Here is a 72,089-nt window from a genome sequence, read left to right as displayed (position 1 = left end):
TGATCGGGGATGCTATTTGAATAATAGGAGGAGGCTAAGTAGGGACGTTGAGCACGAAAGTTTATTCGACTTCATTGAGGTGAGTCTTCTCACTATACTGTACCTGGAAGGGTACCTATGTGTGACCGGAAGGTCTTATATGCTATGAGATGTATGAGCTGTATGTTGTTATGTGATATGTATGTGTTATGTATGTTATGTACGATAAGGACCGGAAGGTCAAGATGATATGGACCGGAAGGTCAAGATGATATGGACCGGAAGGTCAAGTGGTTACGGACCGGAAGGTCGATACGGGTAGGACCGGAAGGTCTACCGGGATTCGGGACGGAAGTCCCCTGAGACACATGGATCGGAAGATCCTACAGAGTTATGGCCTGGAAAGGCGTATGTGTTGTATGTGGTATCTTGGGGAACTCACTAAGCATTTATACTTATAGTTGTTATATTATGTGTTTCAGGTACTAGTGATGATCGCGGGAAGGCGCCGGCATGATCCGTACACACTTATAGAGTTTATGTTATTGAGATTCCGGGACATGTTTTATTATGACACAGTGGATACATTATGTTTTGTGATTATCGTGTGATTGAAAGTATGATTTAAAAATGAAAAATTGTTTTGGAAATTTACGTTGTTACACATATCACCGACACCAGATAATTCTTCGAATGAAAGGTCTCACACTACAACGGTTGGACTCAAACGAGAGCTGCGCAATAATGTTAAAACCTAACCTTGTGAAATTATCCAGTCTTAATAATATGTAACTTAGTATATTCACTTACTAGTTAGCCGAAGTTAATGGGAACTCCTAAAAGCACAAAGCAGAACCTATACATGCCATCCTATCACTGACTAATTGGTACTAGCATCCAAGTCTACAAGCTCATACTGCAGGCACACAAAGGCATCTCTCCTATATCCTTAGTCTTAATCTAGCATGCAATTCTCATAACATATAACATAACAACATATATGAGTATTATGGGAATCACTTACTTGAGTTCGGATGATTGCACACACCACACCCCTTTCTTTTATTAGATAATCCTTTAATAAGCTAGTTATTTTATGAAAAATTTACCAAACCCTCAGTTTGAGTTTAGACATACCTGAGAGCGTGCCTGAATCCCTCAAACCAAGGCTCTGATACCAACTTGAAACGTCCCAAAAATTATGAGGTAAAAATTTCATTTTTAATTCAAACAAAACATTAATTATCTTTAAGCCAAACATTCATTATCCTTTTCTATATATTCAAAAGTACTTTAAAGGAGAAACAGTTATCAGAGTACAATCCCAAAATCATCATAATGCGGAAGCATGGGTGGATGCGCTGCGATCAAGCCAGGCTCTTTCCATTCAAACTGAAAGTACATGAAACATAAACTGAAAACTGTAAGCACGAAACTTAGTGAGTTCTTCAAAATACCATATACTAAACAAACGTACTATCAATCATATCTGGGTGCCGGCCTACCCCTTCGGTCTATTTCAACCGGATACTGCCAAGCATATGTGGGTGCTGGCCTACCCCTTCGGTCTATTTCAACCGGATAATGCCAAACATATCTGGGTGCTGGCCTACCCCTTTGGTCTATTTCAACCTGATACCAGGTCTATTTCATCCCTACTACTACCACATAATATCATAACAACAATCACAAAGTCATTAAGCAAATACATGCATAACTGACAATTATCACAAAGACAATCATCGCACTATAACACAAACTAGTGGGCCAACCTTGGTGCCTTCGAACCACGACTACTGCGAAGGAAGACTCACCTCAAACCACTGATAATCCACTAACTTCTCGGGTTGCTGAACCGGATAACCTCTCACCAACTAACAATACATACAACCTTAATTAATAATTAACCCGATAACTCAAAATCTGAGGCCCAATCCATAATCCAACTTCCTAAAGGGTAAAAGACTATTTTTACCATTTTCTTACTTGGCCCAAAACCAAGATCCAACCCATTAACACAAAAGCCCAAATCTCTAAATGGCAACCCAAAGCCCAGTATGACCCAACTTCCTGATTGGACCCAAAACCATCATGAGACCAATACTAAGAAAGCCCACAGACTATCCATGGCCGAAAGTCAGAAGTCCAATGGCCCAACAAGGCCTATACCTTAAAAAGGCCCAAAATCAACTTGTTGGGGAGTACGCCCCGCGTACTCACCGTCGAAGCACAAGGTACAAACGAACGATGCAGAAATCTAATATTATGTTAAACGTACCTCCACGTACGCCCAACGTACTCAACAGGGACCCAAAAATAAACATTAAGCTCTTAATGGTTAAGACAATGACTTCCAAACTTAGATATGATCCTAATGAGATGTCTCAACACGTAAAGTTGGCAACTTTACTTCCTTTTCATGGGTTAATGGGACCAAAAACTTAATACAAACCATAATAAGCACCCAAACTCATGCATGGTCCAACGCAACTCATCAAGATGACAATTTTATGAACAAGGGACCTCCCACATGTCAAGATCCATCATACTAAGCTCTTGGAGTAGCCCATACTCACAAGGATGACTCTAAGGACCAAAATGAAACCAAAATACTCCTTAAACTAGATCTAACACCTAGAGTCATCAAGATAGAGACTTTATACCTCCAGAAGATAGATCATGGTGCACAAAGGTTGGATCCAAAAGCTCCAAGCAATCCCACACTTTTCCAAGAAGATCATTCTCTTTCAAAGATCACAAAATGCATGAAATACCACCAAAAGCTCAAAAACCACACCAAAGGATGATATGGTTTCGATTCTAGGCCTTAAAGGGATGGAGGCTGAAGATCATAAGATTTAGTGTTGAGTTAAGAAGCTTAAACAGGGTCCAAGACCCTAAATTAGAGTTTGGGTCTGACTAGAGTACGCCATGCGTAACTTTGGTACGCCCAACATACTCCAAGGAGGACTCGCGACCCCCTTGCCTAGTACGCCCAACGTACTCCCCAAGTACGCCCCGCGTACTAGGCTGGCCCTTAATCATTCAAACTTCTGAATGACATATCTTATTCGTTTTAAATCCGAATTTGACGATCCTTATATCCACAGAAAGGTGACAAGAAGCTCTACACTTCTATTAACTCATCCTTACCTTAAAACTTCCCGAACTAAAATCCAAAATCCAAAAAAAGCTAGCACTTTACCGATATCCCCATTGGCTCCAAAACACAAATCGAACACCCGAATCATCTAAAATACATTACCCACACCCAAATAGGTCCAAATATGCCTTAGGAAACTATTCGAAACAAGGCGTTACACTTTGTTCACAATCAACTTGTTCAAATCGAAACCCATCAATCTAAAAGTTTGAACCAATTTATTATTATATATTGTTATAATTTTTTTTAATATTATGATCTAAGGATCCATATATGACAAATTTTGCTGTTGTATGTTGTCTAATTTGGATGTTGTATCTTGTAGGATGTTTAATCTGTATGCAAAAAAAAAATTAAAAAGTCAAAATTATCATTTTCCTCATTAAGAGACAAACACTCAAATGCCTAACCAAATATCAATTTATTGTTCAGATACAGATTCATAAAAAAGTCTCTACATCGTTCAGATATGAATCATCCAGATGCTACCAAAAAACGGTTAAGTGATTGTTGAATTGACAATTATTAAATATAAGTGGGGTTACCTAAATAAATAAATTTCTAATTGATTAAATGAATTATTAGACGATTAAATGATACTTTATAAATAAAAGATCATGTATAAATATAATTATTTTCACAAAGTGTATTAAATAAGAACATTGAATTTTACTTAAGGTTAGATTGTCCTCTGTGATACGATGAGTTTAGCCTAATATCCTAGACATTGAAATAAATTAGGAGTAATATATCATACCCTAAAAATTAAGTAAGTATATCTTTTTACCAACTGTCATAACCATAATAAAAGTACATTATGAAGTATTATTTGGTAATACTTGAAATATGAGATAACTAGAGATGATTGATATAGATGCAAAAATTCAGAAAAGGTGGTAATTTTGCCGTTACAATGGTTTTATTTTGTGTGATTTAGGGTAAGAGTTCTTTGATCCAAGCCTCTCGGAGGGAAGTGGTCAATGGTTATTCCGAAATGTGTAGATCTTAAAAATACGTAGATATTTTAGAACAAAATCCGGAATAAAGGATATGTACTTTTTCCTCGAAACATGTTGGAATGATCATTCCGGAACATGTTGATTGGGTCGGGTCTGATCAATTTAGAATGAAGTAGACTTCAAAATAGTCCATTCTGGAAAAAGTTATTTTGCAAAAAAATATAAAATTGAGTATTTAAAAAAAACCATCAAAAAATTATTAAATTACTTAATTTCCCTACAATATATTATTCTTTTTTTAAGTTAAAAAAATACAATGAACTGATTTATAAACTACTTTTTTTATTATTATTATTTTTTTTATTTGAGATACAACACCTAAATATCAATTTGGTAATTCTATATTCTTTGGAATGTTTGCTTTTCTATTTAAGGATAATGAATTTTTAATCAACCGTTAACCTTATAAACGTATGATTTGATTTGACTGATTGTACTCCGTAGTCAATGTGTTTCCTCGTTACACATTACATTAGAATCCAATTGATTGCCTTTGGATTTCATCCGGTTCTTCACTCCGAAACTCGAATCGATCGCATACCTTGTTAATTTCTTAAATCCCAAAGAACAACAAGAAAACCCAATTATTAGGGTCTCAAAAAAATTCAAGGGATTTTTCCTTATACTGCGAAATTCATGCGATTTCAGTAGATGAATCAGGAATCACAAATGAGTGAGGAATCCAAGAAGCAGAAGAAGGGCACCATTAGCGAAGAAGATGTATCCATCATCTTACAAAGGTTTCTTTTCTCCCTTTTTACTTCTTTTATTAGGGTTTTAGCGAAAGAACACAAATTCGGATTCATTGCTGCTTTGTTACGATTTGAAACAAACGCTCATATCCGCACTTATTTCATTGGGGTACTCTCTTATAATGGAGGAATTCATCTCAAAGGAAGCTCTTTTGTTGAATAAATGTTCATTTTGGATGTGATTGTTTCGAAGGTACACAGCTACAACAGTCCTAGCTTTGCTTCAGGAAGTGGCTCAACTCGAAGAATCAAAAATAGACTGGAATGCAATGGTGAAACGAACCATGACTGGTATCACAAATCCAAGGGAATACCAAATGCTTTGGCGTCATTTAGCTTATCGTGATGCAATGCTTGAAAACCTTGAAGACGAAGCTAAACCTCTGGTAAGCATCTTGTATGTATATCTATTCTTAAAACACTCATCTGATATAAGATGTTTTCCATCGTCCATCTTTCAGTTTACATATTTATTAAACTCCAATTTGCAGGATGATGAAAGCGATTTAGAATATGAGCTTGAAGTTTCTCCACCTGTCAACAACGAAGCTTCAATGGAGGCTGCAGCATGTGTGAAGGTAACCGAGAATACTTCCATTTAATCAGGTGCTATATAACTATATAAGTAACTGTTGCTCCAATTTAACTACAAACCCTAAACCCTAAACATAAGTGTTGTTGAACTGATTTAATGCTTCAGGTACTCATAGCTTCAGGCTCCACATGTGATTCTGGATTGGAAAAAGGGTTGACCATTGAGGCTCCATTGACTATAAACATACCTAACGGAAAGTCAACAGGAGATCTTTCTGAAAATTCACAAGTAGGTAGTAATATGAGAGGGACAAACATCACAGTTCCAGTTTCTGTTCAAAAACAGCCAGTTGCAGTAGTTGGATCTTCAGAAGGAGTTGAAACAAATTGTTCAGGAAGTGGGAATTTGCCACCTAGGAGGAAAAGAAAACCATGGTCTGCAGCTGAAGATATGGAACTTTTTGCTGCAGTTCAGAAATGTGGTGAAGGAAATTGGGCAAATATCTTGAAAGGAGATTTTAAGGGTGATAGAACTGCTTCTCAGCTCTCTCAGGTTTGTTTCTCTTTAAGTTTACCAAGATTTCATAGTTCCTACATATACATCTTCAGTTTGACTCCATAAGAAGGTCAAAATCTGTTACTTTTGTGCTAATATTATGAAAATGATTGACATCTACAGAGATGGAATATTATAAAAAAGCGTAAAGAAAACTCAAATGTGAAGACAGGATCACAGCTTTCTGAGGTACATTTAGCAGCTAGAAGGGCACTTAACATGGCTCTTGATCAGCCTGGAGTTGATAGTTTAAAGTCATCTTCTTCACTTGGTATGACTTTTTCTACACATAGCTCTGATACAGAGACAATTTTTGTAATTTATTTTCTACACAGGGACCAAACCTGCCAACATACGAAAGTATTAAACATATGGACTGTTTTACTTTTACTACAAAATTTTTACACAGAGACCTTTTCTGTAACATAAAGGGACAGTTTTTGTAAGTTATTTTCTACACAAGGACCAAACCTGTGAAGATACAAAATTATTGTGACCAAAATATAAATACTTAAAATATACTCCTTTTTAATATGAAGAAATGTAAGTAGAATGACATTATAATAATTGGGTCGATTTTTTAAGGTATAATGGTTTAATAGGAAGATGAAAACAATGAAAGACCTCATTTCTTGCTAACTCATTTAATTTCCACCAATCGTAACGTGACAGGTAGGACAAAATCAAGCATCACCACCAATACTTCCATCCGTCCTATCAATATCATACCCCCTGACACTCCATCCACTAGCACCCGTGAAGACTCTTCAACAAAAACATTCCCTAAAATCTCCCCCAAAACACCACCAAAGTCTCTCCTTAACGGCCCCGATCCGGTGAAAGCCGCCGCGGTTGCCGCCGGGGCCCGCATCGCCACCCAATCAGCCGCCGCTGCTATTTTAAAGCAACAGTTAAAGGGCGCCATCCACATTAAAACAAATGCTACCAACTTTCGGGACCTACATTCACCAAATGCCTCACGCCCGCTTGATCATAGCTCAAATCTTGGACCCGTGGGCCCCGTGAATCCGACCCGGGAAACAAATGGTGTTGCGGTTTCCACCTTGGCTAAGTCGCCGAAAACGGGACAGGGAGAAAATGGCAATGTTGTGAAAGTGGAGGGGTTGGTTTTGAAAAATGATTCGAATAAAAATGTTGAAGATACTTCGGAGAAAAAGGAAGTTAAAGAAAATGAAGATGTGCGTGAATCTATTATTGGTATTATTGGTGGTGATAGTGAACCTATGGTCGTGGAAACATGCAATAAGAATGAAAGCACGAAACAAGAGAATTAGGCCATGACATTAGGTGTGTACTGTGTTTGACATGCATTGGACTGTGACAAAGATTGAGACTGAGACTGAGATTGATGGCCAACCCAAAAAGGTGGGACAGGGATAATGGATTCACGCCTGATCTCTCATCTGTGCAAAAGACGTGAATACTATTGTCGTTCTCATCACTAAAAGTAGTTTTCAAAAAGCTTGTCCAGTCGAGTCCAATCGAACACGTGTTCATGAAAACTTGTAACTTCTTTGTTGTTAGATATTTGATGTATTAGTTTTGGTAGAAATTGTGAATGGTGTTGTATTTAGTTTTATTAGGAATTGTGAAGGCGTTGTATTTGGTGGCTTTACTTTATGAAAATGATGATACCTGGATTTTTTTTATTGTCATGGTAGTTGAATCTTGCTGATTTTCCGATTCATCATCTGTCTGGATGATGATTTTGTGTTTAATAACAGGAAATTGCCTATTTAGATCACATTAAACATGTAACTGTAAGAGGTAAATCGCAGAATACAAAGAAGGTGCATGACATTTGACTGGTTGTTTTATTATTTGTTTTCAATCTACTCTAATAAATAAATATCTTTTTTTTGCCAGATGTCACATTTTTATTCATTTTGCCAAATATAATTTTATGGTTATTTTAAATTAATTTTTATTCCACATGTCATTTTATGATTTTTTTATTTTATTAAATTCAAATATTCCATATATTATTTAATCCCCCCTAATAAATAAAGGACTTTTTGCCGCATGTCACACTCTCATTTATTTGACCACATGTCATTTTATGGTTATTTTCAATTAATTTTTTTTTCCACATGACATTTTGTGGTTTTTTTCATTTTATTAATTTCCACATAATATTTAAATGTAATAATTACAATAAATGTAATAATACATGCATATTAATTTCATTAATTGACTTCCTTTTAATTTCAAATTTTCTAAATTAAAGTTTCATTTGTTTCCTTTGTTTATTTATCTAAATTATTTATTTAATTTAAAAGAAAAACAAAAAATTTAATTTTAATAGTTCAATATTTTTCTATTTTTTTCTTATAAATTCAAACTTCTCAAATGTTTAAAATTTCATATTTTTTTCTTTAAAATGAACCCGTATAATACATGAGTCTTACACCTAGTCTAATAATAAATGCATATCAATTTCATTAATGAATTTTCCTTCTAATTTCAAAATTACTAAATTAAAGTTTCATTAATTTCCTTTATTTATTTATTTAAATCATTTGTTTAAATTTAAAAGAGAAAAAAAACACTTTAATTTTTATAATTCAATATTTTTCTCATTTTTCTTATAAATTCAAACTTCTCAAATATTTTGAAATTTAAATTTAAATTTTCTTTTAAATAAACTCATGTAATACATGGGTCTCACACCTAGTATTAATAATGTATTTAAACCGAACCGAAATGCAACCGAGTATGCTTTTACCTTAATTGTCAGAACCAAACCAAACGCAAAAATGACCACCATGGTTAGGCGTAGTGTCAACCGACCATATTATGCCAGATGCCAATAATCGTACCCGTGTTCCGAAAAAAGGTACTACCTCCAAAACTAACAAGCATTAAATGTGTGCCTTGACAGTACAAAAGATCATTTAACTATATTAACGATGAAACAACATGTCTGGGTGGGTAAGAGCCTGGGGGACACCGGTAAAACCGTTTGGCATCCGTGGGACCACAAACAATCTAGCTATGGAAACTGACATTAATCCCATCACTGAACGTAGTCCAATACCTCGCATGTAAACACTCGAAGAAGGATGAAATGGAGGCATACCCAATGCCGCACCACACATCTAAGTAATAGGAAGCAAGCTTCCCCAACCAGTAACTCAAAAACTTAAACTGATAACTCAGGAGAAGAAGAATAGGAAGCACACTACCTTAACTGGTAACTTAGGAGAAGAAGAAAATGAGCTTAAAGAGTCAAAGAAATTACATTGCTACAAAGCTATGTAAATGATGTTTATGTAAGAAAATGCAAAACTTATAGGAAAAGGAAACTGTACTACGAATGTAGGTTAGTGCATACCTTGCTACCGATAGTTTCGACGAGCCTATAAAAAATTAAGGCATTGTTGGAACTTGGACCAGAGGAAGAAGTTATCACAAGAATGGGAAAGCAAAATAAATAACACAAAACCCACCATACAAGAATCGCCAACCCAAGGCGTGTCCGTTGGGATTTGATGTGATCTATATGCGCTAGTTTTATACAGTGGAAACAAACAAATAACCCTATGTGTACATGCATCCTAAGGATCTAGGTTTTTAATATAAAAGCAATCTACTTTCAAAATAAGAAATTATTAACCTTTGGTTCCTTTTGATTTCTTGATTGAGATCTTGATAGCCACACTTGCAAAAGATGAAAAAGACCCAAACCAGGAATTCCACTAGTGAAATCACACCCAAAACACCAACTAGCAAAGGGTTCTTTAGGATAAAAGTTAGGATAGAAAATCTAATCTATTTCGTCAGGAGAGAGAGAGAGAGAGAGAGAGAGAGAGAGAGAGAGAGAGAGAGAGAGAGAGAGAGAGAGAGAGAGAGAGATGGTTTTTGAGCACAAAAGAGAATCATCTGGTTTATAACCCCTAGCATATATTTATAGTCTCAAGTTTAATTCAAATATCCAAGGATAATCCTTATCCTTATGTGAATCACTCCACATCTTTTTATCTCTAGGATAAAATCGATCTCTTTATTATCCTGAGAGGTTATGGAATATTCTAATTAATTACTAATGAACTAATTAATATTCAACTCATTTAATTAATTAAAACAATTAAATTCATTCCAAAATAGTTTTTAATTAATTTATTAATTCATAATAAATTAATAACTTATTTTCTGCTAATTCCTTATTGCTTAATTGGGTTATGAGGGCAACCCAAAAGGACCCTATTATTATTAAAAATATTACCAATTAGTTAATGACCTTGAACACTCAATCCAATAGTCTCCCACTTGGACAAGTCATCAACTACATGTAGTCCAATACTTCCCTAATAATCAGAAGAGAGTGTGCATTCCAATGCAACTGCAAAACTTTGATCTAATCAAGATTCAGTCCTTAGATAAGTGACCGATTATTCTTTTGCTTTAGATATCTATATGAATCTAATATATGGACAAGGTTCTCAATGTTCAAGATTATGTTTCTCGATAGAGATTTGTGATGACTGCATCCGACTACCAAATTGAGCACATCAATTCAGTTAGGACCCAACCAGACACACTAGATGTCAGCACCAAATCATTGACGACCCCATAGGTATTGCTTCTCCTGTTAAGGCAGAAGGAACAAATAAACATAAACTACATGGTTTTTGTCTACTTACCATATCATACATGGGCATACCCTTTATTACTACCAATTATAAATAGCGTTAGAGCAAACCAATACATAACAAATTCGTAGAGAAAAACCCCACATGTATCTTGGTTTGAAGAATAAAAGATATTATCATCTTAGAATTACTCGTGACTTGATCTATGAAGTAATCTCTAAGTGTAGGTTGTTCCAATACTTAGATCTCTATTAAGTAATCATGAGTGTTAGCATAATCTCTATGTTATGTCTAATCTCTAATGATACCCTATCGATGATGTCTCCATCCTCAACATGTATCCTCACGTAGTGGTATTTCTTGAGTATATGTCACACCCCCGACCGAGGCGGCAGAACACGTCGGGTTGTGCGACTAAGTTCATGGATCATAGACAATTGGATATATAACACAAGTACAACAATAAACAAAACAACATTTATATTCCATCTTGATGTTTGAATACATGGTTCTTACATATAATAGTATAGTACATAAATTGCCTTAAACATGTAGGTAGATATAACGAAATAAAACTAGATATTTAAGTCGCCTGAAAATCCATGACTAACCTTCTGTCTGAATGCTTGTTTGATGATATCTTGAGAATACATGTAGTTTAGAGGGTCAACACAAGGTTGGTGAGAGTTACAGGTTTTCTACTAACAACAGTAATACTTTTAAAAGTCTAAAAAATATTTTCTTTGTAAGTGTAACCAAACATAATGTTTGTAAAGAATCTTTGAATAAACTTTGAAAGCCAAAATGTATCTTTGCATAAGTAATTTCATACTTAAAATAGTTTTGAAAGTAATCGAACCCATGGTTTTGTAGTAAGAGAGTTGGATTCTAGTTAATGTTTATAGTGAATCTTATAACCAAACTATGCGACGAGATGTAACCCTTACAACGCTTCATTAGACGTGATAAGTAAAAGTTTAAGATATTTATACTGATAATGTAGTACGATTGAAGTTATACGGATAAACGGATATACACATATACGTATAAAGTCATCTGTCAAGGTTGCAAGTTAGTAACCGTAGATACGGATAAAGTTATGTGTCAAGGTTGTAGTTAACAACTGTAGATACGGATAAACGGATAAAGTTATGTGCCATGGTTGTAGTTAGCAACCGCAAATACAGATGAAGGGATACACAGATAAAGTTGTTTAATAAAGTTTGATTATAAAGGTCATTAACTAAAGTATACAGATATAATTATACGGATAAAAGTCGAGTATGTTTGATAAGTATAAGCGTAACAGTGTATGATATTCGTGTAAATAGGTGACAAATCTTATGTGAGTGTACACAAATACATGAAGAATCTAAGATACAAGTTTTATAGCTTGTATACATATATATATATATATATATATATATATATATATATATATATATATATATATATATATATATATATATATATATATATATATATATATATATATATATATAAGCACGATATAATGTTTAAATCTACAGAGTTGATAACCGATTACGACACATGTTTTATGGCAAGCTTTTTATACATAAAAAGTCATAGCACTTTGTAGTAGAAAGATATATCATTTTTATTAGTTGTAATATAATCATAACAACTATAATATATCTATATGACATATGATTACTATTTTATTTGTATATGAGGTGTTATTTAACAAAATAACATATATAAACTAGTTATAAATTTGTAAGTGTTTCTCATAAACTGAATAAATTATAACACATGTATTCTAACTTTTTATACATAAAAGGTCATAACACTTTGTAGTAGAAAGATATATCATTTTTATTGGTTGTAATAAAATCATAACAACTATAATATATCTATATGACTTATGATAACTAGTTGATTTGAAAATAACTTGTTACTTGTTGAAATAACATTTTATAAACTTGATATGAGTTGTAAGTCAAAACAGAAAAATTAATCATGAATAACGATTTTTTCCATGTTTTAGGAAAATTCTAAAAAAATTATCGGGAGCCAGAATTAGGTTTTGTAAACTCTTATGGTTTAGAAATTGAGTCTACTTTGTCCCTAATTTTTTTCCTTGACCTGATATTTACCCTAACTAAGCTAAAAGTGATCGTTTTTTCATACTGGTCCGAAAAAGGACTGCAATGATAGAGAGTTTTGAAAAAATCATAATAAATTGTATAAAAATCATATGAACGTGTGCGAGTAGTCCTTGAAAAGGTATCGATCTGGAATACTTGCATATAAAACAGTTTTGGAAACTATAAGGTTTAAAATGGGCAAAACAGGTCTTGAACAGACCACAATTTTTCACATAAATTGATAGCATTTTGTAGTTTGTTTTCAATAGTGGTTTTGTATGAGCACATATATCCCCCCTCACCAAGACATGTAAAAACATTAAAAATGGTCCGTAAAAACTCACCCTTGATGCGTGATTTGTGAACTAGAGTCGATAGTGCAGTTATCTTTGAGAAACACTTTGAGAAAACACGAACTAGCAGTGATCTAAACCGGGGCTGTTTTGGGCTTGATTTAACCCCACAAAACACAATGAAGACTAAAGTCTTGAACTAGGAAACACCACAAAAAAGATAACAACACAAAGGTGGCATAAGGTGGTGGTGGTTGGTCGTCGAAAATAGGGGCAAAAGGAGGTGGCTGTGGTGGTGGAGTGGTGGTTCTTGGTGGTGGGTTCCAAAAACCAAGAAAAGAGAGAGAATGGAGAGGGGACAGTAAGGAGATTATTGGCTGGTGAATTGGTGATGATAATGGGAACCAAAGCCTTCTATTTATAGTGTATGAAGGCCTCTCACAAGCCATGCACCACCATCCTTTGAAAGAAAGTCCAACACATCACTCATCCATGCTTTGTACAAATTGAGAAGGTGTGTAAGCAACCAAGAAGAGGGAAGGGGGCTATCCCATGTGGGTAAGGCAAGGAGGGGAAGAAAAATCTGATTTTTTATGTCTAGCAAAGTTAGGTGGGCCCCACATCCTCGAAAATCGACTTGGCTGGGGAATCCCTTTGAGGTGAACCAAAACCAATATCATTATAACGAATATCTAACCTTTCGCTTTCACTGTCATTATCAGTTTCAATAACAACTTCATCAAGTGGATCTACCATCTGTCACTTCTTCTTTTTGACCTTTTTGACCATTTCACGAGCTTGTTGTTTCTTGGAAGTAGGTGACACATGAGCAGGAACTTTGCGAATGGGCACACCTCTTCTGTTAAGTTGAGGTTTGTGAATCTTCTTTATCCCCTTCGTTGAAAACACATGCTTAGAAACTTCTTGAACTATTGGCCTTTCAGGAGAATGATGAGGTATGTGAGTAGGCTTATTTGTTCTTTTGAGAATGCTTGTCTTCGAAGGAACGACCTCCTTAGAAACTTCCTTCTCCTCATTCTCTTGAACAAGTTTTGAACCATCCTTCTCCACATGCTCATGAACAGATTTTGGTTGTTCAGTCTTCTTTGTTTTCTTAGAAGCTTTAGCAGCCTTCGATGTAACCTCAACCCCTTTTGTCAAAAGAACCCCAACTGTAACATTTGGGTTAACAGATGTCAAATACTGAACTAGAATCGGATTTGCTGGATCAATCCGTCTTAACATGGCATCGGGAATGCGAGCCACACTCGGAAGAAGAACTGGATCATCAGTAACCAATTTTGGAGCCCGTAACATCGAAAACTCCGCCTTTTCATCTTCTGATGGAACCAAAATCCCTTCCTTTTCATACAAATCCCTTAGGATTAAACTCCAATATCTTGAACAAGAGATACCATTCATTACATTGGTGTGAGAGATTCCTGTACCAAAATCTTCCCATAGCTGAGTAACATAATCGACATTTAAGTCATAATAAAGACATGCAATCATCGCATACACCTCCAACTTCGCCTTATCAAGCATTGAATTACGACCAGTCAAGCATCGTAGAAAAATACCAAATAGAAAATTCCACACACAGGGCAAACTCGACTTGTGAAATTGAGTAATCCCAGTGATAGGAGGTTGATGACCCATCTCATTAAACATAAAAACAACCTGTTCATTCGTAACTTCATAGAATGAACCTGAATATGGAAGTTTCATGATCTGAGCAAACTATTTCTTGGTGAGCTTTTGTAGTTTGTTGTTCGTCAGATGGAAAGTTACAACCTTCGTTTTTTTGTTAAGCACCGCCATTGATCCCACAAGTGATAACCATGTCATAGGAATAGAGAATGATGACGACATAACAGTTGAAAGAACAGAGTAATTTAGGGCTACAATCAGCATCTGTAATTGTTCAGGATATTGAGTAACGTCTGGCTGTAAACGAAGATTTGAACTTTGATTCTTTAGCAATGACTGACAAGTTTCTTCTTCATTTGTGGTGTTGGGAGGATCAATATTTCCAGTAGGAGCTGCCATGGTTAGGGTTTGCAAAAGTTGCTTGAAGATGATGATCTTTAAAGAATTTTGGGAAAAATTTAATAAGAGAGCATAAAGTCTTCAAATTAAACCACCAAATTCCTTTTATAGTCGACGTATAATTTGAATTTGAACCGATAACCAATCTGATTATGCCACATGTTGCATTGGTTATGGGGTCGGTTACCGTAAAAGTCGCCATGTTAGAAAAAGTGATCATCATGATTTCCTAAAATCCCGTGAAATACTGAACCGTCACATCCGCCAAACGTTTCGTTGTTCCCAATGAGATAAGAACTATCACATGTTTCGAATTGTGGAACAATTACACCATAAAGTTTCGTCATCAAGAGAACACCAGGCCTTAGCTTTGAGGTTAGGCTCATTCGCTTTTGGGATTGTAAAGCGAAATCATATGCCATACTTTGCAAAATCTAGGTTTAGAATAGGTATTACACAAAACCTCAAGGATTCCAGTGCAAATGTGTGCCAAAAATTAGTGGGAATCAAATTTAAAGAATGTGTGAATCAAATAACATTTGATGCGAAAGTAGTTGGATCCCACGCAAAGATCTCTTCATTTGACATCAAGAGAGATGACGAACTGCTTGTGTGGTTTCCCGTGAAGTACAATCGAATACTCCTCAATGAGTATCGAAGGGCCTCTTTTTACATAAATTTCGAAGGTCGGCACAATTATGCTCAATACCACAACTTAACATAAGTGTGAATTGATTGAACAAAATTACTTGGATGACCAGTGTAATCAAGAACAAGTGTGAGGTTGGATAAATTTCAAATTGACTAGAATTCAAAAAGATATTCAGACGAAAATCATATTCCATAAAAAATAAGATCTGGATCCCTTTGGGCAAAAATGTCTTGGTTAAAGAAAATTTTGTCAAGATCACGCATAACGAAAGGAATATGATTTTGAATATCGAAAAGTGGTATTGAAACAAATGTTTCGTTATAATCTTGAACATGATGTTCACCGTCAATTCCTTAGAAGTTGGGATTGTTGGGTTTCACCATCATCACAGAAAAATGAATCAGGATCATAAACACAGAGTGGTGCAATATCTATATTCTGATTGGTTTCTACTAGATATGTCGAGGATATGCAGTGATGTGTGTGTAACGCCCCATTTCTGGTATGTGATTTAATTAAAGTAATTTTCATTTCTTAAAGGGGTACTCGACGAGTCTGTAGCCCGACTCGTCGAGTAGAGACGGGATTTGCACGCGGTTTAAGTTGGCAACTCGACGAGTCCATATCCTCGGACTCGGCGAGTCTGCCAGTCTGGATGAAACCCTAATTTCAAGGGTTTGCACCCTATTTAAACGTTATTATGCGCCCCAAAACAGCCTCCATCACCCTCAGAACGTCCCTTACTAAACCCTAGCCTTCTTTTAAGCATTCTTGGGATATTTCTCATTTTGTGGAGGATTTTGGTGTATTTTGAAGTTAGAAGAAGAAGGGAGAAGAGGAGTTCTCAAGAGAAGCAAAGAAGATCTGAGTTTATTGTGTCATTCCAGCTTCCATTAAGCCGGGGAGTTCCGGAGCAGCAGTCAGACAGTTTCAGATTTAGCATCTCAGCAGCCAGCATTACGAGGTGAGTTTCCTTCCAGTAGGAACGGGTCTACGACCACAATGCCGACCCGTTTAGTTAGCAGTAGTTCCGGACTTCGGTCCGATGCAGTAGTTCAGTGTGCTTGATATCTTTGTGATTCAAGCATGTCTTTGTGTTATGTGTTCCGGACTTCGGTCCGATGCAGTATGCAGTATCTGTGTTTATGCTAGTAGTTCTGATTATGCTATGCTATGTTCAGTCAGTTCCGGACTTCGGTCTGATGCAGAGGGCAATGCCCTGGTCAGTTTCGAACTCCGGTCCGATGCAGTTTCCGGACTTCGGTCCGATGCAGAGGGCAAGGCCCTGGTTAGTTCCAGACTTCGGTCCGATGCAGAGGGCAAGGCCCTGGTTAGTCCCGGACTTCGGTCCGATGCAGTTTCCGGACTTCGGTCCGATGCAGTGGGCAAGGCCTAGTAGTTGCTTTATATGTTATTGTATGGTATGTGTAGTTTGGGGGAGCTCACTAAGCTTTGTGCTTACAGTTTCAGTTTTTGGTTTCAGGTACTTCCGCTAGTAAGGGGAAGAGCTCGGGATGATGGCATCGCACACACCACAACTTCAGTTTTATCCTGGGAGTTTTATTCAGATATTTTGATATGATTGATACAGTATTTGTTTTGACACAGTTACTTGACTTTTGAGTTACTCATTCTATGGTTCTTAGTACGTATGTCATTCGTTTATGTGATTTTTAGTAATATTAAAACAAAAATTTTTGGGTCGTATTTTGGGATGTTTCAAGTTGGTATCAGAGCCTTGGTTTGAGGGATTCAGGCACACTCTCGGGTGTGACTGGGCTCAAACTAAGGAAATGGTAAAAAGATTTTCAAAAGAAAAATGTTTTCGAAAGAATTTTTGAAAAAGAAAAGAGTTTTGAAAAAAAAAGGAAAATGGTGTGGTGCATGCGATCAGCCGAGCTCAAGTACGTACTCCCAAATTACCCATACAAGTTTGCGTTATGAATATCAGTTTCAGTTTCAGTAGAACAGCATGCTAGAATAGGACTAAGGATCTAGGAGGATGCCTTATGTGCCTGCTTTATGTGTTTCAGCTGTATGAGAGTTGCATGCTAGTATTGAGTAGACAGCAGTAGGATAGCCTGTTTAGGTTATGCCTGATAGTATGAGCTTAGCATTGTATGCTATTACAGTTTCTCTTCAGAGGTTACTCGCACCATACTTGAGCAGACTCCTGTGATCTTCGGTTCGATCAAGGAGGGTATTTTAGAGCTGATGGACGAGAGGTTGAGCACCTTCCGTGCTGAGGTGGCGGCCATGATGGGGTCGCACACACTCACCTTCAGAGAGTTCCGGGCTTGTGGAGCTCTAGATTACCATGGGGCGCGGGATCCCATTGCGAGTACCAGGTGGTTGGCGGATGTCGCCAATGCGTTCCGCACCAGCAGATGTCCCGAGGGGGACAAGGTCAGACTAGCATCCTGTCTTCTGAAGGACAGGGCACGAGATTGGTGGGAGGAGATCGGGCATGTCATCGGGGATGACGCAACGCTTGATGCGATGACTTGGGCTGATTTTACTACCAGGTTCAGAGCCGAGTTTGCACCGGTTATTGAGGTGCAGCAGTTAGCCAGGGAGTTTCAGGATCTCACCCAGACTACAGAGACAGTGGCGGAGATTACCGCCAAGTTCAGGGAGAGGGCTCTTCTCGTTCCTTAGTATGTAGCTGATGAGGAAATGAAGAAGGCCCGTTATGATGAGATGTTGCAGAGTGATATCCGCCAGTTTGTGAGCCGGTCCAGCTGTAAAACGCTGGATGATATGATTGCGAGGGATCGTGAGAGAGAGATAGATTTGGAGATGGAGAAGAAGAGGAAGCCGGAGGCGGTATCTGGCATAGGGAGTTCGGGCAAAAAGCCCAAGGTATCAGATCACAGATCTAGAGGACAGCAGAGCCACAGTCGGTGTGGCAAGTGTGCGAGATTGCACGATGGGGCGTGCAAGGCAGGTAGTGCCGGTTGCTATAAGTGCGGCCGGACCGGGCATATGAGTAGAGATTGTACAGCTACTACCACCACCACCACATCAGCTGATCTGATTTGTTTCCACTGCAATCAGAGGGGACATAAAAAGTCCCAGTGCCCGAGTTTAGCCGCAGCAGGGAAGGTGGCAGCACTTGCCCCTGCTACTTTGAGGATTACAGACGGCCGTCATGTGATATCCCCTAATTTCTCGGCCAGAAAAGACCGATTTAATTTATGCTTTTTAAAAAAAAATCAGAGAAATCTTTTCAAAAGATGTTGCGGAATAGGTCCCCAAAATAAATCATGATAAAAGTTTATCAAAAGCCTTCTTTAAGAAGGTATATATTTTCCATATATATCAAAACCTCGGGATGTCATGTTCTGATACAGATCAAAAGCATAAACAAGACATTATAAGCCTTACTACAGTTATTTACAAGTACTGGCCTATAATAAAAAATCTCTCATCGTCCTTCGACTATGCTCGGGGTCCACTACCTGTAATCATGAAAAGCTGAGTGGGTCAGGCTTGGGAGCCTGGTGAGCATATAGGGTTTTCAACCCACAATAATAATAACTTATTAAGTTCACCAATCAACAATAACCCTGATTAACTATTCCCGTTGTCCTCACTTTACGTCCCTAAACACCTAACACAAGGGACTTAGCCTAAGGAATATCATCGGGTTGGACACTACTGCTAAGGGGACTCCTCAGCCATACATGTCCTAGAGGCAACCATGAGGGGGATTGGAGTACACCAATGAACATTTAGTTCATCAACACCTACAAGTTGCGAACTTGCTAGTGTACCACTGGACTGTCTAGAAAGGTCCGTGATCGTCATCTATACTCCGCTAGACGACTACAACAACACCAACAACAACACCGACACCGAGGCCTCTCATCATTTTAACACCCACCGACTATTTTGTCTACCCATGTTCTACCCAACATATTTGTAGATAAAATACATATACAGTTTAAAACTTGTATAAAACATCAATTCAACAGCACCTCAAATAAACAATTAACATATTTACACATAACACATATTTTAAGGTAAATACTTCATATCTATGTGTAAATTGAAAGTAACTACACACTCACATGTTTTGATGAAAATCGGGCAGCAATTCGTTTCCTAAAACGTTCGTTTCTAATAAAACCGGGAGTTTTATTGAGAAACCGGGCTCTGCAAAGGTCGGGCTTCGAAACCGAAAAGATAAATTTTCCGGGCTTCACGGGCACTTCGTGGCGTATTCCGGGGATTATAATCGATGCCGGGGCTTCGGGGGAAGTTAGAATGAAAGAAATATGGGTTTAGGGGCTAAAATTGACAAGTTTTGAAAATACCCCCGGGAGGTCTCGCACCCTTCTATTTATAGGGGCGAGCCTCCTGATCCAACGGCTGAGAAGCCTCCAGGTGTGCTGATCCGAGGACTCGCAGGGGATGGCTCGCACATGCGAAGGCTTGCTGGCAGCTCCTTACTGGACCGAGGTCTAGGGTCCGAAGTAGGGCATCCGTGGCATGCATGCGAGGGTTCGGTCTCGTGCAAGAGGGTATGTGTCGCACCGCTATTGGACCGCTTCGGATAAGGTCAGGTGCTCGGATGACTCAGCAGCTCAGACACGTGGCTCGCCTGACTCACCCATTTCGGACACGTGGCACGTTCTAAGCGAGGGTGACGTGGCAAATCGTGACTATGCGAATTTTCTCGGTTTTTGTGCAAAAACTTCTAAAATCCATAACTTTCGCATACGAGCTCTGTTTTTGACGTTCTTTATATGCACGCATAGGTAAAATTACGCTCTACAACTTCCGTTTAGACTTCGTCGGCTAATTTTGAGTTTAATTTTTATATTATTATTTTTAACAGACCGGGACAGGAAATCCGTTAAAAATTCATAACTTCTTCATCCGACATTCGTTTTCGTCAGAATTTTTACCGTTGTGCTACTATTTACGAGACTTTCGATTCTCGTTTAGGTCGTGTCGGCTAAAAATCACTCGATCTAAAATTCGAGTTTTTAGCTTTCTACTGCTAAGCTGAAACTTAGAAAAATCATAACTTCCTCATACGAAGTCAGATTTGGGCGTTCTTGTTATACCTACTCTCGGTTTAACGAACACTACAAGTTTCGTTTAGATTACTAAGGCTAAAAAGTAGTTTATCAAAAACTCACTTTTTACGACATTCAGCACCGAGCCGGTTTTGTCATGAAACTTCGACAGGTCATAACTTCTTTGTTATAACTCGGATTTCGGCATTCTTTATATATCCGTAATCCTTGTCACGACCACTACAACTTTCTTAATAGATATCGGCTTTATCTAAAATTTATTTTCGACGCTCATTTTTATTCTTAATTAATTAACTCCTAGTAAATAAGCATAAAACACATAAAACACATAGAATTCACATAATTCCTTTTTCATTTCTTCAAAATGAGTTACAAAGGTTAACCTAGACTATCACCTTAATATTAATGACTAGGCTAGAAACACGAGTGTTACAATTCTCTCCCCCTTAGGATGATTCCGTCCCCGGAATCACACACCAACAAACAACTGCGGGTAGCGACTCATCATGTCACTCTCCGTTTCCCAGGTGAGATTTGGCTCATTCGTATGTTTCCAGCGCACAAGCACTAAATCAACCATCTTACGTCGCAACTTCATAGTCTTACGGTCAACGATCGCCTCAGGTTCTTCAATCAACCTCTTGTTTTCATCCACCTTTAACTCAGAAATCAGAATTATGTCGGGCACATCTCCCGTGAACTTCCTCAAATAACACACATGAAATGTGTTATGAATACTCTCCAGTTCTTCCGGTAATTCTAGCTTGTAAGCTTGATTCCCGATCCTCTAAAGAACTTTAAATGGTCCAATAAACCTTGGACTCAATTTTCCCCTTTTACCAAATCTTATAAGTCCATTCCACGGCGAGACTTTAAGTAAAACCGAATCTCCAACTTCGAAGGATATCGGTTGTCTTTTCTTGTCAGCATAGCTCTTTTGTCGATCTTGAGCAGCTAACATCCTCTCCCTTATCACTTTCAACTTTTCAGCAGTTTGATGGACTATCTCAGGTCCGATAAACTGCTTTTCCCTAGCTTCCAGCCAACATGATGGCGTTTGACACTTTTCTCCATACAAAGCGTGATAAGGTGCCATCTTGATGCTTGAGTGGAAACTATTATTATAGGAAAATTCTACTAAAGGTAAGTGTTCATCCCAGTTATCTTGGAATTCTATGGTACATGCTCTCAGCATATCCTCCAATGTTTGAATCGTTCGTTCGCTCTGACCATCAGTTTGCGGATGGTAAGCTGTACTCAAACACAACTTGGTACCCAATTCCTCTTGTAGACTCCTCCAAAACATTGAGGTAAAACGGCTGTCACGATCGGATACAATCGTTATCGGAACACCGTGTAGCCTCACAATTTCCTTCACATAAGAATTCGCAAGTTTATCCATAGACCATTTCTCGTTAGCGGCTATGAAATGCGCACTCTTAATGAAGCGATCAACGACCAACCAAATCATGTCGTGACCGTTCCTTGTTCTGGGTAGTTTAGTCACAAAATCCATGGTAATGTCCTCCCATTTACCCATGGGTACATGTAAAGGTTCTAAAATCCCATATGGTTTCTGATGTTGTGCCTTAACCCTAGCACAAGTTACACACTCGTCCACATACTTAGCAACATCGAGCTTCATCGTCGGCCACCAGAATAGGGTTTTAAATCCCTATACATTTTCGTACTGCCGGGATGAATCTAGTACATGGTTTTGTGAGCTTCTTCCATCAAAAGACCTCTTACTCCTCCCGTCTTAGGTACCCAAATCCTATCTTTGAATACCTTCAATCCTTGACCGTTTGTATCAAACACCAACGTTTTTCCCAAACGTTCCTCCTTCCGGTCATTTTTCTCCAAAGCTTCCTCCCGAGCCTTCTTTATACTTTCCACAATTGTCGAGACGACTTCAATTTTCAGCGCTCTTGGCCTTCTCTTTTCAAGATTTACCTTCCGACTGAGAGCATCAGCAACAACATTTGCTTTACCAGGGTGGTAAAGAATCTCACAGTCGTAGTCCTTGAGTAGTTCCAGCCAGCGCCGCTGTCTCATGTTCAATTCCTTATGATTAAAGAGATATTGAAGACTCTTATGATCAGTGAAAAGTTTACACTTAGTACCATAAAGATAGTGCCTCCATATCTTTAAGGCGAATACTACCGCTGCCAACTCCAGATCATGAGTGGGGTAGTTCTTTTCATGTTCTTTCAATTGTCTCGAGGCATATGCGATCACTTTATCCCTTTGGGTCAGAACACATCCTAACCCAACTCCAGAGGCATCACTATAGACTGCGAAGTCATCAACTCCTTCAGGTACCGAAAGAATCGGTGCTTCACACAGTCTCTTCTTCAACTTCTCAAAGGCTTCCTTATGCTTCTCATTCCAAGCATAAGTAGCTCCTTTGTGGGCAAAGCTGTTAATGGAGTAGCGATCGAAGAAAAGCCTTGGATAAATCTTCGATAATATCCAGCTAATCCTAAAAAGCTTCTAATCTCCGTAGGACTTTTTGGTTGTTCCCACTTCATCACAGCTTCAATCTTTGCTGGGTCAACCATTATTCCTTCTTGGTTAACCACATGACCTAAAAATTGGACTTCTTGAATCCAAAATTCATATTTGGAGAACTTCGCATACAGCTTCTCCTTCTTCAGGACTTCTAGCACCTCACGCAGATGCTTTTCATGCTCCTGCTTGCTTTTCGAATAGATCAAGATATCTTCTATGAATACTATCACGGATTTATCAAGGTATGGTTTACAAACCCTGTTCATCAAATCCATGAAAGCTGCTGGGGCATTGGTTAATCCGAACGGCATAACCAAAAATTCATAGTGTCCATATCTTGTTCTGAACGCAGTCTTCTCGATATCCTGCTCTCTCACCTTCAGTTGATGGTATCCCGACCTAAGATCGATCTTCGAGAAATAGCTCGAACCTTGCAATTGGTCGAACAGGTCATCGATCCTCGGCAATGGGTACTTGTTCTTTATCGTCGCTTTATTCAGCTCTCTGTAATCGATGCACATTCTCATGCTCCCTTCTTTCTTCTTTACAAACAACACAGGGGCTCCCCAGGGTGATGAACTAGGTCGAATGAAACCTTTGTACAATAACTCCTGAAGTTGTGTCATAAGTTCTTTCATTTCGGTTGGCGCTAATCGATACGGTGCTTTTGCTATCGGCGTCGTTCCTGGTAACAAGTCGATACGAAACTCCACTTGTCGATCAGGGGGCAACCCGGGAAGATCTTCGGGAAAGACTTCCGGATAATCACACACCACCGGAATATTCTGCACCTCCTTCTTCTCCTTCTTAGCATCGATCACGAACGCTAGATATGATGTACATCCCTTGGCCAAACACTTTCTGGCTTTCATTAGGGAAATGATTCCAGAATTTAATCTGCGTGTGTCTCCATACACCATAAACGACTCTTTCCCTGGCGGGTTTACTTTTACTATCTTCTTCCTACACATTATTTCGGCATCAATGGCGCTAAGCCAATCCATTCCTAAAACTACGTCGAATCCATTTAACTCGATAGGCAATAATTCCTCGTGGAACTTATTCCCATCCAAGTCAATGATGATGTTTTTCATACGATGGCTAACAGGTACAAACTTGCCACTAGCAATCTCGACTAATAAGGCATTAACTAGTCTATCTACAGGCAAAGCTAGTTTTCTACCAAATTCATGCGATATAAAGGAGTAATTGGCTCCAGAATCAACTTTCTTAATAGATATTGGCTTTTTCTACCAAAGCCGGTTTTGTCGTGAAACTTCGACAGGTCATAACTTCTTCGTTATAACTCGGATTTCGGCATTCTTTATATATCCGTAATCCTTGTCACGACCATTACAACTTTCTTAATAGATATCGGCTTTATCTAAAATTTATTTTCGACGCTCATTTTTATTCTTAATTAATTAACTCCTAGTAAATAAGCATAAAACACATAAAACACATAGAATTCACATAATTCCTTTTTCATTTCTTCAAAATGAGTTACAAAGGTTAACCTAGACTATCACCTTAATATTAATGCCTAGGCTAGAAACACGAGTAGTGCTGAACGTAGCGCCTCGCTCCGATATTAATGCCTAGGCTGGTACCAGTAGTGCGAGAGTATCCGGACGTATTCCCCGAGGACTTACCTGGGATACCTCCGGAAAGACAGGTCGAGTTTCGGATTGACCTGGTTCCGGGTGCGGCTCCGATAGCCAAGGCACCATATCGGCTGGCTCCTCTAGAGATGCAGGAGTTGTCTATGCAGCTGCAGGAGCTGCTAGACAAGGGTTTCATCAGGCCGAGTAGTTCACCATGGGGAGCCCCGATCCTTTTCGTGAGGAAGAAGGATGGGTCGCACCGTATGTGCATAGATTACCGGGAGCTGAACAAGGTAACGGTGAAGAACCGTTACCCACTCCCGAGGATAGACGATTTGTTTGACCAGCTTCAGGGAGCATCTTGGTTCTCCAAGATTGATCTACGGTCAGGATATCATCAGATGCGGGTCAGGGATGAGGATGTACAGAAGACCGCTTTTAGGACCCGCTATGGTCATTATGAGTTTGTGGTGATGCCGTTCGGACTCACCAACGCTCCAGCCGCGTTCATGGATCTCATGAACCGCGTATGCAGACCGATGCTGGATCGGTCTGTGATAGTGTTCATTGATGACATCTTGGTTTATTCCAAGACTCAGGAGCAGCATGAGGAGCACCTGAGAGAGGTGCTAGAGACGCTGAGGAGGGAGAGACTGTTCGCGAAGTTCTCCAAGTGCGAGTTCTGGTTGCGCGAGGTGCAGTTCCTTGGTCACCTCGTCAACCAGAAGGGTATACTAGTGGATCCGGCCAAGATAGAGGCCGTGATGCAGTGGGAGGTCCCGAGGTCTCCAACTGAGATTCGGAGTTTCCTAGGACTGGCAGGGTACTACAGGAGATTCATTCAGGATTTCTCCAAGATAGCAGTTCCGCTCACCCGACTGACCAAGAAGTCGGTGGTGTTTCGTTGGGGGCCTGAGCAGCAGACAGCATTTGAGACCCTCAGATAGAGATTGTGCGAGGCGCCGATTCTTATCCTGCCAGAGGGAGTAGAGGATTTTGTAGTCTACTGTGATGCTTCGATCACAGGTATGGGAGCGGTTTTGATGCAGTGAGGCCATGTGATAGCTTACGCCTCTAGACAGTTGAAGCCTCACGAGGCTAACTATCCGACACATGACTTGGAGTTGGGGGCAGTAGTGTTTTCCCTCAAGATTTGGCGACATTACCTCTATGGTGTCTGCTGTACCATTTACACGGATCACAAGAGTTTGAGGTACCTCATGGATCAGCCGAATCGGAACATGAGGCAGCGCCGATGGTTAGACATGGTAAAGGATTATGACTGTGAGATCCTTTATCATCCGGGCAAGGCTAACGTGGTGGCTGACGTCCTGAGCCGCAAAGCGGTAGCAGCCCCGATCAGGAATATATGTCTGAGGATGACGGTGATTACTCCATTGTTGGAGCAGATTAGAGAGGCACAGGTCGAGGGACTGAAAGAGGAGAGGCAGAAGTGTGAGAGGATTGTGGGCCGAGTAGCTTCTTTCGATTATGATAGTCGAGGATTTTTGACCCTTCATGGGAGGGTTTGGGTGCCGTACTGGGGAGGAGTACGGCAGGTGTTGATGGATGAGGCCCACAAGTCTCGGTTCTCCATCCATCCAGGGGCGACAAAGATGTATAGAGATCTTCGACCCGATTATTGGTGACCCTACATGAAGCGGGACGTAGCTTGGTACGTGGAGAGATGCCTGACCTGCAAGAAGGTCAAGGCGGAGCATCAGAGACCCCACGACAAGATGCAGCCGTTAGACATTCCCGTGTGGAAATGGGAGGATATCACCATGGATTTCATCACTAAGCTTCCCAGGACCGCACGTGGAGTTGATTCGATTTGGGTCATAGTGGATCGGCTGACCAAGAGCGCGCATTTCATACCGATTTAGGAGAGTATATCAGCCGAGAAGCTAGCTGATATTTATGTGCGTGAGGTAGTGGCACGGCACGGAGTGCCTGTCTCGGTGGTGTCAGACCGAGATGTCCGGGTTACTTCCAGATTTTGGAAGCGGTTTCATGACGAGATGGGTACTCGTCTCCATTTCAGCACCGCTTTCCACCCTCAGACGGATGGACAGAGCGAGAGAACGATTCAGACTCTCGAGGACATGCTTCGGGCATGTGTACTAGATTTCGGTGGCAGTTGGGATACATATCTTCCGTTAGCGGAATTTTCGTATAACAACAACTATCATTCCAGTATAGACCGACCTCCCTTCGATCTGCTTTACGGGAGGAAGTGCAGGACCCCAATCTGTTGGGGTAAGGTCGGTCATCGAGTCATGGGGAGTACAGAGGTGGTACTCAAGACCACAGAGTTGATCCAGCAGGTCCGTAGCAGACTGTAGACTGCGCAGAGTCGGCAGAAGAGTTACGCCGACAGGAGGCGTTCGGATTTGGAGTTTCAGGTGGGCGATATGGTCCTCCTGAAGGTATCATCATGGAAGGGTGTTATCAGATTCCGAAAGAGGGGCAAGTTGGGCCCCAGGTTCATTGGTCCGTTTAGGGTTTTGGCCCTGGTGGGTCGGGTTGCTTATCGGTTGGATCTTCCAACAGAGCTTAGCCAGATCCACAACACTTTCCATGTTTCTCAGTTGAGGAAGTGTTTGGCGGACGAGTCAGCAGTGGTACCCTTCGAGGATATTCAGGTTGATAGCAGCCTGAATTATATCGAGAGGACAGTTGCGATCTTAGATCGGAGGACGAAGACCTTGAGGAACAAGGTGGTTCCGTTAGTGAAGGTGCAGTGGCAGCACCGGAAGGGTTCAGAGTGGACATGGGAGGCCGAGGAGGAAATGAGGGAGCATTACCCAGAGATATTTTTAGAGTCAGCAGCAGCAGACTTCGAGGACGAAGTCTAAGTTAAGTGGGGGAGAGTTGTAACGCCCCATTTCTGGTATGTGATTTAATTAAAGTAATTTTCATTTCTTAAAGGGGTACTCGATGAGTCTATAGCCCGACTCGTCGAGTAGAGACGGGATTTGCACGCGGTTTAAGTTGGCAACTCGACGAGTCCATATCCTCGGACTCGGCGAGTCTGCCAGTCTGGATGAAACCCTAATTTCAAGGGTTTGCACCCTATTTAAACGTTATTATGCGCCTCAAACCAGCCTCCATCACCCTCAGAACGTCCCTTACTAAACCCTAGCCTTCTTTTAAGCATTCTTGGGATATTTCTCATTTTGTGGAGGATTTTGGTGCATTTTGAAGTTAGAAGAAGAAGGGAGAAGAGGAGTTCTCAAGAGAAGCAAAGAAGATCTGAGTTTATTGTGTCATTCCAGCTTCCATTAAGCCGGGGAGTTCCGGAGCAGCAGTAAGACAGTTTCAGATTTAGCATCTCAGCAGCCAACATTACGAGGTGAGTTTCCTTCCAGTAGGAACGGGTCTACGGCCACAATGCCGACCCGTTTAGTTAGCAGTAGTTCCGGACTTCGGTCCGATGCAGTAGTTCAGTGTGCTTGATATCTTTGTGATTCAAGCATGTCTTTGTGTTATGTGTTCCGGACTTCGGTCCGATGCAGTATGCAGTATCTGTGTTTATGCTAGTAGTTCTGATTATGCTATGCTATGTTCAGTCAGTTCCGGACTTCGGTCCGATGCAGAGGGCAATGCCCTGGTCAGTTTCGGACTCCGGTCCGATGCAGTTTCCGGACTTCGGTCCGATGCAGAGGGCAAGGCCCTGGTTAGTTCCGGACTTCGGTCCGATGCAGTTTCTAGACTTCGGTCCGATGCAGAGGGCAAGGCCCTGGTTAGTCTCGGACTTCGGTCTGATGCAGTTTCCGGACTTCGGTCCGATGCAGTGGGCAAGGCCTAGTAGTTGCTTTATATGTTATTGTATGGTATGTGTAGTTTGGGGGAGCTCACTAAGCTTTGTTCTTACAGTTTCAGTTTTTGGTTTCAGGTACTTCCGCTAGTAAGGGGAAGAGCTCGGGATGATGGCATCGCACACACCACAACTTCAGTTTTATCCTGGGAGTTTTATTCAGATATTTTGATATGATTGATACAGTATTTGTTTTGACACAGTTACTTGACTTTTGAGTTACTCATTCTATGGTTCTTAGTACGTATGTCATTCGTTGATGTGATTTTTAGTAATATTAAAACAAAAATTTTTGGGTCGTATTTTGGGATGTTTCAGTGTGTGATCGTGAAGAAAACGTTTTGGTGAAAAAGATGGTTAAGGAAACTCATTGTACCTCTACGAAATATATGGACAATGTAGAAATCTCTTTACTCAAAATGAGAAGAGAAAGGTAGCTCTTCGACTAATGTGAATATAGCCTAAGTAGTGAGAGATCCATTAAGGCTTCGAACACATAAAGTATTTGAGGCTTAAGGTCAACATACAACAACATGCTTCTAGGGACTCTTAACTAGTGCAGTAGTTTGAAGTCATACTTGTCCCTCTTTTGAATGTAATCAATTGATCATTCGCCAGCACAGTATGTTGATACAATGAGTCACAGAAAGGTTAAACACAATATGAAATAATAATAAAAATAAAGAAAACCTTTTTGGATTTTTTTTTGAAAAATAAATACAAAAATAAGAAAATCTTTTTGGAATTTTTGTTTTTGAAAATTAAAGTGTAACATCCCCCTCTGGCACGTATCACAATATTGTCCACTTTGGGCCACTCGACACGAGGACTTCCGAGCGGGTCACCCATCCCGGTACTACTCCCGCCCGAGCACGCTTAACTGCAGAGTTCTTATGGGATCCGCTGCCCTCACAACTTTAAAACGCGTTGTGACAAGGAAGGTATCCACACCCCTTAGAAGGAAATGTTTCGTTCTCCTTCCAAGCCGATGTGAGATCAGGTGCGACCCACCTTCACCCCCCATTATAGGGTTCGACGTCTCTATTGAACACATCGACCCGTGTACCAGCTTTGATACCATTTGTAACATCCCCCTCTGGCACGTATCACAATATTGTCCGCTTTGGGACACTCGACACGAGGAATTCCCAGGGGGTCACCCATCCCGGTACTACTTCCGCCCGAGCACACTTAACTGCAAAGTTCTTATGGGATCTGATGCCCTCGTGGCTTTAAAACGCGTTGTGACAAGGAAGGTATCCACACCCCTTATAAGGAAATGTTTTGTTCTCCTTCCAAGCCGATGTGGGATCAGGTGCAACCCACCTTAATTGGTTGTAATATCCGAAATCTAGAAGGTCAATAATGGAATTAAATTCCCTTTTTAGGTGCCAACTCGTCGAGTTTATGGCATAAAACTCGACGTGTTGGAAGCTTTTGGGACGCGTATTTTTAAGGACTAACTCGTCGTGTTGGTATGGGGAAACTCGACGAGTTGACGCTGTTTGAGAAAGCCCTAATTTTAGGGTTTTGCACCCTATTTAAAGACATTAACACCCTTTTTTGGCCTCCTTACCAGCCTCCTTGTATAGAAAACCCTAATTCGTGTATTATCCTTCAAGGTTGAGTGTGTGAGCTTGTGGTGAGCTTGGAGAGTTGGTTTTTGGTGTTCTTTGGAAGGAGTTTGAAGAATGAAGGTGCTTAGTTTGGAAGGAAGGCTTTGGATCTATAAACTCTCCATTTGTTGCAGTCCCTTTGAGGTATAAAGTCGAAACCTTGTGTTGTTATCTTCTAGATCTCTTTGTGGGATGTTTTAGTTTGATTTTTGGGTGTTTGATTGGGTTGTCCAAAGGTTAAGGGTTTCAGGGGCTATTATGCTAGATTTGACCCTTTTATGACCTCTCTTGGCATAAAGTTGCAAGCTTTGCTAAGTCCTAAGTCCCATCTATGCATTAAGTCCTTTATTAAGCCATTTTGGGCTCTATGGTTCCTTTCTTGCATGCATGGATGTAAAGTTGGAAACTTTACGTGATAATCCAGCCTTGGGATGCCAGATATGTGTTTTGGGAGTATGTTTTGAGAGTTTATGGGCTTAATGGGTTAAGCCTCACTCTATTAAGTCAAGGATTCGGGTTTGGGTTCATTGTAGTGGTTTTTAAGGGTAAAGTTGGAAACTTTACCCTTCTAGTCGTCATTTGGGAGGAGATTTGAGAATGGAAGCTTCTAGATTCGATGGAAATGGCTTAATGCATTAAGCTGTTTGATTTCTGGCCAACTCGACGAGTTCATGAGGAGAACTCGGCGAGTTGATGCGAATTTTCCCGATCTATGCATTTAATGGGAGAACTCGACGAGTTGAAGGACAACTCGACGAGTTAGTTCAACTCAGACTGTTGACTTTGACTTTTGACTTATAATTAAGGGAATTATGGGCTTAGGCCCGTATGGGGTTGGGCCCAATTTGGAAAATTGGGCCTTTAGTGGGCTTTGATGGATCTAGTAGTTTCTGGTATTTTGGGCTTGAGTTGTTAATGGGCCATCAAGATACAAAGTGTTTGGACTAGAAAGGATGGTTGGGCCCAATTTGGAAAATTGGACCATTGGTTGATTAGTGGGCCTTTCAGATTGTAGTTTGGGTCATGGACTTGGTCAATGCTAGGTTGGGGGTAAAATGGTCCTTTTACCCCAGGTATGGAGTTGTGGTTATGGATTGGAGCCCAATTGTTAATTGGGTGTATTGTTGATATTGCTAGTTTAGGAAGCCGTCAGGGCAGCAGCTAGGGATTCTTTTAGTGAGCTTCTGCAGTGCAAGGTGAGCCTCCTCACTACATCCATGAGTCGAAGGCACCAATGCCGGACCATTACGTGTTATGTGGTGTGATAGTTGTTTTGTGATAAGTGGTATGCTAGTTGTCTCTGTGATACTTGCATGGAAGACCCCAGGGGTAGCCCGAGGCAGTTGGATATCAGACCATGGGGGGTGCCCATGACATTCCAGGCAAAGAGCATGGGGGAACCCATGACATTCCGGATAAAGACCATGTGGGGGAGCCCATGGTAATTATATGTATATTGCATGATATTCTGTGGTTGTATGTTTATGGTATTTTGGGGAACTCACTAAGCTTTGTGCTTACGGTTTTCGTTTTATATTTCAGGTACTCCAGTTTTCAAATGAAAGAGCTCGGGACGATTTAATGGTACACACCACATGATTTCTGCATTATGTGAATTACTCTGATTTGATAATGTGTTTGCTAACTCTTGGTTACCTTGGTTTCATGAGAAAGAAATGTATTAATGATTTATTAATCAAAAGAAAAAAAATTATGTCATGGTTTTGGGGCGTTACATAAAGAAAAAAAATAAGAAAAGCTTTTTGGAATTTTTATTTTATAAAACTAAAATAAAAAACAAAGTAATAAAGTGTTACAAGAGACTTTCGATGTAAGAAGTAGCAACTTCCAGAGACAGTGTACATCGAACAATTTTTCTCCCCATAAAGCAAAGTGTGATCTGAACCAATCAGAGGAATTTCGAAAGCGAAGTAATGCGAACGTTGAACCGTGAGCAGTAACCTCTAAACACTTCAACAGTACTTCGACATCCATTTATTCACAAAGAACCAAGAATAGAGCTTGCGTCAATCATTCCAAAACCATTAAAAATCCTTAAAAATGATTTCTCATCTAAAGGTGTTGTGAATATGTCTGCAAGTTGATCTGTCGTTTTGAGAAAATGAACCTCTATGTTACCATCTTCGACTTGATCCTTGATAAAATGATAACAAAGAGCTATGTGTTTTGTTTTTGAATGTTGGATCGGATTATGGCAGATGCGAATAGCACTTTGTGAGTCACAAAATAAGGGGATCTTCTTCATATTGATTGCATAATCACGAAGTTGGCTTTGAATCTAGATGACTTGAGAAGTGCAAGCTGCAGCAGCAACACACTCTGCTTCTACTGTAGAAATCGAAACACATGTTTGTTTATTCGATTTCTAGCTTACAAGTTTACCATCTAGCAACTAACATCCACCTGTTGTGCTTTTGCGATCTATTTGACATCCACCAAGGTCTGCATCTGAAAATGCTTGAACAAATCTTGTATGCGTAGGATACCAAAGTCCCAACGACACTGCTCCCTTAAGATAGTGAAAGATGTTCTTCACAACAGTAAGATGGGGTTCTCTTGCGTTCGATTGATACCTGTCACAATTACATACATCAAACATGATATCAGGTCTTCTCACAGTTAAGTATAAAAGCAAACCTGTCATGCTCCGATATATAGTGAGGTCCACAGCTTGCTTGTCCAACGAAGGATTCAAGCGTGTTCCAACAACCATTGGTACTTTCAGTTTTGTGCTATTCGTCATACCAAATCTTTCTAACAGGTTGCGCGTGTATTTTTCTTGATTGATGAAAATGCCTTCCCTGCTCTGACGAATATGTAAACCCAATTATTTATTTTGCCTATCATGCTCATTTCGAACTTACTTTTTATTAACTCTTCAAATTCCTTCGGCAATAAAGGGTCAGTTGAACTAAAAATTATATCATCAACATAAATTTGAACAAGCATCAGGTGATTCCCAACTTTCTTTCAAAATAATATGGGATCAACTGATCATTGTTTGAATTTAGCAACTTTCAAAAAATTGGTTAAGGTTGCATACCAGACACGAGGTGCTTGTTTCAACCCATAAACTGCCTTATCGAGAACATAACAATAATCAAGATACTTATCGTTAACGAAACCTGGTGGTTGTTCGACATAAACCGTTTCCTCTAATTCACCATTCAGGAAGGCACATTTGACGTCCATTTGATACACATCGAAATCTTTGTGTGTTGCATAAGCAAGAAAGATGCGAACAACCTCGAGTCTTGCGACAGGGGCAAAGGTTTCCTCATAATCTATTCCTTCTTGTTGAGAATAACCTTTAACAACTAATCTTGCCTTATTGCAAATCACATTACCTTTTTTATCAGTATTATTGTTAAAGATCCATTTTAACCCAATTAATGAAACATTGTCTGGTTTAGGAATTAACCTCCAAACTTTGTTACGTTCAAATTCTGCCAGTTCAGATTGCATTGCAACAACCCAGTCTGAGTGTTCTAATGCAACCTTTACTGTTTTGGGTTCAAGTTTCAAAATAAACACATTGAACATACATTATTCATGGTGAACATTCAATATATCATTCTTAGCTCGAATTTGTGCACGCGTCATAACTCTAACACGAGGATCACCAAGAACCTGTTCCTTTGGATGGCTTCGTGTCCATTTATCCATCGGTGGATATGCAGGTTCAAAATCCAAAGGTGCATCTTCGAATATCTCATCCGTTTCAGAACCTTCACTTGCATTCGACACATTATCAGAAACATCATGAAAATTATCTGTTTGATCAGTGTTATAATTAGGTATTGATCCAATTAGCTCCCCCCTCTACTAATGGATTCAAATTGAGATTCTCCCCCTCGACATCATCATTGTTCTGTCCATGCCCCCCGTCGAACTGATGTATATTTCGATCATGCTCCCCCTCAAGAGTTGAATCATGAATATGATCATGTGACTGTGAACTCAAGTGCTCCCCCTCCACTTGATCACCTTGTAAAACAGGTAGACGTTCGACATGCACTTGGGAAGTTGAGGTAGATTATAATCATCATCTTCCCTGATAACCGTCGAATCATCAAAATACTTCGATGCTTCAAGAGTACAATTATCATCAGCATGAACTTCAATATCGATAGTTTTTCTGGAATACCAAAAACCAAATCATAGTCAATATCAAAAGAATTCACAATTTCTGACTCATCATTCGTTTCAGAAAGAATTGGATTTTGTGTGAAAGTCCGTTCGACACGTTTGACGTGATAGTCATCGAAAGTAAGATTGAACGTTTCCTCAATCTTTCCTATTCATTTATTCAACACCCGATATGCAACAGAGTTGTGCGAGTATCCCAAGAATATTCCTTCATCAACTTTTGAATGAAGTTTAGAAAGATTATCTTTAAGAATCATGTTAAAGCACCTGCATCCAACAACATGAAAGAATTTAACATTAGGCTTTCGATTGTTAATGATCTCACAAGGGGTGATATTAAAACGACGATGAATGAAAGAACAATTTTGTGTGAAACACGTTGTCGAAACTGCTTCTGCCCAAAGATATTGAGGCAAATTCGCATATGTCAGCATTGTTCTTACATCTTTGCATAGAGATCTATTTCTCCGTTCGACAACACCATTTTGTTTCGATGTGTAAAGAGATGAAAAGTTATGCGAAATCCCTAATCCAGCCAAGAATGAATCAAGAGTTTGATTCTTGAATTCTGAACCATTATCACGTTTGATTCTTCTAACTTTCTTCCTCAGACTTAATTTGATCTTCTTGATGAAATCTATCATCACTGAGCAGTTTCAGATTTCTGACGAATAAAGAAAACCTAAGTAAACCTTGAAAAGTCATCAACAATGACCAATATGTACTTATTATTATTGAGAGTCTCAACAGTTGAAGGTCCACAAAGGTCAATGTGAAGAAGTTCCAGAGGTTCGATGACAATGGGATGACCTTGACAGTGTTGCTTTCTTTGTTCACAAGCTGCACACAACGAATCGTTATCAAATTTTAAGATAGGTAAGCCACGAACAAGATCATGTATAACCAGCTTGTTAAGGTTCTTGAAATTCAGATGGGAGAATCGACGATGCCACAACCAGCTAAGATCTGATGAAGCTTTTGAAAGTAGGCAGACAGAGGGAACACCAACAATGGGCTTCATGTCGATTGTGAACATGTCACCTTTCTTTTTCGACTTAAGAAAAACTTCCTTCATTTGTTTGTTAGAGATGACACTTCCTTCTTCATTGAAGACAACTTGATTTCCAGTGCCCACAACAAGTTGTGGAACACTTATCAAGTTGTGTTGTAAGCCTTCGACATATGCCACTCTGTTTATAGTAAACTTTCCGTTCGTTACCTTGCCATAAACTTTCACTTTGCATTTCTGATTGTTTTGCAAACTTCAATACCCCTGCATTATCTAAACATCGATAGTCTTGCAGATTCTCCTTCCACCCAGTCATGTGACGGAACAACCACTATCGATATACCAATGCTCATTGTATTGCTCGTTACACAGTACCCGTGATCATTCAGAAGAATTTAGGTCCCCAAGGTTTTTTGGGTCCTTGGATATTAGTTTGAAATGCATTGTGAAATGAAGAACCTAGCACCCAATTTCGAACCTTTGACTTTAAACTATCTATTAAGTCAATTTCGCCAGATTTGGGCATCGAAATGTAATCATTCAATGGTTAAGGTTCAACACTGACTTTCCCTTTTCCATTTACAGTTCGTTGTCCTTCAACCTTTTTCTTGGGAATTTCTTTCCACCTTTTCACTGATGGATTTGACTCCAGTGATGATGAACTACCATTTAGCGAATCGTTTAAGTAGCTTTCGTAAGCATACTTAATTTTCTCTTCATAGTAATTTCCTTTAAAATAGTATTGCTTCCTTTTGGCTTCGAGCCAATGATTGATATTTTTGACATCATTTCTCCATTTCATAAACGAAGCTTTGACTTTCTGCTTTGACTCAGGATTTGGAAAGTGAGGTTTTGTGGGCTTAAACGGTTCATGTTTCTTCCCTTTTACTTCCAATTTTTCAAAATTTTGTTTTGGAGAATTTTGAAACCAATTTTGATATTGATTATTATAACCAATAGATGTTCGATTGAAAACCTTTTGTCCTTATTGAAAACTTCTTTGACCCTGAGCTTGATTGAAATTTCTTTGTTCATTATTTCGAACAACATTTCTTTGAATTTTGTTTTGAGAAAACCTTTCATTTTCACGATATGGGCCAAAATTCCTTAGACGTTGGTTTTGAGCAAAATTTCAATTTCTTTATTTTTGAAAAATTTGAGTTCGAACTTGTTTTTGAACATTAGATTGACCATTTGGAAAATATTTTTGCTTTTGAGATGACGTGGTTTGAACAAATGTCTTATTTTGAGAAAAAGTCTTAACTTGTTCAGTTGACTTTTGCTTAAAAAATTTTGTTTTTGAAAAGCATTGACATTTTTCCAATAGACTTTGTTTTGAGCTTTTGAAATCGAAACACCTTCTTCTTTTGCAACTTTTTGAACACTTTCAATGAAGATTTGTCACTTTGTCTTCTGATTTTTCAAAACAATTTATTTTGTTTGATTATCAAATTTTGACTTTTCAGATTTTACTTCCCAAACACGTTTCGGTTTTTGTCTTTGAAAAGTAGTTGAGTTTTTGTTTAAACTATTTTAAACCATGCTTTGGTACGAAAAGAAATCTTATTTTGTCACATCTTTGTTGTCCTCTTCAACAATTTTGTTTATTTCAGGATTCACCTTGTCACCATTTCCAGTAGTGACAAACACTTGATTTGGGAACACAACTGCATCTGTGCATTTGAAAGACGGATAAACGACTGAGTTTGATTCAAGATAATGAGGACCTTTGTCTTTCATAACCTTTTCGAACTGCTTTGTTTCTTCATAAACCTGTTCGACTATAACTCTGGGAATAGTTGTTTCAATCGAAACGTCATCCTCATCACTATCACCATCATAGTCTTTTACAACAACTTGTTCATAGTCATAAACTTTCAATGTAGAGGGTTGATCACTATTAACCTTCGCCATTGAATCATGACAAATTCCTTTACCCTTAGCCATCGAAGTGACATTAATGACAGATAATTGAGAACAATCAACAGTTTCTCTTCCTCAATTTCATTGATATTATCAGAATCATCTTAGATATCAGCAAAATTTTGTTGAGAGTCTAATGTCGAATTCTCAGTCATGTTAAAAATTTTAATTTGTTCAGTTTTAGAGAGAGTTTCATTAACAATATGCACTAAATCACCAACATTCAAGCATTCATCAATTTTAACAATTCAGTAAGCATATGAATCATTACGCACTTTATCAAATTCATATATTTTCTTTTCGCAATCATAGGAAGTAGCATCAACTTTCTCTCTTTCATATTATAAGAAAGGTAATAATTTCCTATGTTGCTCTTTGCAAATGTCTAAAGAGTGATGGAGTTTAGTTAATTTGGCATACAATTTCTTAGAGCTATTACAATAAATGTTTCGTTGTTTCACTAACAAAATATTGTCAACTCTAACTGAATCCCTATCTAGAGTGATATTTCACAATTGCAGCTCTAGGCTATCAATTCTACTCTTCTTAGACTCCAAACGATTTTGAACATCTAACAACAATGTTTTCGAACGTTCAGCTTCTCTACTAACAGAAATTAGCATATCATTAACATATGAGAGAGTATCATCAAAATCAAATAAAACTGTAAGATAAGAACTTGAATGAATATTAAAAGATTCAAGAAAAGAACATACCTTCGAATTCATAGGTGACTTATCTGCCCCAGTTGACACGAAAAACCTCCCAGTGACTTTTTCCTCTTTCAAACTGTCTTCTTCAAATTGTTCAAACATCGCACCATGAGTAGGGTTTCTCATCTCTTCATCATCTGAACCAGATGACCATATCTGGTAAGTTCCATCCTCTTCATTTCCATGCTTCGCGACCAACGACAAACCTTTGGTCTTCGCTCTTACCTCCTCCAACCTTTCAACATATAATGCTTCGTCTTTTACTCTCTCCTTCTTTCTCAGCATGCAGCCTTTTGCAAGATGATTTGCATCATTACAATAGTTACAATCAAATCCTGAATCTCCCTACAACTTTTTCTCACTCTTCTCAACAACACTCTTACGTTCTTTATTCTCTTCCTTCGACTCCACTCTTGTGCCTTTACCAGATGAAGTGTTGCCCTTGAATTCATTGTTGCTTTTGTATTTTTGATTGAAAGGCTTCTTGAAGAACTTTTTCACTTTATTGTTTGAATAATATGTCACAGCCTCATCCTCTGAATTCACCAAAAATCCTTCATCTTCAGAACCATCTTGTTCAGCGGTTTCGATCTCAGAGTCCTTTGCTAACACTTTCGACATTGAGGCCAAAGGACCTCCTAGACTCATCTTTCCTTATTTTGCAATTTCATTGATTTCACTCTCATGAGCTTTGAGCACATTGTACAAATCTCCCAAAGAATAGCCATCGAAACTTTGCTGAGTTTTTATCATTAAGCTGATGTTCCTCCACTCCTTTCGCAATCCCATCAGAAATGTAATGTAACATCGTGAAAATTCAAACCAAAATTTCCATTTTTAATTCATAAAAACGTATATCATATTGTTCAACACCAATTATTCATTTAACAAAGTTTTCAAAATCATCTCATAAAATCCAGGATCCACAGTAGCTCTTCCCAAAACATAGTGTGTGTGTGTACAATCATGCCGGTGCCTTCCCGCGGTCCTCTGAAGTACCTGAAACACATATCATAAACGGTAAGCACTCATGCTTAGTGAGTTCCCCAAAACACCACGTACATACAACTAGCCACTCGAGGCTATAGCTTGACGAGACCTTCCGGTCAGTGTGTCCCAGGGGCCTTCCGGTCCCACAATCTGAGTAGACCTTCCGGTCCTATTCTGTCGACCTTCTGGTCCATACCATATTGACCTTCCGGTCCATACACTGCTGACCTTCTGGTCCATACTCTGTTGACCTTCCGGTCCATACCATACTGACCTTCCGGTCCATACCATGCTACTCAATACATACATAACATATATAAATCATATAGAAACATATATCACATACTCGTCATAGCACATAAGACCTTCCAGTCACACATAATTACCACTCTAGGTAAGGTATGGTGAGAAGACTCACCTCGTATGATGCCTAGTAACTCACGTGCTCGATATCCCCGAACTCGAACAATAACCTAGCCCCCGCCTAATCACATAAAGTAATTATCTCAAATCAATAACGGCTCTCAAGGCTAGACCAATCCCTCCCTATATCTTCTCAGAAGGGTAAAAGACCATTTTACGCCTTCTTGAATCCAAAAGTCCATTTGTTGACCGAACCCTAAAAGTCAACAAAAGTCAACGTCTGCGAGTACGCTGCGCGTACCAGATTCCTACGCTGGGCGTACTCGTCCATTACGTTGATATCAGGCTGATTGAACCCTACGCCCCGCGTACTGGGATTTACGCTCAGCGTACGTCCCAGTTTCACTATTTCCTCACTTATGGTCTTAATCAGTTAAGACCTTGGCTCAAAATGCAGATCTGGACCCCCTACAGTCTCCTAATCCATAAAGTCGAAGACTTTACGCCTTTGCATGGCTGGTTTGGTCTTAAGCACTCAAAACCTTCATCCATTTTCATTCTCAAGCCCATATCTCATTGCAAGGTTAGCTCTTAATGACCAAGGTTGGATTTTTATGACTTTATAACACGAAATACACTAGCAAGGGACAAATCTAGGTTCTTAGAGCTCATCAACTCACAAAGCCATCAACTTTTGGGACAAAAACCCTAAAACATCCCAAATAAGAACACACAACAGAAAAGGAAGAAATTTTGAAGCTTTATACCTCCAAATGAAGCTTCTCACACTGCTAAGCTCAGATCCAAGTGCTTGGGCTCTTACTCCTTCTTCTCCAAAGCTTCCTTTCCACTTCTAATGCTCAAGAACACACCAACAAGCTCTCAAAGGCACTCTCTTGCTACAAGAACGAGGATTAGGGTTTTGGGGAGGTTAAGTCTCTGGAATGGTGGCCAACAAGGAGGCCATAACGTTCTTTAAATAGGGGGCTCACTTTAAATTAGGGTTTCATTCTAGGCCTGGTACGCCCCGCGTACACCTTGGTACGCCCGGCGTACTAGGCGGCCCTCCGCGATCAAACACGCGCACGAGTATGCTGAACGTACACTCTAGTACGCCCCGCGTACCCGTCTACCATTCTTCTCTTTATCAAGGACCAAAATGGACAATTCCTCAAAGATTAGGGTTTACAAGGTATACCTGAGTTTTTGGATGTTACAATTCTCCCCCACTAGAATCAGACTTCGCCCTCGAAGTCTTGCTCCGCAAATAACTCGGGATGCTGCTCCCGCATCTCTGACTACGGATCCCAAGTCAAATCGGATCCCCTTCGATGTTGCCACTGGACCTGAACCAGGGGCACTTCCTTGTTCCTCAGCACTTTGATCTTCCGATCCAAGAACGCGATCGGCCTCTCGATGTAATTCAGGCTCGCGTCCACCTGAATATCCTCTAGCGGCACTACTGCCGTCTCATCGGCTATACACTTCCTGAACTGGGATACGTGGAAGGTATCATGAATCTGGCTCAACTCCGCAGGTAGCTCTAAATGGTATGCTACCTTACCCACTCTCGCGGTTACCCTGAACGGGCTAATGTATCGGGGCCCAGCTTGCCCCTCTTCCTGAATCGGATCACTCCTTTCCAAGGAGATACCTTCAGGAGTACGAAATCTCCAACCTGGCACTCGAGCTCGGATCGTCGCCTATCCGCATAACTCTTCTGGCGGCTTTGGGCTGTCAGTAACCTCTGTCTGACCTGCTGTATCTACTCAGTCGTCTTAAGCACTATCTCAGTGATACCCATCACTCGCTGCCCTACCTCTCCCCAACAGATGGGAGTTCGACACCTCCTCCCATATAAAAGCTCAAAGGGAGGCATACCTATACTCGAATGGTGGCTGTTGTTGTAAGAAAACTCAGCCAAGGGTAGGTATGTATCCCAACTTCCACCGAAGTCCATAACACATGCTCGAAGCATGTCTTCGAGCGTCTGTATCGTCCGTTCACTCTGCCCGTCCGTCTGTGGGTGATAAGCAGTACTGAAGTGCAATCTCGTACCCAACTCCTCATGGAACTTCTTCCAGAACCTGGAAGTGAAACGTACATCTCGGTCTGACACAATCGAGATCGGCACTCCATGCCGTGACACCACCTCTCTCGCATATGTCTCTGCCAGCCTCTCCATAGAAGAGCTCTCACTAATAGCAAGGAAGTGAGCGCTTTTCGTCAGCCGGTCCACAATCACCCAAATTGCATCAACACCCCTCGCGGTTCTCGGCAATTTGGTGATAAAATCCATAGAAATCTGTTCCCACTTCCACTGGGGAACCTCTAATGGTTGCAACTTTCCATGCAGACGCTGGTGCTCGGGCTTAACCCGGCGACAGGTCAAGCACCTCTCTACTACCCATGCAACATCCCTCTTCATACAGGGCCACCAGTAGTCTCTCTTCAGGTCCAAATACATCTTAGTGGCCCCAGGATGGATCGAAAATCTCGATCTATACGCCTCCTCCAACAGAGTGTTACGTGCCCCGCCCGTATACGGAACCCAAATCCGACCACGAAAGGTCATAAGCCCCCGGCTATCCGTCACAAACTCGGACACCTGTCCAATCACCCGGTCCCTCTTGCGGTTCTCCGGTCTCACAGCCTCTGCCTGGGCCTCTCGAATGGTATCCAACACTGGAGTCATCACCGTCATCCTCATACATATATCTCGAATCGGGGCACTCTCCGCCCTGCGGCTCAAAGCATCGGCTACCACGTTAGCCTTGCCCGGGTGGTACAGGATCTCACAATCGTAATCCTTTACCACGTCCAACCATTTCCTCTGGCGCATATTCAGGTTGGGCTTATCCATCAGATACTTCAAACTCTTGTGGTCCGTGTATATGGTACACCGAACCCCATACAAATAATGGCGCCATATCTTGAGGGCAAACACCACTGCCCCCAAGTCTAAATCATGGGTGGGGTACCTCGTCTCGTGAGGCTTCAACTGCCTTGATGCATATGCTATCACGTGCCCTCTCTGCATGAGTACCGCACCTAACCCTGATATAGACGCATCGCAGTAAACCACAAAATCCTCCATTCCCTCGGGAAGGGCTAACACCAGGGCTTCGCACAGTCTATGGCGAAGAGTCTCAAACGAGGTCTGCTGCTCTGGTCCCCAAGTAAAAGCAACACCCTTCCGGGTCAATCTGGTGAGGGGAACGACAATCTTGGAGAAATCTCTAATAAATTTCCGATACTTTAGAGAGAGGGGCGCGCTAGCGCTTGACTAAGAGAATAGGGGGCTGAGAAGCTCTTGCTTTCTGTCTACTTCGCGAGCCTTCGCTGCCCCGTTCTGTAACTTACCTTCTTTCGTCTGTCCACGAGGCTGTAAAAAGAGAGAAAGGGGCAGCCGGCCAATCCCAGAAAACTCCTGATCTCGGTGGGGGATCTCGGCACCTCCCAACTCATAACAGCCTCAATCTTGGCCGGATCGACCAAAATCCCATTCTGATTAACGAGGTGCCCCAAGAACTGGACTTCTCGTAACCAGAAATCACATTTGGAGAATTTGGCATAAAGCCTCTCCGATCTCAACACTCCAAGGATCTCCCTCAGATGCTCCTCATGCTGCTCTCTGGATCTCGAATACACTAGAATGTAATCGATAAAACACAATCACCGATCGATCCAACATCGGCCTGCATACTCGGTTCATGAGATCCATGAACGCCGCTGGTGCATTGGTGAGCCCAAAAGGCATCACCACGAACTCGTAATGCCCATAACGAGTCCTAAACGCCGTCGTCTGGATATCCTCATCACGCACCCTCATCTGGTGATATCCAGACCTTAAGTCTATCTTGGAAAACCAAGACGCACCCTGTAACTGATCGAACAGATCGTTGATCCTCGGTAATGGATAACGGTTCTTGACCGTTAATTTGTTCAACTCCCGGTAATCAATGCACATCCGGTGTGAACCATCCTTTTTCTTTACAAAAAGGATCGACGCTCCCCACGGCGAGCTACTCGGTCGGATGAATCCCTTCCCCAACAGATCCTGAAGTTGCGAGGATAACTCCTGCATCTCCGGTGGCGCAAGGCGATAGGGTGCCTTGGCAATAGGCGCTGCCCCCGGAACCAAATCGATGCGAAACTCCACCTGCCTCTCGGGAGGCACACCCAACAACTCCTCGGGAAAAACATCCGGAAATTCTCTCACTATCGGTACCTCACCGACAGAACTCGGCCTCTCTGCAGCAACTCGTGTATCCATCACATAGGCTACAAACCCCTTACAGCCCTGCTGTAGACTCTGTCTCGCTCTGGCAGCCGAACAAAATGCTGACCCAGATCGGGTACCCTCGCCATACACCGTAAGTACTCCCCCACTAGGGTCTCGTATGGTCACCAGCTGTCGCTCGCAGTCTATAACAGCTCCAAATCGGCTCGACCAGTCCATGCCCACGATGACACAGACATCCCCCATCGCAATCGGTACCAGATGTATCGGGAACTCAACACCGAAAATCTCGAGTACACATCCTCGAATCACATCAGTAGCATAAACCGCTCGCTCGTCAGCTATAGAAACTAGTAGAGGTCGACTCAACGCCTCTTGTTGGGTACTAATGTGCTGGCTAAACGCTAATGACACGAAAGATCGACTCGCACCCGAGTCAAATAACACCAAAGTAGGTACAAAACTCACAAGAAAAGTACCTATGCATACCACAATATAAGCACAAAATCTCAAACTCGACATAAGTAAATAAAGGAATACATACCAGCCACGACATCGGGCGCTGCGCGGACCTCCTCCGCTGTCAACTGAAAGGCTCTCCTGCGTGCCTTCGGTGCGTCGGCCTTCGCTGGCCGACCCTCAGTAGCTCGTACAGCAGCAGTGGCAGATCCCTATGCTGGTCCATGTAACAGCTACGGGCACTCGGCCCTCCGGTGGCCAGTCTGGTTGCAATGAAAGCAAACCATGAATCCCTAGGGGCAATCCTTGGCTATATGCCCCTCCTTGCCACATTTTTAGCAAGCTCCTGCTCGACAAACTCCATCATGTCCCTTACCGCACTTCCCACAAGTGCGGCCCTTCTCCCCCCCAGATCTCGTATCGGCGGGCTTTGCCCGCTTGGCTGCCGGCTGAGACTGCACCGGCCGCCTGTCCCTCCTCTGAGACTCGGCCTTCTCCCTGGACTGAGTCTCTAGCTCAATCTCCCTCTTCCGAGCATTTTCCTGGAGCTCGGCAAATGTTCGGTACGTCGAGTTCGCCACGAACTCCTGAATGTCTCTCCTCAGTATGCTCAAATATCGACTCATGCGTTCCTGCTCAGTAGACACGTGCTCAGGGCAAAACAACGCCCTCTCATGAAACATCCGCGTGATCACCATCACAGACTCTGTCCCCTGCTTGAGGGACAAGAACTCCTGGGCCAAATGTTCCCTCTCCACCGGGGGAACATACTCGTCTCTGAACATAGTGGTGAACCTCTCCCAGGTCACCGCGGTAAGCTCTGCAGGAGTAAAATATGCCGTCACAAACTTCCACCAGTCCTTCGCTCCCAAGCGAAGCTGGTTCAGCGTGAACCGTACTCTCAAATGTTCCGGACAGGAACAAGTGTAGAAACATCCCTCAATGTTAGAGATCCACCTCATCACGGCTATCGAATCCTGTGTCCCAACAAACTCCGGTGGCTTCGTGTTGCTGAACTCTCGGTACAGCAACGAGTCACCCCCCTGTGGCCTAGCCGCGACAACGACTGCGGTGGCTGCAGCAACAGCAGCATCAGTAAGAGCAGCATACCGCTCGTCAAATGTCTCAATCAGCGTGGTCTTGATAGACCCAAACATCTCCGATGTCTCAGCGCGAATGGCTGCAGCTACCTCATCATGAATCATCCTGCGAGTCTCATCATCGCTAACACCACTACTCTCTGGAGTGTGGCGCGTACCCACCATAATGTCTCTGAAACATGACACAAAAGAAATCAGAGACTCGCTCGAGTATACTTGCACTCGATAACTCAACCCTACTCGTTCCTTAGTATCGTGAGGATTCTTACTTGGACTGCTCACTGATCCGGTGTTTCCAGTAGTACGGGCCCTATACTACCTTCCACAACGCATCGGTATTCACCCCAAGTCCTCCTCCTAGGATCCCAGATCACAAGTACTCTATATCTCGCTAAACACAGGCTACCCTCCAGTAGACCTATCATAAGCTCCTCGCTGCTACCTACTCACTCTCGAAGTAACTCATAGTAGCAGTAATCTCCTAGGCTAAAGCATCACAAATCAGGCCACTCTAGTCCTAAATATGAATACCTAGCCTACTCTGGCATGTATAGCACATCACATAATATCTCATAACACATAATGTAAGGGTATTTTGGGAAATCACCGTTCGGGCGCTGGCTGATTGTACACACTGCTCCTTTCCGCTTTCTCAAAAATCTTTTACTTATCTTAGAAAATCATTTCTTTTTGAAAACTTTTCTCAAATCCTCAGTTTGAGTTCAGATATGCCCGAAGGTGCATCCGAATCCCTCAAACCAAGGCTCTGATACCAACTTGTAACATCGTGAAAATTCAAACCAAAATTTCCATTTTTAATTCATAAAAATGTATATCATATTGTTCAACACGAATTATTTATTTAACAAAGTTTTCAAAATCATCTCATAAAATCCAAGATCCACAGTAGCTCTTCCCAAAACATAGTGTGTGTGTACAATCATGCCGGTGCCTTCCCGCGGTCCTCTGAAGTACCTGAAACACATATCATAAACGGTAAGCACTCATGCTTAGTGAGTTCCCCAAAATACCACGAACATACAACTAGCCACTCGAGGCTATAGCTCGACGAGACCTTCCGATCAGTGTGTCCCAGGGGCCTTCCGGTCCCACAATCTGAGTAGACCTTCCGGTCCTATTCTGTCGACCTTCCGGTCCATACCATATTGACCTTCCGGTCCATACACTGCTGACCTTCCGGTCCATACTCTGTTGACCTTCCGGTCCATACCATACTGACCTTCCGGTCCATACCATGCTACTCAATACATACATAACATATACAAATCACATAAAAACATATATCACATACTCGTCATAGCACATAAGACCTTCCAGTCACACATAATTACCACTCTAGGTAAGGTATGGTGAGAAGACTCACCTCATATGATGCCTAGTAACTCACGTGCTCGATATCCCCGAACTCGAACAATGACCTAGCCCCCGCCTAATCACATAAAGTAATTATCTCAAATCAATAACGACTCTCAAGGCTAGACCAATCCCTCCCTATATCTTCTCAGAAGGGTAAAAGACCATTTTACCCCTTCTTGAATCCAAAAGTCCATTTGTTGACCGAACCCTAAAAGTCAACAAAAGTCAACGTATGCGAGTACGCTGCGCGTACCAGATTCCTACGTTGGGCGTACTCGTCACTACGCTGATATCGAGCTGATTGAACCCTACGCCCCGCTTACCGGGATTTACGCTCAGCGTACGTCCCAGTTTCACTATTTCCTCACTTGTGGTCTTAATCAGTTAAGACCTTGGCTCAAAATGCAGATCTGGACCCCCTACAGTCTCCTAATCCATAAAGTCGAAGACTTTACGCCTTTGCATGGCTGGTTTGGTCTTAAGCACTCAAAACCTTCATCCATTTTCATTCTCAAGCCCATATCTCATGCATGGTTAGCTCTTAATGACCAAGGTTGTATTTTTATGACTTTATAACACGAAATACACTAGCAAGGGACAAATCTAGGTTCTTAGAGCTCATCAACTCACAAAGCCATCAATTTTTGGGACAAAAACCCTAAAACATCCCAAATAAGAACACACAACAGAAAAGGAAGAAATTTTGAAGCTTTATACCTCCAAATGAAGCTTCTCACACTGCTAAGCTCAATTCCAAGTGCTTGGGCTCTTACTCCTTCTTCTCCAAAGCTTCCTTTCCACTTCTAATGCTCAAGAACACACCAACAAGCTCTCAAAGGCACTCTCTTGCTACAAGAACGAGGATTAGGGTTTTAGGGAGGTTAAGTCTCTGGAATGGTGGCCAACAAGGAGGCCATAACGTTCTTTAAATAGGGGGCTCACTTTAAATTAGGGTTTCATTCTGGGCCTGGTACGCCCCGCGTACACCTTGGTACGCCCGGAGTACTAGGCGACCCTCCGCAATCAAACACGCACACGAGTACGCTGAGCGTACACTCTAGTACGCCCTGCGTACCCGTCTACCATTCTTCTCTTTATCAAGGACCAAAATGAACAATTCCTCAGAGATTAGGGTTTACAAGGTATACCTGAGTTTTTGGATGTTACAATTCTCCCCCACTAGAATCAGACTTCGCCCTCGAAGTCTTGCTCCGCAAATAACTCGGGATGCTGCTCCCGCATCTCTGACTCCGGCTCCCAAGTCAAATCGGATCCCCTCCGGTGTTGCCACTGGACCTGAACTAGGGGCACTTCCTTGTTTCCAAGCACTTTGATCTTCCGATCCAAGATCACGATCGGCCTCTCGATGTAATTCAGGCTCGCGTCCACCTGAATATCCTCTAGCGGCACTACTGCCGTCTCATCGGCTATACACTTTCTCAACTGGGATACGTGAAAGGTATCATGAATCTGGCTCAACTCCGCAGGTAGCTCTAAATGGTATGCTACCTTACCCACTCTCGCGGTCACCCCTGAACGGACCAACTAAGATCTGTGAAGTGGTTTTAACCTAAAAAAACACGCCTTTTTCTTTTCTTTCTCTATTCGGCCCATCCATTCTCACGTTTCACCCACCATCGACGCTCCTGCCTCGCTCCAACATCGTCTTCATCGACCATTGTTCATCTTCTCCGATCAGCACCGCCGTCCACCGCCGCCTCCTCTCCGATCGCAGGCAATAGAAAACGCCTCCTCTCCCATCGCAGACGAACATCAACGCAACGAACAGTTTGCTTTCTTTTTTCTTCATTTTTTTTTTCCGGTTCTAACATCAATTTGATGATTAATCTTGCTTGAAAACTCTCTAATGTACTGAAATATGTGGTTTAATTTTCCTGAAATTGCTTCTTGTTGTATAAATTTGTTGTTAGATATTGGAAATTCGAAAATATGGTTGAAAAAAGATTTTCCTGTGTAAAATTCTTATTAAATGTTGCTGGAAATCGAGTTCTTTGTGTATTTTGCTGGAAGTTTCATGAGATTGCTGAAAATCAAGTTTTTTGCTAAAAATCAAGTTTTTTGGTGTTGAAAATATGAAAATAGCGCTGAAAATCATATTCCTTGTGTATTTTGCTAGAAATTTCATAAGATTGTTGAAAATCAAGTTTTTTGTTGCTGAAAATCAAGTTTTTTGTTGCTGAAAATACGAAAATAGTGCTGAAAATGTGAAAATAATGCTAGAAATTCCATAACATTGCTGAAAATTCAATTTTGGTGTTGAAAGACCCTTTTAAGTTGTTTAATATGCTGAAAATTGTTGTTGAAAATTGTGAATGTTGTTTATTCTTGCTGAAAAGTCTATAATCTAGTAAAATTTGTTGATTCTTTTTGCTGAAAGTGGTTGTTTTTTCTTAAATTTGATGTTAGATGTTGCTGAAAATGCTGTGAATTGTTGTTTAATATTGCTTTGAAAATTGTTGTTGAAATCAAGTTTTTTTCTTGATTAAAATATGAAAAATTGTGCTGGAAATATGAAATATTGTTGTGAATGTTTTGATTTTTTTTGAAAATACTTTTTATTGAAAATACTTTTTACAATACCTTATAAAATCTTATTTGTCAATGATATATTGGTTATTAGAAATGACAGAAAAACAACAATGGACCAATGAACATTTAAAATGCTTATTGGATACTTGTATTAAAGAAGTAGAGAGTGTTGGTAGAAAAGGGTTGGGTTTGCAGAAAGATTCATGGATAAGGCTTGGAAGAGTTCTTAAGGAAAAATTTGGTGTTGATTTGAGTAAAAAACAAATGAAAAACGCATATGACAATTTGAAAGCCAAATACACATGATGGGTATATTGAAAAAACAAAACTGGTAACATATACAATTCTCAAACAAACACTTTTAACTTAACAGTCAAGGAGTGGGATGATTTTAAGAAGGTACATATACATTAATATATATATATATATATATATATATATATATATATATATATATATATAATAAACATTTATGTTTGAAGTTGCTAAATATTCTTATAATATTTTTTCTTACATTTGGGTTTAGGGTCATCCGAAGGCTGCTTCATTGAAAACAATTCCACTGCCTTTTCCAGATCTTTGTGCACGTCTTTTTAATGGAAATAGTGCTACTGGTAATTTTAGGAGTTACTCAACCCAATCATCATCAATAGCTGGAGCATCCTCTTGCAGTGTTCCACCACTTCAGATTACCGCCACCCCTTTTGTTGCAATAGATGATGATGGTGATGACACTTCCCATCATGCTAGTGAGCCACCACCTTCTGCTGCTTCCCATTCTGCTGCTTCCCCTTCTGCCGCTTCACCATCCGGTAACCCCAATAAAAGGGCTAAACCCTCAACTCCTACAGCTCCTAGTGCCTCACTGTCTGCTTCTTCCCTTGATGGAACTTCTATTACTGCTGACGATTTAGCATTTGAAATGAAAAAGGCTCTACAAAGTTTGACTAAAGGGTATACAATTCATCAATGTTTAGAGAAGTTAGAGGTGCTTCAGTTAGGCCCTACAGATCCTTTACGCTTTGTTGCATATCATATTTTTGGAGGGACCATGAACATGAGAGAGATGTGGATGCATTTGCCCGATGTTCCCGAGATATTACGAGGATGGCTTGAGATGACGGGTATAAGTTTAGGAGTTTTGAAGGACAGAAAGATTGTCCGTTGATTTTTCTTGTGTTGAAACTATTTTGTTAGGTCTTTTTGCTTTTGTTGGAACTATTTTTTGTTATTTTGCTACTTGGAATATGGTTTATCTAATATTTATTTGCTACTTGAAATATGGTTTATGTAATGTTTTTTTGCTACTTGAAATATGATTAATGTAATGAATGTAATGTTTATTTGCTACTTGAAATACGGTTTATGTAATGTTTTTTTGCTACTTGAAATATGATTAATGTAATGTTTTTTAAAGTTATACTTTGTTGATTTTAGGTTCATAATGGATCACGATCAAAAGTTACTTCTTGTAATTCTTATGTACCTATACATCTGTTATTTTTGGAAGAGGGGTGTGAAACGATTGCGGGATAATGATTCGGAAATGACGGGACATGAATACACATTGGAGTTATTACATTGTAATCGTTTACAATGTGTTGAAGTATTACGCATGTCTCGTGACTCTTTTGTACGACTGTGTGCTCATTTTAGAGCAAATTACTCATTAAAGGACAACAAACATGTATCGGTTGAGGAAAAGATGGCTATGTTTTTGATGATGATCGGCCATAATCAACGTTACGTGATTATCAAGCGGAGATTTCAACACTCGAAGCAAACAATTCATAAATTTTTGTATGAAGTGTTGGAAAAGATGATGCTTTTCGCACAAGATGTTATAGTACCAACATCTTTTAATCCGAATCCAAACATTCCGGGACACGATAGGAGGCTACGACGGGTTTTCAAAGGGGCGGTTGGTGCACTTGATGGCACTTTGATACATGCTGTTGTCCCTGCTAAGAAACAAGACTTATATAGAAGTAGTGGAAAGGGAGATTGCTACCAAATCTTATTGGCAATTTGTGACTTCAAAATGATTTTTACATTTGTTGTGGCCGGGTGGGAAGGGGTAGCGCAAGGCTCTAGAATATTATCAAAAGCAGTAGCCGATCCACAAGCATCATTCCCGTTTTCACCACCAGGTAAGTGATATGGGCATATTTAGTTATAAAATTCATGCATTATCTTAATACTTTATGTTGTTTTTGTCTCATTTAATGAACAAAAGGTACTTAATTAGCTTAATATTTCAATTTCAGCAATAAAAGACATGCTCGGAAGGAAAAGGAAGCGGAACTAGCGATTGGAGGCTTGGATCTTAGATTTTGAAGAAAGAAGGATGTTGCTGGACAACTTGACCCCTCGTCAGTCGTTTTGCCATATCTCATGAACCGTAACTCCGATTGACGAGATTCAAAATGTTCTGAAAACTAGACACAATTTCGGACGACTTTCGTGCTTTGATAAAATGTTGATTCCAAATGGACTCGACGAGTAGGCCATCAAGTCGACGATTTGGTTAGAAGTTTCGCGATTCTTGGCTTTGACTTGCCGTACACGGGATTTTAAGTGATGGACTCGCCGAGTCAGTCACTGGACTCGCCGAGTAGCCCCTGTTTTCAGAATATATATATATAGAAATGCTTCTCATTCGAACCCTAACGAATGGGGGAAGCTATGGACGATTTTTAGAGGCCAGAAGGGTTCTTAGAAGCTGTGGTTTTCGAGATTTCAACTTAGATTCCAATTTTGAGAAGATCAAAGGCAATTTAGGTTCACTCTTTACTTAATATTTTGTTTAAACTATGTTTGCATCAATTGATTTCGTTTTTGAGATACTTTCTACTGTAATCATGAGTTAAAACTCATATCTTCTGTTTAGGGTAGATGATTTTGTGAATATGGATTGATTTTATGGTTAGGATTAATTTTAATTGGTTATATTGTTTTGTTAAGCTTGTTAAAGAACCTCATATATTAATAACAACTATTTTCTGTTAATAAATCAATAATTAAGTTGTATGAACATCTCTTAGTTATCAATTTCATATGATTTATGTGACCACATAGTTATATGTTTAGGAATAACGAATGTGAAACTAGAATTAACTAGAAGATAGGTAAGTTAATACGTGAGCTTGTATGATACACCATCAACAAGAGGTTAATTGAATCACCAATTCAATTAACCAATACAAGTCTTACTTAACCCGAATTAATTAACTAGGGAACTTATTAATTTAGACAACTGGCCACTGCTTGAATTAATCTGTTTCCTAAGGATTAGCAATAATGAACGTGAACCTAATCATCTCAATCGGTAGCCAATGAAAAGTTAATCCGATATATTTACCATAAAATCAACCATAGGACCAATTGATTCGAACTTAAACAGAAGTCCTTTTTATCATTGAATTTAGTTGCAATTTAATTGTTTAGTTGTTAGTTGCTTAATTAAGTGTTAGTTAAGTCTTAGTTAAGTTTCTAGTCTTGTAAAACTAGAGAAACCCCTTCTATTTAAGTATTTGTTTTAGATAATATTAGTAATTAGTTTGATTTCCGTTCCCTGAGTTCGATACCCTACTTATTTAACTATACCACAATTGATAGGTACACTGCATTTTGTGTGTTAAATTTACATTAGAAAAGTAGGATTAAAACTAGTTGGTTTCACACACATCAAGTTTTTGGCGCCGTTGCCGGGGAACGGTTCTAAATAGTTAATTTTATTTGCTAATTGTTATCATTTTATTAATTTGTTGATTAATTTTTTTTATTTAGTTTAATTTTTATTTTTATTTTTATTTATTATGTATTTTCCAAATCTCGATGCTCTTGATGCTTTTCTTGAGGAAGTAGTACAGGAAATTGAGCAAGAAGATGAGGAGTATGACTCAGATGAAGATTTGAAGAAATTTGGAAGATGGTTAGATAACATCTTGCCCAACACACAAGGGACATCTGAGTCACAAGAGCAAGAAGATGAGGAGTATGAATCAGATGATGATTTGAAGGAATTTGGAAGATGGTTAGATAACATCTTGCCCAACACACAAGGGACATCTGAGTTACAAGAGCTAAAGTTACAAGATGGAGAATTTAATCCAGAAAGAGACTTGGAGGAGCTGGAAAGGTTGCTGGCAGAGGGGTCAGACGAAGAACAAGAACAAGCTGAGTTGCAGGAACCAAGCCATGGTTTGACCATTACCATGACATGACCCCCTGTATTTCCGGTTTGTGTTTAGAAGCATAGGGTGACGATTCCAACTTTGGAGAAAGTTCTAAGGCACGATCCATTTATGATTAGTATCCAACCGGTTCCAACCCTTGTCAAGATTCTTGGGTTACATGAATTAAAGCTCGCTTGGCCAATTTTTGGAGCAAAGAGCCAAATTTTACAATTTGGTCCAAAGAAAATATTCAATGCAACGGATGGATTGGCATTGAGTTTATTGGAAGTTTATTAAGTTGGGAGTCCAGCTAAAGACTCGCACAAAAAGAAGCACTTGCGGGAGGCAACCCGTCATTAGAGTTTGCTTTTCTTTTACTTTCTAAACTTCTAGTATTTAGGGATAATTTAGGATTTTTATTTTGATTTTTTTTATTACTTGGTATTTGTTTTTGATCTTTTCAGAATATAGGGTGAGGGATAGAATGAATGAATAAAGTGTGAGGAATAAAACGTGGGATCGAGTCTAAAATGATAAGAATGGGAGAATTGAGTCTAATTACGAGTCCGATAATTAAACAGCTGAAGGGATGTGCTTTTACTGAAGAAAAATGAGGGGGAATATTGCTATAATAATCTCCTCAAACCCCAGAAACGAACCTGAAGCAGGAGATAATTTTTTTCACTCAGTGAAGAAAACTCGCCGAGTTTCATTCAGATACTCGACGAGTCCATTTGGAAAAACCCGACTGTTATCGACTTAACTCGGCGAGTTCACTCTGGACTCGACGAGTTACACTTTCTCTTACCTTCAAGTTGGTGATTGGATTACATTTGAAATGGGCATTGTCTATATTTTTGAAGATCATTTCCGAGCATTTCCAAGAAGCTTTTTCCTCGATATTTTGGAGCTGTCAACCACACGAGACGAATGACACCCAAGGCATGGATGAGCTGTTCCCATGTCTAAAGTCAGCTGAAGATGGAGCTCAAAAGAAGAAATATCAACCTCGCCACTACTATCCCAGGGGAGTTTGTTCCAATTCCCTCTTTATTTTATTGTTCTTTATCATGCATAATATGCAATGGGGACATTGCATAAATTAAGTGTGGGTAGGGGGTTGGTTACATTAGTTAAAAATTTTAGTTAAATTTTGAAAATTTTGAAATTTTTGCATTAAAATTGCTAGGACTAATATAGGAAATCTTGGTAAAAGCAATTAGGGTTCATGCTAGTATTATGTTTGATGATTTTATGAAGACCCAAATGTTTAGTTGAGCCTATACACGTTATAATGCATTTGTGACCCCCTTTATTCTAGTGAAATCATGAGACAAAAACACAACCTCACTTAGTTTTAGGGACGAAATATGTTTAGCATCGTGTACTTGAAATGTATCCAGGAAAATTTTTATCTTTAATCAATAAAGGTTGAAGTTGAGCGCCCTTGCTTAAGCATGTAGGTTTTGAGTGAAAGAAAAAAAAAGTGAGATACATGTAAAAAAAAGAGAGAATTACAAGAAAAGTTGAAAGAGTTTTGGAGCTATTAAAGTGTAAATTCGAAGATTAAAAATTCCAAAGTTCAAAAGTTGAAGATACCAAAAATCAAAAAGTGGTGAATTCAAAGAAATCAAGATCATATGTCCAATAAGTGAAGAATTCCAAATGAGCTCTATAGTGGTATCAAAAAGTTGTAATTGTCTAGATTATGTATGCTTGGGTTGCTCAACCAAAAGTACCTTGAGGCTAGGAGGTTTTCTGCAGATGGATTCAGAGGGATGCATAAAATGAGCATTGTTCAAAAGAAGTGGGTGAGTGTTTATGAGGATTGTGAGTATTTAGAATTAAGGGGGGTCCTTAGGAAAAATTTTAGACACAAATGCATGCGTTGCGGTCTTGACATAATGGCTGGGTTTGATTGGGATTGTCGTATGTGATATTGGTGTGCTAAAATTCAGTTTTGTTTGGGGGCAAGCAAAAGTCAAGTGTGGGGTATTTTGATATGGACATATTTAGTTATAAAATTCATGCATTATCTTAATACTTTATGTTGTTTTTGTCTCATTTAATAAACAAAAGGTACTTAATTAGCTTAATATTTCAATTTCAGCAATAAAAGACATGCTCGGAAAGAAAAGGAAGCGGAACTAGCGATTGGAGGCTTGGATCTTAGATTTTGAAGAAAGAAGGATGTTGTTGGACAGCTTGACCCCTCGTCAGTGTTTTTGCCATATCTCATGAACCGTAACTCCGATTGACGAGATTTAAAATGTTCTGAAAACTAGACACAATTTCGGACGACTTTCGTGCTTTGAGAAAATGTTGATTCCAAATGGACTCGACGAGTAGGCCATCAAGTCGACGATTTGGTTAGAAGTTTCGCGATTCTTGGCTTTGACTTGCCGTACACTGGATTTTAAGTGATGGACTCACCGAGTCAGTCACTGGACTCGCCGATTAGCCCCTATTTTCAGAATATATATATATATATATATATATATATATATATATATATATATATATATATATAATAGAAACGCTTCTCATTCGAACCCTAACGAATGGGGGAAGCTATGGACGATTTTTAGAGGCCAGAAGGGTTCTTAGAAGCTGTGGTTTTCGAGATTTCAACTTAGATTCCAATTTTGAGAAGATCAAAGGCAATTTAGGTTTACTATTTACTTAATATTTTGTTTAAACTATGTTTGCATCAATTGATTTCGTTTTTGAGTTACTTTCTGCTGTAATCATGAGTTAAAACTCATATCTTCTATTTAGGGTAGATGATTTTGTGAATATGGATTGATTTTATGGTTAGGATTAATTTTAATTGGTGATATTGTTTTGTTAAGCTTGTTAAAGAACCTCATATATTAATAACAACTATTTTCTGTTAATAAATCAGTAATTAAGTTGTATGAACATCTCTTAGTTATCAATTTCATATGATTTATGTGACCACATATTTATATGTCTAGGAATAACGAATGTGAAACTAGAATTTACTAGAAGATAGGTAAGTTAATACGTGAGCTTGTGTGATACCATCAACAAGAGGTTAATTGAATCACCAATTCAATTAACCAATACAAGTCTTACTTAACCCGAATTCATTAACTAGGGAACTTATTAATTTAGACAACTGGCCACTGCTTGAATTAATCTGTTTCCTAAGGATTAGCAATAACAAACGTGAACCTAATCCCGGTAGCCAATGAAAAGTTAATCCGATATATTTACCATAAAATCAACCATATGACCAATTGATTCGAACTTAAACAGAAGTCCTTTTTATCATTGAATTTAGTTGCAATTTAATTGTTTAGTTGTTAGTTGCTTAATTAAGTGTTAGTTAAGTTTCTAGTCTTGTAAAACTAGAGAAACCCCTTCTATTTAAGTATTTGTTTTAGATAATATTAGTAATTAGTTTGATTTCCATTCCGTGAGTTCGATACCCTACTTATTTAACTACACCACAATTGATAGGTACACTGCATTTTGTGTGTTAAATTTACATTAGAAAAGTAGGATTAAGACTAGTTGGTTTCACACACATCAGTAAGTTTTTGTTTTTTTAAATATTTTTATTTTTGTTTGAAAATTGATTAGTGTTTTGCATTTTTTACAGACAAATATTATCTTTGTGATGCCGCATATGCACACACTCGAGGATTTATGGCCCCTTATCGTAATGTGAGGTATTGGCTTGGAGATTTTCGTCAAAGACATGCATTGACAAATAAAGAAAAATTTAGCCATGGACATGCAAAACTTCGGAATGTCATTGAGCGTGATTTTGGCGTTTTGAAAGCACACTTCCCTATATTGAAGAGGATGGCACCATTCCCGTTTGTTACACAAAGAAACATTGCCATGACATGTTTTGTGCTTCATAATTTTATAATGAGAGAAGGACTGAGTGATGAGTATTTCGCACGATACGATGAACCCAATGTCTCGTTTCGAAATAACAATGTGGCCGTTGATGATGATGAAGACGGGATTCCAACACATGGTACTGCAGCAAACCGTGAATATATGACTCAGTTACGAGATGAAATTGTTGAGCAGTTGATGCACAATATAGATTGAATTGTTTTAAATGAAATTGTTATTGTAAAACCATTTTTTTATTGTATGACTAATTTAGTTGCATGAATTTTATTTTCAGTGTTGTATGACTATTATTATTAAAATTTTGGTGTTGAAAAATCATTTGAAGTTTGTAAAATAATTTTATTTAAAATTCAGTTTATTTTAGCAGCCTGCAGAAGTTAAAAAACAAACAGTCTTCTTATTGCAGACTGCAGACGTTTGGTCCACCTCTTTTGCTGCAAAGGCTTGTAGATGTGGTCCGCAGACTGCAGACATTTTGGCTTCAGAAAAACAAACAGCACCTAACCCTATTTATAGGGTGATATAGGCTCACAAAAAATATTTAAGGACTAGACATTAAGATTCGACATCTTATAGTGCCTTACAAAATACATACATAGCGAAGTGCTAGACTTCGACACTAAACAACCCAAAAAGGACTTCGACGCCTCAGAAGACATTTCGACTCTTACATTTTTGTGAAGTTTGATGTGAGAAACCGCACATCAACACTTATTGAGTTTAAAATAGACGATCAAGTGTAATAATTTAAACTAGAGGGATTGTTTTGTTCTTAAAACAAATGGGAGGGTTGTTTAGGACCAAGCAATGCAACTAGAGGGTGGGGCTTCCATCCTTGCCTTATCGAGAAGAAGAAGGATGAAGGTAGAAAAAGGGGCGGTCGGGAAGTGGGTGAATTGGGAAAGTACCACCGATGCTTTAGCTGCTCGAAGGAGGAAGGAAAAGGAAGGGAATAGCCGGGTTGTTGTAGACTGCCATCTCAGCGAGGGATGCTCCGACAACTCTCAATTGTTCCTCTTTTGTGTTGGCAGTGAAACTTGAAGGGTGGGAGGCAAATAGAAAGTAGAACAACAGTAGGTAGGGGTGTTTTGGTGTTGATGATCGATAGTAAAGAACGAGGGAGAGAGGGAGTTGGTTTTCTGGTGGCTCCTCTTTTGGCTATTAAGCCTTGTCGGAAACTGCTAGCATCGACCGAAGGTAGCATATGGGCAAGGGAGGTGTTGATGGTGGCGAATCGCGAAGGAAGTTAGGCAGAGGCAACATGAGGCTTTCACCGTCGACAATAGTGGTGAAGGAGGTTGCTCCAACGGCTTTCCTTACCTGCTTTCATCATCATGATTAAGTTATAGATTATCGTCAAATGATTCTTCATAATCGATCCCTCCCTCATTTTTATGTAAGAAACAACTACAACATAGTCAACACATTAATTAGTGACTTATTCAAATAAATCTTTTTGAGCGTTTATGGTATCATCTCGACGATCTTCTCATGAAAAAATTATACAATCATGTTCTTTCTCACAGTTAACTATAACCTACTAAAATCTTATTGATTTTTTTAGCTCTTGTGATGCATTTTGTTGAAGCTCCTCAAGACATCAGTTATCCACTAAGCCATTTTTCATTTTTCCATTTGTGTTTTTCTTAAAGGGATAATCACAAAAAAGACTTTATATATTGGGTTTTGTTTTTTCGGATTAAATCTCAACTTTATTTTTTCCTAAAAAACCCTTATAATTTTTTTCTCGATTTAGCCCTTACATTTTTTTCGATTTACCCATTACATTTTCATTTTTTTCGATTTAGCCCTTCATTTTTTTTTCATTTTTTCGGATAAACCTCAACTTTTTCTTTCTAAAAAATCCTTACATCTTTATTATTTTGAAAGTTTTCTTGCATTCGTTTCCATAATTCCATGATAGATGCTCCCAACTTCATGATGGTTTGGAGTAAATCTAGAAAGATTAGGATGTAATTTTTTTGTTTGACAATTGCATAAATTTCTCTTCCGCGTGACATCATTGATGTGGTGAAGAACATTGTAGGTGCATGTAATCATCTAGAAAAAGTTCAACCCAAGACGTGTAACAATCATCAATATGATCAAGGTTTATTCTCATTAAGAGCCATAAGGTTCAATGTTGGAAGAAGAACAACCTATCCCTTCTTCCTCTTCTCGCCAACAAATGTTATCCCTCTTCTTTTCTTGTCTTTCTCATCAGGGAGTCATAGGACCCTATGACTCCCTGATGAGAATAAGAAAGCCAGCAAGAACAATTTTTACCCTTCTTTTGCCATAACAAACATAAATAATAATAATAATAATAATAATAATAATAATAAATAATGTAGATAACCTTTGATTAAACTGATTATCATTGCGGGTTTTAGGTTGAAATTTTCAATATCATTACATGAACTTACAATGTTCTTGATCAATTGTCAACCAATGGATTTACATGACCATCTCTCCAAATTTATTACAAACCATCATGAAGCTGAAAACATTTGTTATGGAATTATGGAACCGAATGCAAGAAATATTCCAAAATAACAAAGATGTATGGGTTTAAAAAAAATAAAAGTTGAGATATAATCCGAAATATGGCTAAATCGACAAAAAAATCAAAATGTAAGGGGCAAATCGAAAAAATAAAAATTGTAAGGGCTAAATCGGGAAAATAGAAAAATTACAAGGGTATTTTCAAAAAGAAAAAGTTGAGGTTTAATCCCAAAAACTCAACATATAAGTTTTTTTTATTAACTTTTTTTCTAAACTAGTCTTTGTGAACAATGGAACCCTAAATGACAAAATAACCCTTAACAAGGATAATGACTTAGGATGGTAACATAGTTTATATTGTGTACATATTTAGTCCCTTATGTTTACTTTTATACACATTTAGTAATTTATGTTTTTTTGTACATATTTATTCACTTAATGTTTTTTATTTTGTATAGAAGTAACCATTACGTATAATGTTCATATGTGCACAAAAAACATGACTATATATATATATATATATATATATATATATATATATATATATATATATATATATATATATATATATATGGAAATGATCAAATGAGAACACCTAAAAGGTTGAGAACGCGAGAACAGTTCTGGACCAATCAATATATGAGGGCATATTAGTAACTGTATATTTTAATTAAATTAAATTAAAATAAAATCAATCAAATTCCTTTAAATTTTGGACCAGATACCAAAAAAGAAGGAAATATTTGATTTTTTATTTTTCTTATTAATGAAATATAAAAAACATTTTTATCAAAAAGAAAAATTAAAACTAAAAAAAATTATTTTTTTTTCTTAAAAAATAATTTTTTTCTCCTATTTCTCGTTTTTTTTTTCAAAAAAATTAATAGAAATCCAACCCCAAATCAATACATTTGTATTCATAAACGATTTTTTTCAAAAAAAAAACTAATACTACTACAATCACAAATGAAGACATATCAATTTACAAGTAATCTAATTCCTTTCTTTTAATCAACCGAAAATAAAAGGGGTGTAAAAATTATCATTTCTTCATAAAAGAATACATTTAATCATAAATAAATACATTTATTCACACCTGATTACACTGCTATTTACAAATTAATACAATGTAATTAACAAATGAATACCCTGGTATTCACAAATGAATAAAAAAATACCTCTAATCATAAATTAATACATTCATTCACACATGATTACACTGCTATTTACAAATGAATACATTGTTATTAAACAAATGAATACCCTGCTATTCACAAATGAATACCTCTCTCACACATTTCATCAAACAACTTTTGTGCACAACCTTTTACCTTGAATCTGATTACAGCTATGTGTCGATCCTTTTCAGCCTGCCTAAAGCTGCTCCTCACTCGTCTTGCAACACTTAGAGCTCTTGTAACACCTCTTCCTCCAGATGTCTGGAAGCTCGAAGCAATTTCCATCAGCTCCATAAATCGTGCAGCTGCACCTTTATTGTCACCACTAATCAGTGAATTTATACGGCTCATAGATGTTCCATGAGTGGCAAACCAATTAAAATCGTGAAGATCCAACACTTTAACAGATCTCCTGCAGGATTACAACACCAATACTTTAACATATGAACTCTATTGTTGTTGAAATCGTGAAGATCCAAAGAGGGAAGCAACCGTGTAAATGACCACGTTTAGACTGGGGAAGAGGCTCGATGGTGGCTGTGCGATGGTCGACGTTGGAGGATGGCAGAAGACGATGAACGTAAACAGTGGTGAAGAAGGTGGGGGTGTGCGGCCGGTTTTTTCAAAATAATAAGATTAGTGTTTTCTAGTTAAGTAGAGAGAGAGAGAGAGAGAGAGAGAGACAGAGATAGAAAAATTATAGGAATTTCTATTTTATTAAATTATATGGATTTCCTATTGTACCCTTCTTGCCGTTTTAAAGTTACATATTTAGCACATCAGTTTTATAAATATTCATAAATGGTCCAGTTAATAATAGTCATAGATCTAATTATTTATAAGGTTGTGATCTGTTCTCGCGTTTTCAACCTTTTAGGTGTTCTCATTTGATCATACTCCTATATATATATATATATATATATATATATATATATATATATATATATATATATATATATATATATATATATATATATATATAAACTATGTTACGTTTTAAAGTATTATCCCTTTAATATATTCTATTAAACAAATTGGAGTGCGCATAAAATACTATGTAAAAAATCAAAATTACAAAAAGAGTACCAACGATACCACTTGTTGGATGATTTCAAACTTGTTTACCGCAGTTGTCGCCGTCTTTTAGCGGAAAAATATCAACAAAAAAGAAAATTATTATAATTACAAGCCAACCTTTGAAGATTGAATAGTATATTGGTTTCAATGATGATTATAAAGTTTAATGACAAATTTAGAATTAAATAAAAATCTATAGTTTATAACTTTTTTAGTTTATTTTTTTTTTTGAGGAATCTAAAAGCCAAATTTAGTATGAAATATGAAAAGAACGTTGGTTATATTATGATAGTTAGGACCAATGTTTTAAAACCCGGGTCGATCCAACCGGTTGAACCGGTCGGACTGTGACCCGGGATAGAAGGCGGGTCAACTAAAAACCCAGGTTTTAAAACATTGGTTAGGACACCTGTCTAAATCAAAAGCCAATAGTCGGTTATCTTCGATCAACAACCAATCTTGAAGCCATCCATTCCCAAATCATCTCCTCCATACAATGCACCCAAAATAAAAATCAGAACGAGTCTGTAAATTACAAATTTGGTCCCTCTCTTTTACATAAAATTACAAGTTCAGTCTGAATTTTAAAATAATCCCAATATCATCCTCAAGTTTGTGTTTTGTTACAGATATGGTCAACTTTAGGCGTCTCAAACTTAACAAATAGAAAAGGGTAAATAAAACTCATCATTTGTTTACTCTAAAAATTAATATATTGTCCAATTCACACGTACACATCTTAGTCGATGTTTTTTTTGCTTTAACGTACAACCAGTGGTCCAAACGAGTTTTAAAATAAAAATGATTTTAATTATTAAAAGTAAGACTATATATAAATTCGCAAAAAATAAAATAGCATAAAATAAACTTCTTAAAAGATAATAATAAAATACAAGTTTAGTTTCTCTACAATTCTCATAATCATGTAACTAATCGTTCATCTTAGTTAAGTGAAATACGTTTTGTCTATGTTGGTATTAAAAACTACTAAGAAGCTTTATCAATTTTCTTTTACCAAGTCTAATCAAAATAAGTTATATGAGTTAAACCTTATTTTTACAAAATTAATTAAATAAACTCTTAATTAAATCACCAAAATCACATTGTCATTAATGTAAAATTCCCAACAAAATTAAGTACTTCTTACAAACTTGGAAGAGTAAAAGTTTGTTAAATTTATTACATCAAAATATAATCTCGTTACATAATTAATACTCTCTCCGTCCCAATATTATTGTCTACAGACAAAAAACACACATATTAAGAAAAACATTAATTATCACTAACTTTATTTAATAAAATGACAGTTTTGTCCTTACTTTGCATTTAATGTTCCATTAAATGCTTAGTTGGTTAAGTAATAATGAGGGGGTATTTTGGTAAAAATGTTATTTATTTTTAGAAGTGGACTATTATTTTGGGACAAACCAAAAAGAAAAGATGGACTATAATTTTGGGACGGAGGGAGTATGATGTTTGTTACTTTTTACCAATTAATATAAAAAATTACAGATTTTAACAACTAATTAACTAAAATGATTTAGTTATAATTTAGATGGCCAACCTGAACCGAATCAAAATCAAACATTAAATTAAGAACAAATCTAGATTTACAAAATCACATATCAAAAACCAAGCCTAATGATTGACCGCCAGAAAAGTCAAGTCTATGCAACATTAAAACCGAATCAAAATAGTAAATGTAATGTCCGGAAAATAAATCATACTAAACTAAACAAATGAGTTGAATCTCAATGTTCAAATTTTCGTAAATTGCCAGCAAACGTAAGAAATTTGCCAAAAAGTTGTCTGGAGCTCTAGAAATTGTTAAGGCTTCAATCTACGAGATAAGGGTCGTATTTATAGGCTCATTGTAACGTCCTAAAAATTCATAGTAAATTTTCATTTTTAAAATATTAAACCCATACAACAAAATGTTCCAAAACCAATCAAAGCGAATATGCCAATTAGACATCAGAGTAAAAATCTCAAATAGCCAATGCAGAATAAACTATGGGGGATGTTGTGTAGTCAAGCCAGGGCCCTTCCATTTGGAGCTGGAAGTACCTGAAAAATGTTAAGCTACAAACGGTAAGCACAAAGCTTAGTTAGTTCCTTAAAATAACACATAACATACATAGAAGAGGGAATGCTATGTGCTAACCATAGTTTTACAATCACTATCATACCATGAGCCATATCATGTTCTTTCCTTGCCAAGCCGTAGGCCAAAACCCAAGTCTTAAAATAAGTGCCAAGAGCCACCTCCTAGTCTTCCATGCAAGTATCACAAAGACAACTAGCATCCTACATATAATTGTTAGGGTCCAGACACTGGTCTTGCATAGAATTGTCCGGATCCATATCAATGTCTTTCATACAATTGCTAGGGGTCACCACCTGGTCTTCCTACATACATAATCCAGTGGGTCGGCATTGGTGCCTCCGACCCACGAGTATAATGAAGAGACTCACCTGACTCACAAAGTTGACTAAAACTCAGCTCAATGCCACGCCGACCACAACTAACAACTCTCACTGCCAAATGATGGGTGCTAAACACCTCCTAACAATCCACATATAGTAAACCCTAAGTCTACCTTTTAAAAATTGAAATTTGACCAAATGTCAACCCATGCCAAAAGTCAACGGTCAAAGTCAAAGTCAACAGTCCACCATTGAGTCTCACGTCATGACCAACCCTTGGTCACGTCGTGAGGTCACACTCGATCCGATTCCAACTCAACTCGCTTTATCTCAGCTAACTCGGTCACGAAAAATCCTATTGGGCAAACCTCATGACGTGAACATTCCTCTATCATGCCGTGAGCCCAAAAGACACAACAAATGTGGGTTCCTTTCATGGTCATGTCGTGACACCCGTAGTGTTACGTCGTGACTACAGTCTGAAGCAACAATCCGAATATTTGAGTCCTTAATCCAGTAAGTCTTTCACTCTAACTTTTCTAGAAGATAAGGGGGACTCCAAAGGTCCATAAAAATGATTACTTTATGGACATGCATGCCTCATGCATGTCCTCCATCCATTGTAGGTCAAAAGTGAAGAGATTATACCAAAACTCGCATGCCTGGATCCAATAATCAACCAACTTCTAGATTTGAACATTATCATACTCAGGGGACCCTTAAAATGCATAAAGTTGCAAACTTTATGAATTCCTTCCATTCAAACTTGCTCAAACATGAAGGACATGGGACAACAAATTAGATCTAACAACACTAAGCAATAACGTTTGAGCATATGGCACTTACAAAGGTCCAGAAATAATATGAGATGATGATGATGATGATGATGCTTCCTTGCAAGCTCCACCAATAGAAAACCTCTTCCTCCTTCTTCTCTTCTTCTTCAAGCTAACAAATGCTCTAAAAAGGCCAAGAATCTCCAAGGGAATTAAGGTTAGGTTTTTTAGAGGTAAGAGGGTGATGAAGGATGATAATGAACCCTAAAATCGATTTAGAGGGGTTTAAATACGAAGGAACCCCTAAAAGATCATGGGCTTGGGCTGCATTAGACTTAACGTCGTGACCCCCTAGGTCTCATGTCGTGAGGACGGTTCTGAAATGCACTTCTCATATTAGCTTGTCACGTTGTGACCACGCTATGGTCACGTCGTGACACTCGATTTTATCCAAAAATCAAGCTTTTGACTCAATAAAACCCTAAATCGATCCATCCTGGAAAACGGGTGTTACAACTCTCCTCCACTTAGATTAGATTTCGTCCTCGAAATCATACCTTACTACTCCCTCCACCACACCAGTCGATCTTGTCTGAACTTCCCAAATTCTGATTAGGACATATAAGTCATTTCATACAGACGACCACATCCCAACGCAAACATCAATGCCCATTCCTAACAGAAATCACTTAACCTAACGTAGAAGCGAACCTTGTCCTACTAACTTTAACCAATAAAGAGTAACCATCACTACTCTACCTAAAGTCCAAAAACCCCAAAACCATGTCTGACTTCCAGACAAACAAACTCATTCCAAATCTCAACCATAATGACTCCACTCCGCAACCCGGATCAACAAACTCCTCCGACCCTGAATTATCCTACTGATACTGGAAAACATAACCCTTGAGCATTCGCCGACGCCGATAACCATGCACCCAAAAACAATGGTGACTCCCAACACGAGTCTCAATAATTGGTGTCATACCAAAAAAAAATTAAATTCCGTTATCCAACATTCGCATTTTGATCTATCCGAGATCTCTCTGATTCCAAGCTGACCTACCAATTAACTGAAGTACTGAATTTCCAACCGGTTCCTGAAGCTGATAGCCTCGCACACGACCGCACCATGAGACTCCAATAAAGAGTCTATCTGACAAAACCTATCCTATCCTGTTTGCCAATACGGCTCCAACAACCCTCCTGTTCAAATAAGGGGCGACATAACCAACCAACACACGAACATTAAATGGTCCACTTCGTTCTAGATGAATGCTATTGGCTGAGCCATAGTCTTACATCACACTCGAACCCAATCGACCTATAACCTTCCTCAATCCTATAAATATTGTGGCCCTCCCATAGTTTCACAACCCTTCTTGTACTTGTCTAACTCTACCTAGTGAAGGCTACGAGCCAAATCGTAGATTCACAACACTCTCACATCTTCTCATCGACTTGGTGAATGTTATGGCCATACCACAATCTTATAACACTTACATACTACCTACCAACCTAGTGAATGCTACGGGTTAGCCCACAGTCTTACAACACTCCCATATTGCCTATCATCCTAGTGATTTCTACGGTCCATTCCGTAGTCTTTCAACACTCTCATAATGTCATGGCCCCATCCCATGGTCTTGCAAACTATCTATGAGAATACTTAACCAAGAATTAATACAAGCCGAAACTCTAATCTACTGATCCCTAGTAGGCGTTCGGGTCGTGCTTCGAACCTCGAAGCCTTCATCAGACAACAATAGGCAGATATGACCTAACAAAACCCTCAACCTGAGCTAGCCACGAACCTATAATGCGCTGCTACTAATGCTTCACATCCTCGGACGAGATAACCTGATTTCCAATCTTTGCTTCTCTGATTACAATTGCCCAATAAACATTATCCCTTGCATAAATTTTGGCTCGTTCCTCGATCAGCACTGACTATCCACTTGCTCTTGGCATGTCATTCCCAGTTGACCTGCATTGTTAATATTTCCATTAATTCCAAGCAATTCTCCCCCAATTGGAATCATCTATACTCTGTCAACCTTGTACCCATTCAGATCTCCAAGCTATCTAAAATTTCACTACTCAATCAACCACGCCCTGAAGGTATGGATTTGACAATAACTAATATTAAACCCGCGATTAGACCAATCCTTCATTACATGGAAACCACAAAAGATCCTTAAAAGTCCTGCAATCAAAACCGACACACTCACATTGTAGTTTGCTCAACTCCTTATTGAAACCACCAAAAATCAAATCGGATGTTGGTTCACCAAGCAGAACACTCAGTCTTCTTCTAATTAAGGCTTGCTCTGTCATTGGCCCACATCTCCCATATCTAATCCTAAACATGGCTTACCCAAATACCCTCTAAGCATGGCTCTCGGTATGCAAAATTGCATGTGAAGATTCTTGAAATATAATAACTAGACCATCATAAGGAAATTATGATTCCTATGTGGAGAATTAAATAAACCAAACATAGCATCTCGTATACACAATGACATAATCATAAGCACAAATAGTAATAAGAGAATGAAAGAAGTGAATGCAATATATATATATATATACAACGTCAACTGATGGAACTCGGCCTGCAACTGAAATACTCGGCTCGTCCTTACGGGAGCCTCCACTCTGCCCACATGGCCATCAGTAATCCTCAGAGTAGCTGGGGCCGATGTCTGTACCGTTCCACCTGTCAATCCCGGACAGTCGACCTTCATGTGGCCCACTTGGTTGCAGTGGAAACATATATGACTTGATACCTGGGGGGAAATCCCTACTGACATGACCAACCCCGACAAACTTGTAACAACCCATTCCCCTAAATCGACATACTCCATCCTTTTGTGTCCCGCACTTTTTGTAATGGCTCCTGCCATACTGGCCTCTAACTCATGAATCGAAAGTCTTGGGTTTCTTCGTTGAAGCCTCGGCTATCTACACCTGCTCTCGCTCTCGGGCTCTTGCTATCATGTGCTCCAATGTCCTACAAGCTGAAAAGCTAACAAACTCCCTGATATCTGCCCTCATCATGTCGTGGTACTGAGTCTTTTTCATCTCCTCGTCTGCGACATATTGTAGGACTAGGAAAGCTCTCTACCTAAACTTGGCGGTGATCTCCGCCATAGTCTCAGTCGTCTGGCGTAGGTACTGAAACTCCCTCGCCAACTGTTTCACCTCGACAATCGGTGAAAACTCTACTCAGGATCTGGTCACAAAATCAGACCAGGTCATGGCCTCAATAACCGGTTCTCCCAAATCATATCCAACATCCTCCCACCAATCTTGGGCTCGCTCCCTCAAACACCCTGCAGTGAACCTCACCTTTGACCCCTCGAGGCATAAGCTCGTCATCTGGGCACACTCCATGTCTGCTATCCACCGTCTGGAGGTAATGGGGTCTATCACCCCAAAGAACTCTAGTGCCCCACATCCCCAGAAATCCTTGAACGTGAGGGCATAGGTTTCGTACTGCCCGACGGACATCTCGGCCCGAAAGCGCTCCTCCATGATCTTAATAATCCCTTCCTTGATCGTCCCAAACATCACCAGGGTCGCATCAAGGATACCTCGTGTAATGTTTGACATGACAAACTCGTATAATCCCTCATCAATTTGTTTGGTACCAGAGCCCGAACCGGAACCATATCCTGAACCTCTTTCCCCACCACGTGTCATCACCATTCTGAAAAACAACCATACAATGATCAAAACATGCCCAATTAATCCTCCTTCTACAAGATTGGAATCTCAGCGACTTTCCTTGATTCGAGTACGGATCCTGTGCTTTTAGTAGTATGGGCCTAATACTACCTTCCATACCTATCCATACTTTCCTTAAGAATCATCCCAAATCCTCTAAGTTACCTTATCAAACTGGAATTCCCAAAATCCGCTACGGAACACACCAATCACACTAAAGTACTTCCTAGGCTCTCCTAGGATTCCCTCTTCACCACTCACTGCTATTAGTTACAGAAGAGACTTCCTCTAATACCTTCTAACTACCTCACGAATCTAAGTACATGCCACAAACACTAGATAATTCTTCAACTGCTAGGTCTCACCCTATAATGGTTGGACTTAAACAAGACCTGCGCAATAGAGTTAAACCTAACCTTCTAAAATTATCTAATCCATGCAACATGAAACTTAACGTATTCGATTAATAGTTAGCTGATATCATTAGGGTCCCTAAAAGAACAAAGTAAGCAGCATTCGAGTATCGAGTAATCAAAACCAGTGCATCACCTAATCAGGCCATTCTATCCAACATCTAAATTCCATACTAGCATGTGGTTCTAAAAGCCCAACCAAAAGGCATATAAAGGCATCTCTACTAGAATTCTATCATGCAATCCTGAGCATGTCCTTATCCCTAATATAGCATGCAATCCTCATAACATATAACATAACATTGTGTATGGGTATTACGGGAATCACTTACTTAAGCTCGGGTGATTGCATGAATCGCACCCCTTTTCTTCATAAATATCTTTTAGGAAACTCATTTTCTTTCAAAAATATTACCAATTCCTCAGTTTGAGTTCAGACACACACGAGAGTGTTCCCGAATCTCTCAAACCAAGGCTCTGATACCAACTTGTACCATCCCAAAAATTCATAGTAAAATTTTCATTTTTAAAACGTTAAACCCATACAAAAAAATTGTTCTAAAACCAATCAAAGTGAATATGTCAATTAAAGATCAGAGTAAAAATCACAAATAGCCAATGCAGTATAAACTATAGGTGATGTTGTGTAGTCAAGTTGAGGCCCTTCCCTTTGGAGCTGGAAGTACCTAAAAAATGTTAAGCCACAATCTGTAAGCACAAAGATTAGCGAGTTCCGCAAAATACGACATACCATACATAGAATAGAGAATGATATGTGCCAACCATAGTCTATCACTATCTTGCCATGATCCATATCATGGTCTTTCTTTTCCAAGTCGGGGGCCAAAACCCAGGTCTTAGAAACAATTTCCAAGAGCCACCTCCCGGTATTCCATGCAATTATTACAAAGACAACTAGCATCCTACATGTAACTCCCATAGCCCAGACCCGGTCTTGCATACAATTACTAAGGGCCATATCCTGGTCTTTCATATAATTGCTAGGGCCCACCATATGGTCTTCCTACATAACATAATCCAGTGGGTCAAAATTGGTTCCTTCGACCCACGAGTACAGTGAAGAGACTCACCTGACTCACAAAGCCGACTAAAACTTAGCTCAATGTCGTGCCAACCACAACTAAAAACTCTCATTTCCGAATGATAGGTGATAAACACCTCCTAACAATCCACACAAGGTAAACCATAATTCTACCTTATAAAAAATATAAATTTGACCAAAAGTCAACCTATCCCAAAAGTCAATGGTCAAAGTCAAATTCAACGACCTACATTATCCACCATTGAGCCTCACGTCGTGACCAACCCTTGGTCACGTCGTGAGGGTACACTCGACCCGATTCCAACTTGACTCACTCTAACTCAACCAACTCGGTCATGGACAACCCATTGGGCAAAATTTACGACATAAACATTCCTTTGTCACGTCGTGAGCCCAAAAGACACAACAGATGCGGGTCGGTCGAAACCGATTTGAGGCCCCGAACAAATAAAAAATAGGCCCTTAACAGTAAAAAATAGTAAAGGAGGATGTGATGTGTCCTAATAGCTACACCTAATTTTGCTTACTATCCTACTAGCTATTCGACCCAGGGCAGTGTACCCTTTCGCAAATAGTACAACACAAAAGTCGGGTATCGATATCAGGGAACGAAATTCATTAATTAACCTACTTACTATTAAATTAACCTAAAATTCTAAGCAAAATTAAAATGGTTTTTATCTAATTTTGCAAGTTTAGACAAACTTAAATTCTCAACAACTTATTCAATCAAATATTAAAAACACTTCTGTTAGATCGAATCCACTTTCCCTCAATGGTTAGCTATTAATTATGGACAATTCTCATTGGTTACCGATTAATATATTATTAGCAATTCAAGTCCAAATTTACTAATGTTGAATTAATTCATGTAGAGCTATGCATGGTCACACATAATTTAACACATCATCAATTATTAATTATTATTGGAGCTATGTAAGATTGACTAAACAAACACAATATTATAGTCACAATATATGTTCTCTAGCACAGCCAAAACTAATACTTTAGTCACTTAACTAAGATTGGTTGGATCCTAGATCTAGCGATTCAATGGTCACTAAATTACTAGGTGTCAAGTTCATGCAATTCAATATTCACTAAACTACACAGAACATGAGTTAAAGCAATTTAAGTATCAAATTCTAACATGCTAGGTATTAGCAATCAAACACAAGCATTCAACCAACACGTAATATCCATAATCAAATAACTAATTCATGAGTTCAAGCTTCATCTAGCTAATAGAAGCAACTAGATTTAGCTACTCATAGTAACAATCAAACAAGTAATCTTCATAATTAAAAACATAATAATGTACCAAACTAAGAATAAAGTATGATCTTCTTCTTCTTCCTTGGATGTTATTACTAGGTTTCTGCCTTCTTTTTCCTCTGAAAAACGACTTCTGGAATCTCTATTCTCTCCAGCCAACCTCTCAAATCCGTAAGCATCAAGAGTATTTATAGTTTTCGAATTTATCCTCCTCACATTGTGAGAAAGTCTACTCACATCGTGAGTTTAGTCCTAATCCGTATCGAACACGGATTCTTGCCTCCGAATGCTTATCTTCTAGAACCTTAATGCTCACGTCGTGAGGCATGATTCCTCACGTCGTGAGGTCGTCTATTTACT

General features: G+C 39.2%; 2 protein-coding genes across 2 annotated transcripts; both read left to right on the top strand.

Moving 5' to 3' along the window:
* The first annotated feature begins 4,571 nt into the window (after positions 1-4,571).
* On the top strand, positions 4,572-7,673 carry LOC145138830 (uncharacterized). Its single transcript, XM_079072851.1, has 6 exons — positions 4,572-4,901; positions 5,107-5,299; positions 5,405-5,491; positions 5,614-6,000; positions 6,127-6,274; positions 6,676-7,673. The coding sequence occupies exons 1-6, from the start codon at positions 4,813-4,815 to the stop codon at positions 7,296-7,298; spliced, it is 1,527 nt and encodes a 508-aa protein (XP_078928977.1). The 5' UTR covers positions 4,572-4,812; the 3' UTR covers positions 7,299-7,673.
* A 43,087-nt stretch (positions 7,674-50,760) lies between these two features.
* LOC145140538 (uncharacterized) lies at positions 50,761-57,484 on the top strand. Its single transcript, XM_079073998.1, has 2 exons — positions 50,761-51,364; positions 57,021-57,484. The coding sequence occupies exons 1-2, from the start codon at positions 50,761-50,763 to the stop codon at positions 57,482-57,484; spliced, it is 1,068 nt and encodes a 355-aa protein (XP_078930124.1).
* The last annotated feature ends 14,605 nt before the right edge of the window (positions 57,485-72,089 follow it).

Source organism: Lactuca virosa, chromosome 9 (assembly GCF_052849685.1).
Source record: "Lactuca virosa cultivar CGN04683 chromosome 9, Lactuca_virosa_CGN04683_v6, whole genome shotgun sequence".
Taxonomy (NCBI): Eukaryota; Viridiplantae; Streptophyta; class Magnoliopsida; order Asterales; family Asteraceae; genus Lactuca; species Lactuca virosa.
This window is presented reverse-complemented; position numbering and strand designations above follow the sequence as displayed.

What these genes read in the sequence shown, in the direction of transcription:
- LOC145138830 (XM_079072851.1), top strand. Translation starts at nt 4,813, where the DNA reads ATGAATCAGGAATCACAAATGAGTGAGGAATCCAAGAAGCAGAAGAAG. An exon ending in CTGCTTCTCAGCTCTCTCAG is followed by an intron (nt 6,001 to 6,126) that starts GTTTGTTTCTCT and finishes TGACATCTACAG; the next exon opens with AGATGGAATATTATAAAAAA. An exon ending in AAAGTCATCTTCTTCACTTG is followed by an intron (nt 6,275 to 6,675) that starts GTATGACTTTTT and finishes GTAACGTGACAG; the next exon opens with GTAGGACAAAATCAAGCATC.
- LOC145140538 (XM_079073998.1), top strand. Translation starts at nt 50,761, where the DNA reads ATGACGGGACATGAATACACATTGGAGTTATTACATTGTAATCGTTTA. An exon ending in ATTCCCGTTTTCACCACCAG is followed by an intron (nt 51,365 to 57,020) that starts GTAAGTGATATG and finishes CATTTTTTACAG; the next exon opens with ACAAATATTATCTTTGTGAT.